General features: G+C 46.8%; 16 protein-coding genes across 16 annotated transcripts in view; 7 read left to right on the top strand and 9 right to left on the bottom strand.

Moving 5' to 3' along the window:
- N7506_003332 (DUF3435 domain-containing protein) overlaps positions 1–403 on the top strand; it is a gene marked incomplete at both ends in the record, with an annotated part of 2,734 nt that extends 2,331 nt beyond the window's left edge. Inside the window, one exon of the mRNA XM_056952627.1 lies at positions 1–403. This exon is cut by the window's left edge and continues 757 nt beyond it. Within this exon, the coding sequence (XP_056814319.1) occupies positions 1–403 (403 nt within the window).
- A 1,930-nt stretch (positions 404–2,333) lies between these two features.
- On the bottom strand, positions 2,334–3,453 carry N7506_003331 (uncharacterized protein; the record flags this gene model as incomplete). Its single annotated transcript, XM_056952626.1, has 4 exons — positions 2,334–2,450; positions 2,496–2,710; positions 2,758–2,857; positions 2,911–3,453. 4 exons carry the CDS (start codon positions 3,451–3,453, stop codon positions 2,334–2,336), a joined length of 975 nt encoding a protein of 324 aa, XP_056814318.1.
- A 1,464-nt stretch (positions 3,454–4,917) lies between these two features.
- On the bottom strand, positions 4,918–5,668 carry N7506_003330 (uncharacterized protein; the record flags this gene model as incomplete). Its single annotated transcript, XM_056952625.1, has 2 exons — positions 4,918–5,525; positions 5,587–5,668. The coding sequence occupies 2 exons, from the start codon at positions 5,666–5,668 to the stop codon at positions 4,918–4,920; spliced, it is 690 nt and encodes a 229-aa protein (XP_056814317.1).
- Positions 5,669–23,781: 18,113 nt separating this feature from the next.
- N7506_003329 (uncharacterized protein) lies at positions 23,782–24,051 on the bottom strand (the record flags this gene model as incomplete). Its single annotated transcript, XM_056952624.1, has 1 exon — positions 23,782–24,051. The coding sequence occupies one exon, from the start codon at positions 24,049–24,051 to the stop codon at positions 23,782–23,784; it is 270 nt and encodes an 89-aa protein (XP_056814316.1).
- Positions 24,052–26,431: 2,380 nt separating this feature from the next.
- N7506_003328 (uncharacterized protein) lies at positions 26,432–26,907 on the bottom strand (the record flags this gene model as incomplete). The annotated part of the gene is made up of 3 exons (XM_056952623.1): positions 26,432–26,457; positions 26,523–26,584; positions 26,636–26,907. 3 exons carry the CDS (start codon positions 26,905–26,907, stop codon positions 26,432–26,434), a joined length of 360 nt encoding a protein of 119 aa, XP_056814315.1.
- A 1,728-nt stretch (positions 26,908–28,635) lies between these two features.
- Positions 28,636–28,956, top strand: N7506_003327 (uncharacterized protein; the record flags this gene model as incomplete). The annotated part of the gene is made up of 1 exon (XM_056952622.1): positions 28,636–28,956. The coding sequence occupies one exon, from the start codon at positions 28,636–28,638 to the stop codon at positions 28,954–28,956; it is 321 nt and encodes a 106-aa protein (XP_056814314.1).
- Positions 28,957–30,310: 1,354 nt separating this feature from the next.
- N7506_003326 (uncharacterized protein) lies at positions 30,311–31,203 on the top strand (the record flags this gene model as incomplete). Its single annotated transcript, XM_056952621.1, has 3 exons — positions 30,311–30,702; positions 30,764–30,877; positions 30,933–31,203. The coding sequence occupies 3 exons, from the start codon at positions 30,311–30,313 to the stop codon at positions 31,201–31,203; spliced, it is 777 nt and encodes a 258-aa protein (XP_056814313.1).
- A 2,226-nt stretch (positions 31,204–33,429) lies between these two features.
- N7506_003325 (ferritin-like domain-containing protein) lies at positions 33,430–34,531 on the top strand (the record flags this gene model as incomplete). The annotated part of the gene is made up of 4 exons (XM_056952620.1): positions 33,430–33,517; positions 33,594–33,779; positions 33,837–33,926; positions 34,002–34,531. 4 exons carry the CDS (start codon positions 33,430–33,432, stop codon positions 34,529–34,531), a joined length of 894 nt encoding a protein of 297 aa, XP_056814312.1.
- A 3,657-nt stretch (positions 34,532–38,188) lies between these two features.
- Positions 38,189–39,376, bottom strand: N7506_003324 (uncharacterized protein; the record flags this gene model as incomplete). Its single annotated transcript, XM_056952619.1, has 1 exon — positions 38,189–39,376. The coding sequence occupies one exon, from the start codon at positions 39,374–39,376 to the stop codon at positions 38,189–38,191; it is 1,188 nt and encodes a 395-aa protein (XP_056814311.1).
- A 2,419-nt stretch (positions 39,377–41,795) lies between these two features.
- On the top strand, positions 41,796–44,222 carry N7506_003323 (uncharacterized protein; the record flags this gene model as incomplete). The annotated part of the gene is made up of 3 exons (XM_056952618.1): positions 41,796–42,428; positions 42,450–43,361; positions 43,839–44,222. 3 exons carry the CDS (start codon positions 41,796–41,798, stop codon positions 44,220–44,222), a joined length of 1,929 nt encoding a protein of 642 aa, XP_056814310.1.
- A 3,253-nt stretch (positions 44,223–47,475) lies between these two features.
- Positions 47,476–48,390, top strand: N7506_003322 (Copper fist DNA binding domain protein; the record flags this gene model as incomplete). The annotated part of the gene is made up of 1 exon (XM_056952617.1): positions 47,476–48,390. The coding sequence occupies one exon, from the start codon at positions 47,476–47,478 to the stop codon at positions 48,388–48,390; it is 915 nt and encodes a 304-aa protein (XP_056814309.1).
- Positions 48,391–52,982: 4,592 nt separating this feature from the next.
- N7506_003321 (uncharacterized protein) lies at positions 52,983–53,240 on the top strand (the record flags this gene model as incomplete). Its single annotated transcript, XM_056952616.1, has 1 exon — positions 52,983–53,240. One exon carries the CDS (start codon positions 52,983–52,985, stop codon positions 53,238–53,240), a length of 258 nt encoding a protein of 85 aa, XP_056814308.1.
- Positions 53,241–54,200: 960 nt separating this feature from the next.
- Positions 54,201–54,985, bottom strand: N7506_003320 (uncharacterized protein; the record flags this gene model as incomplete). The annotated part of the gene is made up of 2 exons (XM_056952615.1): positions 54,201–54,708; positions 54,864–54,985. The coding sequence occupies 2 exons, from the start codon at positions 54,983–54,985 to the stop codon at positions 54,201–54,203; spliced, it is 630 nt and encodes a 209-aa protein (XP_056814307.1).
- Positions 54,986–56,238: 1,253 nt separating this feature from the next.
- On the bottom strand, positions 56,239–59,618 carry N7506_003319 (putative nitrate reductase; the record flags this gene model as incomplete). Its single annotated transcript, XM_056952614.1, has 5 exons — positions 56,239–57,146; positions 57,209–57,597; positions 57,649–57,812; positions 57,873–59,270; positions 59,337–59,618. 5 exons carry the CDS (start codon positions 59,616–59,618, stop codon positions 56,239–56,241), a joined length of 3,141 nt encoding a protein of 1,046 aa, XP_056814306.1.
- A 1,576-nt stretch (positions 59,619–61,194) lies between these two features.
- N7506_003318 (uncharacterized protein) lies at positions 61,195–61,435 on the bottom strand (the record flags this gene model as incomplete). Its single annotated transcript, XM_056952613.1, is given in 2 exon segments — positions 61,195–61,420; positions 61,431–61,435. The coding sequence occupies 2 exon segments, from the start codon at positions 61,433–61,435 to the stop codon at positions 61,195–61,197; spliced, it is 231 nt and encodes a 76-aa protein (XP_056814305.1).
- Positions 61,436–63,548: 2,113 nt separating this feature from the next.
- On the bottom strand, positions 63,549–64,154 carry N7506_003317 (ankyrin repeat domain-containing protein; the record flags this gene model as incomplete). Its single annotated transcript, XM_056952612.1, has 1 exon — positions 63,549–64,154. The coding sequence occupies one exon, from the start codon at positions 64,152–64,154 to the stop codon at positions 63,549–63,551; it is 606 nt and encodes a 201-aa protein (XP_056814304.1).
- Between the last annotated feature and the right edge of the window lie 5,450 nt (positions 64,155–69,604).

Raw genomic sequence — 69,604 nt, 5'->3', positions numbered from 1 at the left:
TCGTGTCGCCCGAAAACGCTCCGCCGATGCTGGCAATATGCTACCGACTGCCCCCCTGCCTAAAAGGCAGAATTCAACCCCTTCAGGTGAGAGCGACGATGCTTTTTCCAAAGCTATCGCTTCGGTTTGCGTCAAATCTCCAGAAGAGAGACCGACTATTTGCTTTATTTGCATTGGTACCCCTGGACTGCCACAGAGCGAACGTCTGAGGATGTACAAGAACTCTGGATCTCTGAGCCGACACTTCGTCAGTAAGCATGTCAAGCCGTTTTCGAATGACATGCGCTGTGAGTGCTCTATTTGCGGGGAGAAGTTGGAGTCAAAGTCTATGCTATTGAACCATGCAGAAAGGGTGCATGGAACTGTCTCACGCTCTTCTAAAACAGCCCTTGGGCTGACATAGATACGAAATGGTCTCCGTTTTATCACTTTGTGAAGGTGTAACCGGGGTTCAGGTTTGGGGGTGTAATATTATATATCTTAGTTGGGGTCTATAGACCTGTTTAGCTATTGTAGAGCGGGTCTTTGCGGTGTAAGAAGAATGATGGATTTTCGCTTCCAAAAATTTGGTCAATTCCGAGTAAAGGGTATGTCGAACTGAGGGGTGGTATTTTACCACTAAGGACAGGGTTATTCATCAAGTACCCATTCCCTCTTTGTCTCTGTATGGTAAACGGGGTACGCTCGGCATACCAGCGTTGTAACACGCTAGGAACGACTCCTGAGATCTGATAACACTTCAACAGCAAGATCCAGATAGAACAATCAATGCATCTCAATGGGACACCTCAATACTAGCACATACCAGTATCCGTCAATCCGACAGGGTATTCTGTTGGTGTAAGGTACGGAGTATCACCACATGAATGAACCTCGTTTCTCATGTCATGGTTTTTTTAATTTTAATTTTATGATTGTAGTCGTATGAAGTATAATACTCGTCTCACGCCAGGCTGTGTCAGTTTGCGTGATGCCTCGAACTAGACGTAGGCCTTGTTGTTTATGGACTGACGGGGCGGGCCACCAGTGCATCTAGCTCTCCTATATTCTGTAGTATAGGTTTGCCTGTTATTTCCGAATCCTCTAAGCAGTCTTGTATTGCGAGTCCGAATCTTGAGACTGTAGCATGGCATCACAGCACAGGCTAGGTTGCAACCGACGAGTAAGACGGGAACCAGTCTTCAGGCGTCTTTGAACCGGCGATATACACTCCGCGCCTTACGGACAAAGCTCAGGCCCATCAACACCCTACCGGTATTGAAAGCTTTGTTAGTCGGCATGGCACTATTACTGTATGTTACAGCGCGGTTCTTCCGGTATGGTAAAAGTTACCATACAAAACATAAAGCGATGCTTAGTGGGTAACGAATAACCAAGTGTGACAATACCGTGCGGGGAACTCACAAAATTTCCCCCATCGGAGTTGACACCCGGTTCTGCCACCGCTGAACCAACCCTGAGCCTACCTGGAGCCAACCCTGAGCCCACCCTGAGCCCACCCTGAGCCTACCCTGAGCCTACCTGAGCCCACCCTGAGCCTACCTGGAGCCTACCCTGAGCATACCTGAGCCTACCTGGAGCCCACCCTGAGCCCACCCTGAGCCTACCTGGAGCCTACCCTGAGCCCACCCTGAGCCTACCTGGAGCCTACCCTGAGCCTACCTGGAGCCTACCCTGAGCCTACCTGGAGCCTACCCTGAGCCTATCTGGAGCCTACCCTGAACATACCTGAGCCTACCTGGAGCCCACCCTGAGCCTACCTGGAGCCTATTCAGATCCGAAAAATAGACATCTTCGAATTACTACTTTTAGTTGTGTTCGGGTGTTATTCCGAAGACAGAAGATCGCCAATAAAAATTTTTGTATTCTTTGCTTCCTATTGGATTTGTACAATGATTACTTCCTCTGCATGTTGTTCATATTAAGTATAGATTCTCTTTCGATTTTATACCCGTAAGTAGAATAGACTGCAGTTATAATATATATTTGATTGCGACAAAACCCTGTGAGCTACCAGGAACAGAACGCTTGACGCGAAAAGTACGCCGTACGTAATGATCAATTTATCGTGGCACACGCTCCTTTGATAGTGGAAAGTCAAAGTCCTATTCCAGTATCACAGCTTCTCCCCTTGGAAAGCGAGACCCATTTGCTAGTCTTCGCTGCGGACTTGCCTTGTGTTTGTGGGTTGCCAGAAAGAAATAGAATACCCTTATATGTAGCAAGAGAACTGTAGGAGACGCGTAGAATGTTGCACATTCGTGAAACCGTGCAGATACGAGCATGACAGAAATTCGCCAATACCAAAGAGTCGTGCACCATATCCTTGTCTCCTAGCACTCTTTAGAATGGGGATTGTAAACGCAATTCAAACTACTGGAGAGCAGAGATGCTCTAGCGAGAACGACCAGATCCTCGCTTGGGCGGTGCTTCCCCGCCAACAAGGGTTGCTGCTGGACATTAGCATTATACGATACCTTGCTGGGAGAACTCACATTTCTCAGAGACTTGATTGATCCTGCCGTCTCGGTAGCGGACAGAAAACCCACAGCGGCAGAATCGATTGGCCATCGCTCCAGATCATTCACGCCAACAACGCCTTGATCTTTGTCATATTTCTGCATGAGCCGCATTGTGATCGAGGGAAGAGCCGCAATATATGCGGCTTCAGATTGCCTTGGCGTGCAATCTATACAAAGGTCCAGACTTGCTGCGAAGTGTTAGTCAGATAATGCAAGGATGCGGCCACCAACAAACCTATCTTAACGATCCCGTCAATGCCAAACAATATATCATCACAGGTTAATGATTGGTGCGCAAGGCCAAACCTAAATAAATAACAGGCACCGTCGAGGATCTAAAGAGTCAGAACAGCTCATCGAAAGGGCATGGGGGACAAACCTGGCTTACGATGGATCCCAATTCTGTCTCGTTGGGATAAACGGATGGAAAAGCCACAACGTGCGCGAGCGTCAGCGGCAAATCATCCACCAAGAAGAACGCGAGATCTTCGTGCATGTAGCATTCGTGTAATGAAAGAACGTTCCTGTGTTCTAGACGTCCGAATCTGTATATCAGTCTTCGAGCATTCTCTTTCGCGTATGTCCGGATTGCTACCATGCGAGACGGGCGGGTGCGGCGTGTGGCAATGGTGACTTTGCCAGCAATTTCATATGTAATGACTTTCCGATAGGTATCCCACGGCGATTCCTGTCTTACAATCAAGACGGATGCAATGTTTTCCAGACCACACAAGTGGGGTAGGCAAAGGCTCTTGGGAGGCCCCGTGACAACCTTCACTCTGCTGCCGCAGTGAGGCCCAGTTGGTTTCGTGGTGGCCGCCGCATGAATCTCGCAGGTATTGGTGGCCGACATCGAAATGGGGAGCTGAGATTGAGCATTGATAGTGTCAAGGTCACATATCATGTTGTCTTTGAACGGGTTGGATGACATGATGACGGGAGTATGTTTTCCCCGATCAAATACTTGCAAGAATCAAGACAGGAAGTGAAATTCAAATTATTTATACGCGCGGTGTTGAAGATTTGCACTCGTCAATGAAGTAGATGAGAGCTTTGACCGATTTTCAAAAGAAGAGGCTTATCAGCCACGGGGCTTACATACAAACAACTATCCGCATGTATAACCTTTGCGACTGCTATGTGCTGGTCAGCCCTCATGAAAATGAGTCTCGAGCTAATTGAGGTTTCCATACTAATGGGCACATGACCGCATTGCTCAGCATAGTGGCCCCCTAACTCAACTTCCTTAGAATCCTGTTACCCATAACAGGGCTTTCCAGTAATGGGAGGCTGTTCACCAATGGAATGGAATAATGGAATCTAGGATTCAAATAACTGACAGCGCGAAGAGGAAAAAAAAAGAAAAAGGAAAACATGCCACAAGCTGTCAAATAAGCCAGAGTCTGCGGCAACTTCTTTGTAATGATGGCCTCATTTACCTTGTTTGATCCATGACATGTTCATGTCAACGAGTGCACAGGATCAAACATAAGATGGTTATTACAGTAATTGGTAGGCTCGGGGAATGATAAACTTGCCAGTCATTTTTGCGCTGCGCAACGGTAGTTCCACTTACGTAGCCTATTAATGATAACTAGCGACTTATATGCGACCAGGGTCTAATTAAAGCCACAACAGCTATATTCGACAAATGAAGGGAGAGAATCCGATGGACTTGGTTATGGTCATGTATGACTTTGGCTTGGAAGCCCGCTTTTCAGCACGGCGAGTCGCCCTCACATGATTCTCCGACTAGTACTGCTACGGCTGCTCTGGGTCTCGACGCTCTAGGCTTTCCTGTCTTACCAATACTTGAGTCGACTCCAGTTGACAAGTGATGTCTTATTGGTCCATTTGGATTAATGTGCTGGTACTTAGATATAGAAAGACCGCAAAAAAGCCGAGTTGTAAGGTCCAACAGCCATGAACGGATTAGCAGAATGGCGCAAATGCCTCAGTTCTGGTAGATGGTACAACAAAAGCCATTGCATCGCTGCAAGTGAAGCAGGTTGAGTAACCCAAAGAGTGGCTGGCTTTGGTATTCGAGGTGATTTGGCTTTTGAAAATGCTATTGCTTCCTCATTCCAATGCCCGATCTATCTGGTAGATTCTGTCTGATCTTTCTAATCTCTATTGCATTGAGTGGAGATGAAGATGCACCTGGCTTTCGCATATTTACTTTTGCTTGTCGAGTGGACTCACATCACCTACAGGATAACGTCCAACCCATCTTCGTGCCTGAAAGGGTTCTATCCATGACTAATAAACTTGAAGCTCAGCACGTTCTTAAATATACCGATTCTTGGTTCCCCAACATTTTATTTGATCTTCAATTTTCAAGGACCAGTTATGTTATCCGAACATAGCGAGCTAGGTTAGAAAAACAGAAAGCGCCTCAATCATATAGCCGCTCCTCATCTACAGCAGCACATTGCCGGCACTTCTCTCCTGGCTGTGTTGGTGCGGGATCAAGATCGGAGACAGCGTCAGTTTCCACCTCTTTCCTCGCGATGATCTCTTCGTATCTGCTCTGTAGCATCCGTGTGGCGAGATGCATAGTGGCCCACTCCCTGGATGAAATGGTGTCGAAAATCAAGATGCGATCGGATAGCGTTTGTAGGTATTGAATTGTGTCGTTGAGCATTTCAGTACTAACTATTGTAAGGCTTGGGGGACTCTTCCGATGCATCAGCTGTGAACGTCCTGGTTTTTGAGAGGCGGAGTACGAAATCCGGCGTTGTTTTCGTGGGAGGGATGAGGACTTGGCTGCTCTCTTTTTTGCGTTTGTTGGGGGAAAGTCTTGATTTTCAGCCTTGATGGCGATTGGAGGCAACGTGTAGGACCCTGGGCTAGCAAGAGAGGTAGCAACAGAAGTAGCCACCTCTGTAGCTACAGATCCGGTGGGCTGGTCAACAGAGGGCTGTAGAACTTGGCTTGTGTGGCCGCGATTCCCATGGGTAAATTGACCAACCACCCGACGGAAATTTTCAGCCGATTCATTGCCTCCATGAGATAGATTGTCAGCCGATGGATTCCTTGAGAAGGGGATCTAAGATAACAATACCAGTTTGCCATGTAATTCCATTGTGCTCTTCTGTGTCTGGGGTATTGGACTGCTTTGATACCTTTGGCAGCTCATTATCCATGATGATTGCTTGGTCTTTCTAGTGATGGTGCTGCACCGGCAATTCACTGGATCAAAAGAAAGGCAGAGAGGCATCCACAATGGGACTCTCATGAGCTTTTAAATGTTTGATGTTCGCCACGAGCTATATGTCCACTATCCTGTTTTCGCTGGCTACTAATATCAGTGCCGGCTCCCAGGAGGATTGCGGATGTTGATATTTTGTCTCAATGACGGTCGAGTCAACGATGTTTTGATTCGGTTGCCGTATCCACGTGTTTCCCGAGCCATCAATTGATTTGAAGCGCATTCCCGGGAGCAGCCTGGCTGCCAGATTGGAGTTGGTCATGAATAGAAACATGCGGAAGGGAGTTGTATTCCGATATCTCGGAGGCTACTATTGCGTCATGGTTGGTTCATCAGTCCGAAAAGCCACAGTAAAAAGGACGACCAGTGGAGTCTTTATTGTGCTTCCAGGAGTACTGGGGCTTTTTGGCATCCTCAATAATAGCCCGCTGGTAGCCCGCTGGTATGATACCACCCCTAGGGTGTTTTCACATCAATGTGCTTCCAGCAGCACTGCTCCTTTGGACTATTTTGAAATAGCTCGGTAATATTGTGCTGATACATCCGCTGGGTATTCTCCGATAACCACCTCTAAAGATGTACGGGTGGTGAATTATGTGAGAAAGTTGATGTCAACGTTCACATCAACGTTGAACCAAGAAACCACTGAACTCCAACAGCAGATGAGTTTTTCGCCCATAAATAGCTCGTTGAGCTATATTACTTACCTGATTACTAGCAGGACTTTATTCAATTTCCCGGTTCAGAATTGATTCTTAATCGGCCGCGTTGGTTCACCGAACAATGAGGGTTGCCTTACGGTTGGAAGCAGATCCTCTAGCTGGCAACAAATACAGTAAGCTCAACAGAAACGAAATAAAATTGAATTTGTCTTCCTGTGGAAGGGTTCGGAAGTTCGTCAATCAATAGCACATAATATGTCCCTCAAGGTAAAAATACCAAGGCAAAATCTGTCTGTATCGGAACTTTTTCTGGGATCACGATTTGGCTTGAAATATGATATGCACAATCCATCACCCATATTGGAGGTGATGATAATATACTGGCCCCATTCACAGGACGGTCAATCCTAGGAATACACGAGGTCATTCCTAAAGCTTCTTTACACCAAGGATCGGACACGGGTTCCGTGGCCCTGGATCTCAGAGATAGAAATAGTGCTTCTACTTGAAACCTTCTTACCGAGAAAAGCGCATAGCACATATAAATTCACGGCGCCCTGAGATATTCACGTTCTTCATCTTTTTGCCTCATTGTTTACTTCCTCACATATAGCCCTGAACAGAACCAAACTCACTTTCCTGTTATCGACTCAACTGTTTTTACGGACAAAAAATGCCTCTTAATACTACCAGGGCTGTGATTCGAATGCGTCTTGCCATCCTTTTCCTTGCCATCACTTGGCTGGCCCTCGCCGGTCTCAGCTCGGCCACTGTACGCTTTGCGGTCGTTCTGCGAGACCGCGCAAAATCTGACCTCGTTAACTCGAGCGACTCTATTTTGGACATCACATTTCAAAGCCTCATGGATAAGGTTGTCGTGAGCATGGTGGTTGTGGCGTTGGTCTCAACCCTGTTTTCCATCTTTGGGTTTGTCCTTGTGATCTATCCGAAGTGGCTACAAGAGGACGGCACCGCTCGATTCTACTACATTTGCATTAAAATCGTTGTGAGCTTGATCGTTCTCTCCTTAGGGGCTTATGTGGCCAGCCATGTCCACGGCTTTCAGACATCCTTCGAGTTTTTTGACAGTGCGAGCCACTTTCCATACTACAAGATTATGTATTATGGAGCCGTTGGCCAGGCCGCTTTCGGTGTTCTAGGGGCCATTATGTCTCTCCTGCGTCTTGCTTTACGTGGCTTACGCGATCACTGGTTGAGTACGCGTACCGAGCTACAAAACAGTCAGAGGCGGTTCGAGCTGCTTCCTAGAGTAGGGCTGTGAAGAACAAGTCAGCGGGGATTACGAATAAAAACAATCACAGAACTTGATGATGATTTTTCAAGAATGATGGAGGTGGAGTCCAAAAACATTAGAGGTGCGATGAGTAGGGTCATGGACTTTACAGAGTTGATAAGATAATCTACCAATTTAGTTTCCTGATTGGAACCAAAGCATGCTCATCGATTGATTTGACTAACCAGCCAATCGTAGCCAATATTTGAGCAGTATGCCGGGTGGCTTGATGTAGCAGACTGGTGATGGTTGACGACCTGCTCTGCGCAAATATCCATCAACCTTGGTGGCCGTCAATATTTCAAAAGCCGACCCGACAATAATGCGAGCTGCCCAGGGATCACATAGCCCCAGGAACTCGTACGTAACCTCTAGACTCTCCATTTCCACCCTCACAAAATCAGTCACGCCCCTGTTGACAGCTCTATCAGCCCTGGGAATGCACATCTTCGCCCTAGGAGATCCCTTGCTCCCAGGGGCTTTAGTGCAGCTTCTGGGAGCCACGTAGCCCCCCCAGGAAGCCCGACATAGCATCTGGGGTCTAATATATTCACCTCGGGGAACCAAAGTCACGTTCCTGTTGACAGTTTCAGCAATTCCCGAAACCTCAAGTGCGGCTCCTGGGGCTATGGCTAAGCCTTTCCGGGAGTAATCGAATTACGCAGGTTTGTGCGCAGGTCTGGTGAAGGTGTCTTGTGAGGGCTTTCCGCGACCTCAGAAGGCAGAATATTGACTCTAGGATCCAGGAGGAGGGTCCCTAATCCCGACAGCTCCCAGATCCAGCCATCGTGTTCCCAAAACCAGTTCGTATTTAATCAGGATCGTATAGTGGAGATCCCAGGGGTAGAACTCGGTTTCCTGGAAACAGGAAATGGCCCCAGGATCTAAAAACGAGTTCCCAAAGATTAAACAGCCCCTATATTATCACAGTCAAATCAACAATGTTGGTTGATTAAATATATACACAAGTTAAGACATGAAACAAACTGCGAATAGCATGTCTGCGTACATCACCATCTAGCACTTGCAAATATGAAGTGATCACGTACTGCGGTATGTCTCATTCCAGATCACTGTTGCTCTATTGCGACGAACATACATCAGTGGAATGGCCGGCTGCTGCTGTGGGTAGCATAGTCGGCGAGGTTGCGGGTTGCCTATGGAAACTTCGATGTGCGTGTTGGGCTCTCATTCGCTTCAAGGAACTGAGAGCTCTCGATGCATCAAGTGTTCCGCATATCATTTATCTACACGCTGCGTATGCTTCATGTATAATCCTTTCAAATGCGACCAGAGTTCCCATGAATTAACAACCTCTTTTTAGGAATGCGACAGGAATTTTTGGTAGCCAACTAAGTCTAGACTTCATTGCTCGGGCATATAATAGGGACCCAGCGAGATGAATTGCCTGACTACTGCTTTCTCAAACATCTATACATTGCACTGTTCCTACATGATTACAGGTACCACTCAAAATTACATTTCTTCGGCCGAAAGACTATACCTCGAATATCACATCATCCCAAACGCGTTTCCAGAAAATCTTCTCATCATGGCCTGGAGCTCTGCTCATCTCCAACTGGTATTGGGCCAAGTTTTGGGCGATCCGCCGCACCGTGAGCGGTGCATCTGGGTGGCAGATGACGCAAATCACTGTCCAAACACCGTGCCGATTGACTCCCAGATAGATGCAGTACTGTGCTTTCAGCTGTCCCAGGGGCCTCCTTTCGCATATCCACCAGCGCAGAGGTTATCTTTGGCTGCAAAGCAATTGTTGTGTTTTGAGCGCAGACGCCATAGCCGTCGACCAAAAGTGTGGGCCAACCGAATTTTGCGTTTGTTGGATGCTCCCCTGGATCAAGCCAAAACTTCATGGTTCAATCGGAAACTCATGATTCGCTTTTTTGGTGCATCCATGGCCAAGCAGTATGTTCCACAGCGTTGGCGTGGCCATGTGTCCCGATGAGGCCTCAAAAGCCAGAAGAGACTATCCAAAGGGGCAAATCTAACGGCAATCCCCCGCATGCACTGAGGTTGGCCAGAGCCGTGGCAATCAGTCGTTCCGATCTTCTCAAGACAACAAACCGCTGCAGTTGGGCTGTATCGATGACATACCTCCAGTGACGAGCATGAAGTTCATTGATAAAGGAATTTGGTACTCGTGCATGGCATATGATCACTTACGTTCTCTCGCCACTGTCGCATGCTTTGCACGAAAGTGGCCACCCGAAGACTCTCGTTCTGTCATAACCGAGTCGCCTAGCTCGTTGCTCTTCTCGCGGGCTCTGGAACTGAAGATCAGTTTATTTTGAGTCTGCCCTGAGAACCCTCTCGTGGCAAATTGAAAACCGATCGAGATCTCTGTTGTCTCCTTTTTGTGACATACTATCTTCGTTGACGGGCACCTCTGGGGACGGGGCGGCTGATCGTCGTGTGCGTTCCGATTCAGAAGAGACGGCAGATGGATCTGGGAGAAATTTTGATCGGCTGGGAAAGAAGACTTGGATTCGATGTTGAACCAGCCGCTTAAGCCTTTGAAAACGAGAGAATAAATTTTTGAGATATCTCCACATTTTCTTCGCGTCTTTGGTGTACATATAGAAGACTTGAAGAATGGAAGTTGTAGGAGATCGGGTAACTATTACCTCCGAATCATGCGGAACGGGACTGGAGAATATAACTCCGTTCAAACAATTTCAGCGCTGTCGCCAGGGAGCAGAAATTAGAGAAAGAAAAAAACAATTCAGAGCTGGTCCGTAAGAGCGAGCGAAAATCACTACTTCAACATCTGTTGCTGCGTAGCCATATTTGGAGCGGAAATATCTAATATCTACATCACCACCTTTTGGATAGTTCGCACCCAACGTCACCTCCAACTTCAACGAACACTACTCGATGTATAGTATTTTATGCCTCAAAAATTACACATGTGAACTACTATCAGGAGGTAGTTCCTGCAAGTCTTCGTTTCAAGGCTTCATCTGTTGCTCTTTTCCGCATGAAATTGAGTAATTCGGGGTGAGCAGCAGGTGAGATCGAGCGTCAACAATTGGGGTAACCTCTCACTGACTCCTTGAAAGACGGTCGAACTCAGACCGGAACGGTCATGGGTGGCAATAACAGCAGCCTCAGTGTTTTTGCCAGTCTATAAAAGACCCTCGAGCACAACGTCTCTTGCATTTCATTCCGAAGGCGATGATGGACCATCCTACTTCGCCTTCCCCATATGACCGGCCAGCTAAGAGACAGTGCCAGGTTTCCCACGACCCATAAGATGAGAACAAGTTGGAAAACCGCCCACAGCAAGCTTCAAATGGTGCAACATTCGAAAATAAGGTTTGAGGCCCTTTTCGATAGCAAATGAACGAGGTCACTAATACTGCATAGGTTCCAGTGCGCACACCCGGTTCCCTTACTGCGGATTTCAAGAAGCTTCTCCACTACAATGACACTCTCGGTGCTCCAGCCCTCAAACTGCCTGACATGTACTTTTGCCTGTGGGAATGCTACGTTGTCAAATCTACCGAGAAGATACGACTCGAGGAAGAGCAGCGACAGCTTCAAGAGTCAAATGAGTGGCTAGCAAGCGACAGCGGAATTCTTCTACAGCTCTGCGATGAGCAGGCATCGATACTGTGGGATCAAAAGCGAGCAGTTCAAGTCCTTTGTAATGGCGTAGTTTCATCATTGCAAGCGAGCAAGACTCAAGCCTGCCATACTGATAGGCATTGATTAAGTCTCATTGTTGTTCAGCGCTCGTGGGCGACAATGATACCTGCATAGCTCCGCTATCTATTTACCCTCTGTCCTGGATATTATCCCTCTGTTAACGGCCCATACAACCACCGGTGAAGTTCCGTTGGGTTTGGTGACGGGATGTCAGCGTTTCACGGCTGTTGATAGACCAAGCGTTTGGTTTTCAACAAGTTAGCATCTGGCCATCAAGTCCTCCTAATTTTCCATAAACTTGCGTGATCAAGATAGTTAAGTAATCTGCCTACCCTACGGCATTCTGCTGCTCCTAGCCCTTGCCACTTGTTACTTTCGACACTTCTGTATTTTCCCACCCACCTTTGACGGCGAGCCTTGAACCAAGATGCACGAATCAAACAAGAATGGTCTGTACCCGTTGTTTCAATGTGATTTTGTGCTAATATTGGCAGACTGTGATTTGGATCTTGACCTTCACGCCATCTGGCAAGAGTGCTCTGGCATACCGACATCACCTCCCTGTCTCGCAACCGATTCCGATAATCCTCGGCAGATTCTTTCGGATGCGGGTGAGCCTGCAGGATATGAGACTTTAGGGTCCTCCTTGATCGAATGCCTTTTCCACCCCACTTATGAAAAGCTGTCAGCCTTCAAGTGGACTGGTCCAGACCCTCTGTCCATGTCTACTCAGGCTAGCGACTTGTTCCTCTACGTGTCAGCTTCCACTTTCCCTAACAAAGTGCACTGGGTAGAGTTCCGACTAGTCCGCTTCGAAAATCTGGCGAGAGTACAGGAGAGCATCTGTTCTTCCTGCCCCAAGTTGAGACGACCACGTGGAATCTCCGTCGGGTACGCGGACAGTTGCTAGGTGCAATCTCCTGGCATGGTATTTGTACAATAGGCACTAGATTCCGTCTGTCCCTTTGGCCTCGCATGGAACCCCTACCACACCCCACTCACTTGACACTTCCTTCGCTAGTTGCGCTACCCACGAAGGTATCCCTTGATCCATTGTTTTTTGTGCATAGCATACTGGGTAACTACAAGTGAGATTGATCCATAAAATGCGTTGTTATTCAGCATTTTCCAGTGAGCATAAATTAAATGGGAGGCTATTCCATGCACTAAGTTTTGCAAATACTTCGAATAGAACATACTTTCTCAGCAGTACTTCTCCTTGATTCGAAAAGTCAACCATCGTATTTCTATGCTGAAGTAGGGCACATCGCCTCGAATAGACAGTCCTTCAACCTTGTCTTTCTTCGTCGAAGAGCCCTGCGAAATTGAGACTGGAAAAATGATTCCAGTCATCGAGGACGCTAATCAGCTTCTCCCGGGATAATTCCAGTGCCTGCTCGAAAAAAGCGTAGCCGAGATAGCTGTTTGTCGTGTCGAAGCTGAAGACCGTCCCTCTCTTTTCTCAGGAGCGTACCAGCTTCCTTCAAAACAAGGTTGTCCTGCTCCAGCTTCTCGCCGTCGATGTGCTTGGACACGCACGACTCCCATAGGCGTCGATAGAGTCCGACAAGTCGAGCTGCTGGAAAGGCGAACTTGGGATCGTCGCGCTCAAGGTCTGCTAGAACCTTCAAGATCGGCTGAAATGGCTCGGTCGCCAGGGTGTGTCTTGTTCCTGCTTCCTGCTGCGAAGGGGAGGGCTGCAATGGTCAGCAAAATCGTTTGAAGCCGAGTCGTTTCACTCGCCAATGGGACATAATCAGAACTTTCCTGTGGTTTGTCTTTCTCGCTGGAGACCGGCAATTCATTGGGCTGCTGATCTGCTTCATTCTCCTGGCCTGTAGAGCTGTTTTGGGACTCCATTTTGTCCGCAAGAGAAAGTCACGGGTCTGGACAATACCATTTCCATTGATCCTTCGTGTTTTATAGACTGCGCAGACGCAGGCAACTATGTAGTGGATTTTATGCTCACCACAACTGTTAATTGATGCGGTCAGATTTTGACTGGAATTTTGTTACTTTTCGTAGGGCTGTTGATAGTGTATTGAACAATAGGGATAGTCGGTCGGGGAAACTGATCAAGCCTCACGATGTTGAGGGCCAGAGATCCACGCTTGCTGATGATATATATTTTAACCAGACACCTCTTTCCGTTTCGTTGAACGCCTCAGAAATCCGACAAATGGAATATTATAGAATTTATAGTCACCAAAAAAAGATGTTGAAAAAGAAAACAAAACAAAAAAAAAAAAATTTAAAAACGAATTTGGCGTATCTGCGTACATGAGGTCGCAAGTTCGGAAATTGAGTGTTGACAACGTCAAGCTTCAACGGGTTGACGGGGACCTCGCTTTCTGCAGTCTAGACGGTCAGACTCATGGCTCTACACAACCAACACCACACTAAAGCGAGGTTAAAAAAAAATCCATTTTTCTCGGGATGAAATTGTAGGCGGTTTTCAGTGGTTCAACGTTGAGTCACTCACAGGTGAGGTATCAGAACAAGAAATATGAGCCTGTCATTGCGGATTGAATATACTGTGCCTCACTTTAGAAAGGAGGTGAAGGATTCAACAGTCAGCCACCGTTTTTTGACCAACTCAGCATGCTGTTGCTCAACACGACTCTTGCTCGTCTCTCTCGCTGAGCATCTAAAGGGGTCAGAAATGCCGCTGCAAATAATTGCGGTAAAAAGAAGAAATGGCTTTCAACAAGCCTCGATTAAGGGAGTTGTCCCTCAACGCGTTCTACCAAGCAGCGCACTTCGGCGACAGGATGAGCCGGGAAGTCTATAAATACGTTCTCTACCCCCGGCAATTCGCTCTACAATTCATTCACCTAACTCTGCAAAGTCAAACTGGATTGTGTCTGAGTCTCCTGATAAGTACTCCCCTTCGACCCAGAACCGACTTTCCACTGTACTGACATTGATAGGATACACCGAGAACTTGCAAGCCAGACAGTGCTTGTGAGAGATACAGGTATAATCCCCACCGGATACATTGCCATTCGCATCAGCAATTAAACGACGAGCTTTGGGTGAGCTGGTCAAGGTTCCTGTGAGAAGATGGCTTCCGCCACAGTAGCCGCTCGAGCTGTTCCACTGTCCAGCCCCCTATCTCGTCGGTAGAATATGACCACGAAGCTGAATGATCTTTTCGTGTCAAGCAAACGTTCTGCGAACTTCATGAACAGGTAAATCATTAAATCTCGTCCAAGTGGTAAGCCTTACTGACTCGGATCGTACAACAGCGCCCCTCACAGTCCCGTCACTCGAGTCGAATGCGAAGCGAGCAATCTTGTCTGCTCGAGCTCCTCTATACCGATGCGATCGCAAGCTATCTGTCCCTTCCTCATGACCACTGGTGGCATGGACGAGGAATGACTGGAATGTTCACATCGTCTCGGCCCTTCTCAGAGTCGACACTAGGCACCAGTAATGTGCTGATGTGTCTACCGATACAAAGTCCAAGGCCCAATGGGCTAAACCACCGTCTGTCTCGTCATTCGACCTCCGCGAAAGAATAGGTTCCTTGTGGATCGAGTTACTGGCGTGCAATGGGTGATCCTCATTGTCCTCGGTTGGCATCTCGCGTCTTTTCAGTCCTGAAACTCCAAAAGACCCGAGGAATGCTGGTGGTTTTGTCCACAGCCCGGCCATTTGGAAGCAACGGCCGGAGAGCGCGGTGAACCAGAATACAACATGGCATGAATGGTGCTGCATTGCCTTGCCGGAGAGGATTGTAAGTGATCTGTTTGGCAACTTCATATGACCACGAAGTCCACTAATCGTCTCGTCTCAAGCGTACAAAGCGGGCCCTCTGCGAACTCTATGAAAGGCAAGTCATAACAACTCGTCCAAGTGGTAAGCCTTGCTGACTTGTATCGTACAACAGGACGCCCTCATCTTCTCTGCTCGAGCTCCCCTATACCGATGCGATCGCATGCTGTCTATCATTTCCACATAGCTACTGGTGGCATCGATGATGAGCTAATGTAAGGTCCAGATCGTCTCGGCCCTTCTCTCAGTCGACTCTGCGCATCAGTCATGTGCTGGTGTGTCTACCTGATACAAAGCTCAAGCCACAATGGGCTTATACCACCGTGTCTCGACATTCGAACACCGCGAAATAATAGCCTCCTTGTGGATCAAATTCCTGACGTCCAATGCGTCATCCTCATTTTCCTCGATTCGCATCTCACGTCTTTTGATGCCTGGCAGCTCGACAGGCACCGGGATGAGCTCATGTTTCAGTCTGGCTCATGGCGGACGAGTCCTACTTTCGCCGACTAGCAGGCTGTGAGTCTTAGTCTGCGTGTAAGGAGAAGGTGAGGCGGGACCCCACCATTTCGAGCCTACAAATTAACACTGGCCATATCAGGTACGAACCGATAAAAGTAGACGGTAGGGTGTCGAGTCATAGCCGAGTCAACTAGAGAGCCCGAGCAAAGAGATGCCGTCTGATAGTTTTACCTGATCCTACTCCGCGTTGCTGAGCTGGTCGATGTATTCTGGCGGTGGCGCTAACAAGCGAAAACGAACAAGTGAACATGAATCAACTGGACATGCACGACACTGTATCAAGAGCACCGTCAGAACAGTTGTGGTGTCTTTGGATATACGCTGGCTGGATCTGATGCCTAAGCACGCGTTTTTCTATCCAAGCCGAGTGACGTGCGCAAAGACCATTTCCCCTGGATGTCATTGTATCTGCAGGTTGGTCAACCCGAGCACGTTTATCTCTTACTGAAATCGTCTTCTGACATATCGTGTGGAAACGGTTTTCTCGGGGAATGGCTGAGCTCTCTACGTCCCCTACCTCGACTTTCCTTGAGCATCAATTATTTGTCAGACACCGCGCTTTGGACTGGTATATCACTGTTCAAGCAGGTTCTTTGTGAAGGTGAGTTGGATGTCTGCACAACTTTACTCAGAGCCATCCTCTGTGCGACCTCTGACTATCTATGACAGCCTATGCTAAAACTTCTATCCCTAATCAGCATTCATATGATTGCTTTCGGCGGGATTGGTTACGCGCATGTCTGCTGCAGCTCCAATTCAATCAGATCGCATCACAAAAGTCCGTCGTAAATGTTAGCGGAGTCGTCCTTACCAGGCCTGGTCAAGATGGCGCTTGCTAGACCCCAATCTGGCTGCCTCCATGTTCTCTACACAGTAGAGTATGCTCGATCGCGTGAACACGGGTACTATGCCCAAAAATCAATGGCGATCGCTTTGAGTGCAGTAGTGGATGTTGATAATGGGAGAGGATAGGCGATATAAATCATGGTTGCTTACGGGATTATTCAGGGGTTGCGACGGCGCCCATGTAGAAGCAGCCAATCGGAAATTTTCGAGCTAAGCCCCTCCATTTCTTCATTGTCTTTATTGGGAGTTCACTTTGACTCGCGACCGTTGTGGATGTAGGCATTCTACAGCAGAGTGAGTGACTTGCAAGCCGCCTGAAGCAGCAAATTCGACTACGCGAGGAACAGTCTATCGCATCACCGTGATTATCTGAGCAACAAAATGTATTTCGAGCGCTCTTTCAATGCTTCATCTAGACCTGGTGGGTCTGATCGTGGGTTTTTGCCTCATTATAGCTTCACCGAGGGATATTGGTGTCTGCATTGGACCAGCTCAATCGAATTGGAGGCTGTGTGCCAAAAATACTGAGTAAACACCAGGGGATTATCGTAGCAAGTGATGCCAAATGGTGCAGAATGAAACAATGAAACTGATATTTCTGTCATATGTAGACTTCCGGACCGGCAAAAGCCCAAGGCCCAACCCGACCCCAACCTACAGATATTTTATGGGCCTAAGGTAGAAGTTCCCTGGGCTTTCGTGGGGCCCAATATAAACATGCCAATTCTTGGCATTTGCATAAGTAGTGTAGATTTTTCCAGTATCAATTATCTGTGAAAAAGGACACCCATTGTGAGAAATTAGCTAGCTTTGGGTATAAAATTGAATTCTATAAACCTAAAAATGAGGAGTTCCACCATTGAAAATGTCATACTTGAATAGGAAGATGCGCCTACTTCTGCTTTTATGAAATATATATATCTATGTGCTGGCGCTCATGAATTCTCCAAGTGCCAGAATAGTTCAAAATCCTGGTAAAACTCGACTTTTCCTTGGTAATTCCTATACAAACGGGTCTTAAGTGTCGCCATTGTTTTCCATGACTTTTATCACCAGGTCGTTGGCGTTGAATCTTGATATCTTGCTTCTTGAAGTAGTTGAACCCCCGGATTGGGCCAGGGAAAACGTCGGGCCGAGATCTGGGCTTACAGACTAGTTAGAACATGCATAAAAAAAGACATTAATCAGCAGGGTTATGAATGCCAAGACGGTAGTTGTGTGCATAGAAATGGGCTTGGTTGGGCTTTGCTGAAGTCTAGTGACCATTACTCAACATCACCGCCCGGCCATATACCACAATACACACATCAACACCCTCGTCCATACTATCGTCAACGACCATCAACGACCATCAACGACCACCAACGTTCATCAACACCCATCAACATTCCTCAACACCCATCAACGACCATCAACGACCATCAACGACCATCAACGACCATCAACACCCATCAACATTCCTCAACATTCCTCAACACCCATCAACGACCATCAACGACCATCAACGTTCATCAACGACCATCAACGCTCATCAACGCCCGGTCAACACATCCACGACGCACCAAGATACTCACCATATTGTCCGATCCACGCTCTGATGACAGATACATTCTATTGCGGCGGGAAGACTAGCCGACCGCAAAAAATGAAGACAGGAGGGTTGGGAATACGGCACTCGATAACGAAGGTTGAATCTTGAAGTTATGATTCTGGAATTAGTTCGCTTCTATCTAGGGCTCATTTTATTTTTCCAATGATGATCATTCGAAATACAAAAACGTCATCAAGATGGTGCGCAGGTCTTTGCTTCTTCGAGTACTCTTGATACTCGAATACTGGTCCCTAGCACCACGAAGAGGTGCCTGCATGGGCTAGAGGGGCTTCTTGTCGCAGATGTCCCTGCGGAGACTCTTGGTGTCGCAGATGTCCCTGCGGAGACTCTTGGTGTCGCAGATGTCCCTGCGAGGCGCTTTGTTGACGCAGGACCTAGGCTGCGGAGAACTTGGTGATGCAGCGGTCTCCTGCAGAGAACTTGGTAATGCAGCGGTCTCCTGCAGAGAACTTGGTGATGCAGCGGTCTCCTGCAGAGAACTTGTTAACGCAGCGGTCTCCTGCGAGGTAGTCTTGTCCACGCAGCACCTCCCTGCAAGGATTGTTGTTAACGCAGACCTATCCTGCGAAGCACCTTCTTACACTCGCGGGGCTCGGGGCAGCGAGGGAGCATATTTTTACACTCGCGGGGCTCGGGGCAGCGAGGGAGCACATGTCTTACATCGCGGGGCTCGGGGCAGCGACAGCCGTGGCCATGGAGACTCTCAAGCCCGTAGGCAAGAGGGACACCATGAAACATCGGAGTGTGAGGACCGAAGTCCTGATTTTTTTGGGCTGGGAATCCGGCTCCTTTTATAATTTTTCGGCTACGTTTCCACCAAGGAACCACTTAGGCAGATGGTAGCGAGAATCACTATCTCATTATTGGCGTTGAGGACATGAAAAACGTTGAGAATGGTATTAGGAGACCTTGTAGCCTACAGAGTCAAGTTTCTACCTAGAGTCATTGCTTTCACAACCCCCGTTGAGTGTGGCTAACCACTTCATCAACTATTGAAAAGACAGTGATACCCCAAGAAAATGATTATCACATCATTGAAATTGCGATTAAATCCCTCAACGTGGTGGCATTCTGCATCTGCCCGTTCTACCCACGATCACCGTCTCTTTCATGAGCGTTGAAGTGCTTCAACCGATGCCGCAATAATGGGTTGGAGACTGTGGCAGACAGTGACATTCGATTGTACCGGCTGTTGGCCATAAGATCTCCCATTGATCCCACAACGATCCTCTGCCTATTTCTAGTTTCGCACTACTTGAACGGTACTTTTCTTTGTTGCTCGCAACCAACTGATGTTGCCTCCCCTAAAACTTCTGCTACCTGTCGGTGCAGACACTATGAACATACTCCCAAATCCAGGGTACAAGTTGTTTTCCTTGACGGAGAATCGAAAGTGTAGACTTTGTTGGAAATCTCAGAATATAAACCCGAGTCCAGTTTCCAGGACAATGAAGTGAGTTATTTCAGCTACCATGGCTCACGAGCTAGGTTCTCGTGATCACCACCCCCTCGCCAGATTGCAACGCTGCTATCACACCGATGAGACCCTAGATACAAATAGCAACCAACGGACCAATCAAACACCTCGCGTGACTTTAGACAGACGCAGGTACGATTCAGCGATGCAGATCCCAGGGACGACCCACGGGATAGTAGATCACGGAGGTTCTATTTGTGGCCCACAGAAGAAACCGGAAGGATCTGCAAGGGTCCAGACACGATCCACAACCTAGTCTTGACGGGCCGTCAGAATACAGATGGAACAGGTCTTTGTTGCTTGGGAAGTAGGTTGGTGCAGATGAGGTATTTAGAATATCGCAAACTTTTCTCAACGAGGTCCGATCCGCGGTTTAGTTGCCCTCGCAAGAGAGACGGGTCCTTCGTACAGGGAGAAGCTCCTGCTATCTTTATCTAGTCTATAGAACGTTACAGAAGCTATGTCTTTTGTCTTGTATAAACCTTCCTCGTACAAACTATATTCTCTTTGAGCCTGACCCATCTTCTCCATCTGCCAAATTCGATCGCTAATTTGATATCTCTAGCAGAAGGCTTGTAGAAAATATGCTAACTACGGACAAGCCACATGAGCCTACGTAAAATTTCTCCGGTTTTCGCACTAGAACAGAGACATCGATTGGCTTCCGAACGAGAGTCGACGTGGTGGGCCGGCCGTCCTGCAGCCCCCAAACCTTATTTCAAGCATCTTAATCATGACGCTGAATATGGATGATCTTTCTAATAAAGTATCGGTGTCTTGCAATATCATATACATGATCCGACCGAGAAGTTGGTGATCCTGCCCTAGATCTCTTTTAGAGCTTCAGGGCTTAATTACAAGCAACCTAAAAGCGAGTGGAGCAGAGGCTTGTAGATAAGCTTTCCTCGAGGATGATTAATGACAACCGCACCGAGCGACCTTTCCCATGGTTCATCGAAATTTTATTTCAGGACTCTGCGATTGATCGACGATCCCAGCCAACTTCCACGGTCTGTGGGATAACTTTAGTCAATCCATGACCTTGTGACCCCCTCGCTATTGTTTTGATTCCAAGGATGCTTGGATATATTGCGAACTATCTGAATTCATAAAAATAAATCCTCCGTCCCTAGCAACACCTAACAACCTTCGTTCATTGAATTGAGATAGTGAGGATCGTTGCTCGGAGATCACGATGTAGCGCGCATGCCATCAAACCACTGGTAGCATGAACGTTCTGCTCAGCGGTATCTCGGCTTTCTCGCCACACAGACAAGATGCACATAGTCCCAAATCTGCGATAACGATCGTATTTCTTTACGTCGCGAATGGCTAATTAGTGGCCTCGCGCCGCCTGATATGAACGATCAGTTTGTAACCAATAGTGGATAAAGGTCGATTCATACCTGGTCTCGAGCCCTTCTTCTCGGTTGACTCAATGGTATCGGTATGGCTAGGGTCGGCGGTTAGGATTGTGTGAAACCATTTTGCAGTGTTACTTTGGTCAGGCCCTTTCTTTGGAAGCGCTTCCAATGAAGCTCTTCCGCCCACCGATCGACGAGCGGCTCCTGCCTGGCTTCTATTCTCTGATTGCTTAGGCAGTTTGGCACCAGTACCACGTTGCTTGCGCAGAATATGGTATTTTTTCCCTCGTAGAGACTCAACGCTTCGGCGCACCTGATGTTGTTCATAATATGCGTCGGAGCGGGCTTTCCACGGCAACGCCCGGTGTGCATCGAGCCAGGAAAGAATGTTTTCCTCCTCCCATTCCGACCAGACAATTTCGCTGCGAGGGGACATAGTGCTCGCATGAACTAGCAGTAGTCAGAGAGACCTTTTGAGGCAATGGCACGGTTTGAATTTCATGCGGATGGGAAAGGTGAGCTTAAACCCCCTTCAGGCCCCAGTGAAAAGCTAAGATAGTACCGTTAGTTGGTTCATCAGAAACTTTCAAAAGCGCAACAAGATGACCCATGGACCCTTTTGGCGTGTCAATTCAGCGAGTCTGAGCTGTTACCTATCGACGCCGTACTTCAGACTCTCTCGGAGCCCCAGCGTTCGAACATATCCCTATCTACAGTAGCGAGCAAACTTCAATTTTGTGCTTCTAAATACTGCTCTTGGAGGTAGCTACTGTGCGTTGAAATGAAAACAGCAGCGAATTCTCAGACCGAGCCCCACTGGGTATTGAATAATGTAACATTAAACAGACTTTGGCGGCAAATACGCAAAGTTTCACCACCTAAAATAAAATGGCTTTTATGACTCATTGGCCACAATGTATTCCAAAATAAGCGACAAGTGTGGGATGTGCAGATGGCAGACAATGCGCCTTGCAAAACCCGATTGCAACCTCCGATCTGATGATCCAGCTCTCTTTAAAAAGCCTGAACGACTCCTTTGACATTTGGCCATATTTGGAGACGTTTGTAATTCCAGCGTGACTCAGGTGCAATCATGGCTGGGATTCGAAAACTTCCGTACACTGATCACAGACAAAGCTTTCGGAGCCGATTACAGCGCGCTCTATCCCTGCCACCCTCCGAGTCTGAGGTTATCCGGAGTCCGTCAAGGTCTGCGGCGGGTGATACTACAGAGGACGAGGCCTCTGTTCAAGAAAATGACAACTTTGGCAACGAACGCATCTGTATCTCGGCAGATTATGACCAGGAATCTCCTTTACCACACAGGTGTAGGAGCCCGAGATCCGAGAACGAACTGGAATTACCCCGACAGGATGATATTTCGAGAGACTGCAGTATGATCGCCTTCCAATGTGTGGCTGAGTGAGTGCTACAATTATCTGAAATGATCTTTCGCGATACGTTTGCTTACAACACTAAGTCTAGATCTCCGAACGAAGTTAGTCGTGCGACCGAACGGAAAAGAACAAAGGCTGACTTTTTCCAGGTCCATGCAAAAATCACTGGATAACCAGAACGGCTGGGTTGCAACTATTCGCAGTGATCTGGAGGACATCCGCAGTCGTTTGGCGGCTGTGGAGACAACTATGGAGATGGTGGCCAAAGAGGGGGAGACCGATACTACAGAGGGTAATGCAACTAAGCGAACGCTTCGGTCACAGCAGTGATCTGGATCAAGATTTGATGAGGTGGAAGTTTAGATTCTGAAGCCTGGTGTCGGCCCTTGACGGTTGAAGTGCCATCATGCAATTGTAATTTCAGACCAATCCTATCTCACCGGAGCAGACTCTGACTTGAAGCTGTATATAACCGTAAGGCTGCGGAACATTAGACAAGACGTCGCTATAAATTCGGTATGACGAGATTAATTCTCTGGCCTCGTTGCTGATAGCCTGATAGCCGTATAATGATACGATAAGACGTGCTATCAAGGTTTTCGGGGGTTTAAGCACTTGACGATCATTTTAGCCACTTCCTGGCCCACTTGGATCCTCAAGTCCCAGCGGTGGATCAATTGAGATGCATTGATTGGCCGTCGTACACGTGGTAGAGTATTCCAAATCTTATGACCCGCGGAGAGCCCGCTCAATTGAGTTTCGATAACTGTGGGTGGAATTGAGATGGACCATATCTAAAGCTAGCATCGTAGCCTGCCATTTGGGACTCGATTACCTGTGAAGTGACCAGAAAGTCCTCGGACAGACGATGCACGCAAAAGAACTGAATTTTTTCTTCATGACTCTCGCAGGGCCAAAAACTCGACAGAGATGGGATTGCGTTACCTATTAAATGATCGGTGGAGACCATGGTTGTGATCAGTCACATTCGATTGCTGTCCGGACGATCAAGACCCACCGAGCTGGGGACCCTGCGCTAACCATATTCAGCGGCCACGGAATATTCTCCGAGGCTGCCCTTTGAGGGAACGAAAGTCTGATTAAAAAACTAATCGAGGCATATCTATCTTTCACTATTTCATGAGACCGTGGTGGTAGTGGTGAAGATTATGTTATGAGCTATCTATATGCGTAGTGGTCATATAAAATCGACTATGCGGTTCACCACAACAAGCAGAACGGCCCCAAGCCCCAAGCCCTTCATTCTTCACACAAGCGATGCATAGTGCTTGGTTGAGTCTGGCGCTTGCTGGGTAGCAAGAGGATAATCACTCGATGCGGAGAACCCGGGAAGGGCATGGTTCGCTTTGTCGAGGATGAGGTCGACGAGTTGGTGGCAAAGGTTGGCAGAGATGGTGAGACTCGAGCTTAGATTGCTTCTCCAATGCTAACGATAACGACGCCGATGATGTAGGACGACTGCGAAAAAAAGGTTGGTAAGGAGAAAAGGGGATTTTCCCATGGATCTTCGGCTCCTCGGCCAACAGGGGCCATGGAGGGTTCTTGCCATTCGTAGACAATGGGTCGACAGTGGAGCCAGCCGATGGTAGCGCTCAAACCATGGATGGTTGCGATAGACGGTTTTGCGCCGATAGCGGCACGTGCCACGTTTTGGCTTAGTGTCTGCTGACCAATCATTGTGTATTTGTAGCCAAAAATAGGCGAGGCAGTATTGAGATCGGACGCTGGAGCTCGCCGAGTAGTATCTCGCTATCCCTGGCTATTCCAAAACTTGTCGCTAGGAAATATTACGAATCACCGTACAGTCCAACGGATAGGGCTGTTGCGAATACGAATATTCGCAGGAATCTGTTGAGATATGTGATTGTCTGATTGATTCTCATTGACTCAAGGAGTAATCTTTTACAGGGGCGGGATGCTCCATATACATCTCTGTTCCTAATCCTTGCCATAAGGTTCAGCCACCATCATACTCAACAATTCGCAAGTTTAAAAATCGCGAATAATATTCGCAATTACGAATATTCGTAACAGCCCTACCAACGGCAAACTATTTCTTTAGTTTCCTTTTCCATATTGAACTAATTCTTAGTGAAGTAAGACAGGTTTGTTTCGTCATTACGCACCAAATGGACCCTGCGCCAAAGCCTACCTACCGAGACAAACTGTTCAAATCAACGACTGAAATTTAGTAAATCGCGAAATGTTTAGGCTCTAGCGAGATGATTGATACTGTCTCTCTTGAAGATGGGGTTCTCGCGCTACATGGCGCGTTGCTGATTTCGTGACGCGAAGATGTTTCGCTACTCACTCCATTTCATTTGGTCTGCCTCGAGGTCTGCCAGATTTTCGTCAATTTAATCACACTCAATCTGAACGTGTCAGATCCCAAAATATCTCAGTCAATGGGTTCAATTCATGTCAATTGACTCCAGTGCTTTTGACTGTTCCATGCGCTCAGCACTTTTGTCAATTTCATATGCTGGTTGGTAAAGACAGTCAACTTCGAAGGATTGCCTGGTCACTCAATTAGTGTACCAAGCAAACTCGGTGAAGACACCAAGGAGCGATGCTTGAGCTGCGTCGCTCGCGCGGTCCGCGATCTTTATAAACACAAAGCCCATCTCGAAACTCTTGGTCAATCTGAATCTGCCTTACTACAACGCTATATTACGGTTTACTGCCTGATGATGTTCTTTGATTGGCTATGCGCAATTGGCGTCCTTAAATACGGTAGAAATATCTCTAATTGCATTCGGCATGGAAGCAATCGGACTTCATCAAGACTCGACGATATTGTTGGTATAAAGATTGGAAAGGATGCTTTGGGACACTTCGCTAGCCTTGGTGAGCCATTGTTGGAAGCGGTTTCTCCGAGGCAGGGTTTGAGGGTTGATCCGATATTGCAAGACCTTTCTGATAGATATGGGGATTTGGAAAGATATTTCTGGACCGCTATGAACACCTTGGACGTGGCAAAGTACTAGTGTCACGCGAAATAATCGCAGGAGGACACCGGCTAGAGTTCAGAGTGATGACTATTATGGCATTGAAACTCTGGGGTCATTGAAACTCTGGGGTCATTGAAACTCTGGGGTCATTGAAACTCTGGTGTCATTGAAACTCTGGGGTCATTGAAACTCTGGGGTCTCTGAACAAATAGACGTAATAAACGAGATTTCTCTTGCGAAGTACGAACTCGAGAAGCTTTCAGCGAATACGGGCTAAGAGCCTAGTAGCTCTTGGGTCGATCTATAATCGCCTTGTCTGGTGGCCTGCGAGAGCACTCGAAACGGGGATGGCCTAAGGCCTGAGGTGGTCATTACTAAGCTCACTTGCGCGTCGTCAGTCAAATCTCAGTTGCGATAGAGAGGTGAACACATTCAGCTTGAAGAACAAGGTGGAAATGATGTGATCAAATGGCATCTGAGGTATGGATCGTCTATATCCCAGGCACAAACCGACGAAAACTCTGAACTAAGCCAGAACTACTTGGTTTCGATCCTAAACCCGGTTTAGTAACATTCCACGTACTTCGGCTAAGCTAAACTACCAGTTCAAAGGGCAGCTCGACTTCGAGAAATTGATAATGTCCTTATGTATGAACATATTGATGTATCTAAGTTCAACTAGCTCTATGGATATTGCAAGACAATCGATTACTTGCGCATCTATATTCCTGGAAGTTTCGCATAGAGAAGGATACAATGTTCGAGGTTCTGTAGAATCAGAAAAATCCAGGAGAGAAAGGAACTATACATCAGATCAACGGGGGAACCCACGTCACGAGATCTTGACGGGTACTGAATCCGCTGCAACTTTTCTCTAGATAAGCAGAAGTCGAGTAAACGCAGCAATTTTTCAGTATTATATTGGTAAAGGAGTGGTGTGTTGCATATGTAAGTCGTGGTAGGTTTCACACAATGATTGACAGATTATTGAAACCAAACATGAAGTCAAAGAAAATCAAAACACATGAGACAAGAGAGATCAAAAAGGGTTGCTAGGCATTTCAGCCGGGCCTAAAATTGACAATCTGCCTTCAAGTATGCTCTGCCTAGGGGCACTCAGGAACATTTACCTCTGAAATACAAATTAGTTTCACTTCCTCACAAAATCCAAGTATTCAGAAGATAGAAATGACTCACGGCAATGGTAAGGCTTGTTATCCTCTTGAACCCACCATCCCTTGGAGTTCATGTACCAATCCCTTGGCAATTTATCAGTTCAGGTGCTTCGATCAATTTTTCCAGATACTTACTGGTAGTTGCAAACAGGCTGGAACTTGTCGCCGACTTTAGACTCTCCAACTGTTCCACTCGACACACAGGGATACTTGTGGTACCAATACGTCTTCTGCACGACGCAAGGGTCACGGTCGTGGTCACCATTATTTCCCCAGCGGTGGCCACCACCATTGCCATTACCTCTCTCCTCAAGGGAGTCATCGGCTGCCTCCGCAGTTGGGACTGCCACTGCGACTTGCACAGCAAATGGAAGCATAGCTGTCAGGATGTAGATTGGGGACTTCATTGTTGAAGCGAGTTGTTGGTTGTTCCTTGAGGAAGCTTTGAGATTTGATATTTGGTGTAGATGTAATCGTTGCTGATTGACTTGTTTCTCAACGAGACACTCACGGAATTTATATAATGGCTTCCCGATTGCCATTACGTCTTTTAAAACCAGCAATTGAGCTTAAGAGACGTAATTGACTGAGCCCAGATTGAAAAGAGGCTCTAGAAGCTATCCTGTCATATTCAAAAAGGCGGACTTCCTTCGGGTCCAGATCTTTGGGTCAAGAATCCTAAAATCATGATTGCAGAGAGGAGGAGCTATTCCGATCGGATAAACTGGTCCGGGTATGAACCATGGCATTAGCTTCCCCAAGTCCAAAGAAGTTTAAAGTTTGGTAGAACGGGTACCAGTAACTAGACAAACATCTAAATCCGTAGAGCTCGATTAACAGATTTGGACTGCAGTATATAAAGCAAGAACGATGTGCTTGCTATTTTGACTTCAATTCCGATACGAACTAAATATGGATCTTGATTCTTATGAATGAGATGGGTAAAGCCAATCGGGCTAGGAGTGTTGCTTCCACTGGATTTGGTTAATCTATAATTAATCGGAGCGACTTCTTTCGTGTTCGCGGGCTCCGGAAGCGTCAGTCGACTCTGTCATAGAAAATGTAGATGGAGTGGTAGATGCCAAGACCAACCCGTGACTTAGCGTCCGCTCCGGAGTCCGAAAGGCCTCCGCATTACGTCAATCATTTAGCGGCGGCCAGATGAATTGTTTTCCGATAATATTATGTTTTTCCAGCGGATTCCTACTTAGTATATTCTCGAGCGTTCATATAGGGTAACTGGATGGTAGCGTCACACCTGTAGCAAATAATAAACTCTTAAATGAAGGTATATATATGCATATTGCTATTTGTTGTGATGTGAGGCTGATGCAGATCGGGAACCAAGCCGCACCATCGGAATTAATCCCAAGCTGTCTATACAAAGGTCCAAATCGATTTCTAATCAACTTGGAGTTTGTGGTGTATATGTAACCTCATGTTTCGCCGAGCCAAAGTGTACTGCATTTATTTTTGGATTCAATAGTGTACTTTGGCTCGACGGAGACAGTAGTCTACTGTTCACACTGTCTTGGTCTGTACCGTGTATTAGCTCGCCGATCATCCACAAAGTGGCGATTCTAAATCTATGATGAGCGAGAGCGAAAGCGAAATGCTCAAGATCGAGGCTCATTGTGGATCGATCCGTAACTTCGATATCATAGGGACAACCAAATCTTTTGCTACGAGAGAAATTGTTAGTCCAAATCTGAGCTATCTAATTTGAAAAATGAAAAGATATCCCCCTAGTCGACATTGGAGTGGCAAGGAGGAATGCACATGGTTGTGCTGGGGCAACTAAACGTTGAATGCCTGAATAGTCAGGCACGATAAATGGCAGTCACTGCTTTTTCATAAAACGCTTTACATTATCTTCGGCATTTCCATGTTAAAAACATCTTCCTTATAGCATACGAAAGCACACATCGGCGCATTATTCGACAAGTTCGCCATTCACTGCATAATCATAAGGTACCTACCAACACCAAATGGAAGAGCCTGAGAAACCTTTCTGATGTTTTATCAGTGACATGAACGCTTACCAAGATGAAATATACTGCAAATGCGCGAGCAAGCTCGAAAAAATTCTTTCCAAGCAAGACTACGATCTTCGCATTGTAGTTGGCCATTCCAATATGCCCCAGAGTCTGACGCCAGCTGTTATCCTACAACATGGTGATGATGAGGATGATAACCAATGGAAAGGCTTGGAGGCCTCTAACCCAGGCTGTGAAGCTGAGACGGATCTTATCTCCTGTCCAGGATACCCAGAAGAATTATTTCCGTTATTATATGAGATTTCCGTTACTGAAAGGGAGCTCCCACCGGACGAAGCCGATAAAAGCCATCAAACCCAACCATTTGTCATTGAAAAATCACATATTGTCATTCACTCTGCCTTGCCTGTTCGGCCTAAGCTGTCCAGCTCGTTTGTTGAATGCCTACCTCATATTTAGGATATCAGTATTGAGTCGCTTTCTATGTTTTCATGTAATATTGAGGCCTCACATACATCCAAGAATCGGGTTGATTTCCATCCAATAAATCTGATGCTTTTGATAACAAGATTTGAGGTTCTTTTGTTCCGGTATATTACATGTTGCTCATCTTCCTACGATATCATTTTGTAGAATGGGACTGAAGTCGACATGTTGTGCTCCTAGTTAGGCAGTTTAATTTCGTCGCCTATGGCCCCTTTGTGGTGGCGTGGTTTCATTTAGACCCCCGGTTTCAAACCTAACTGGATAGTCCAACGGGACTGTCCAACTGTGATTGGCTATAAGTGCGTTCCAGCCATGGCTCCGATGCCAGCGTATTTGCCTGTCTTTATTTCGCTGTTTCGGCCGATGGAATCGCCTGGAAGAGTGGTTGTTTCTCTGTTGGAATAATGTCCTTTTTTGGTATTTAAGTGGTATTTTGACCTTTCATCTTATTCTCGGAGGTACGTGGGATCTTTATGTAGTTTCAAATTGCTAGGTAGTTACCAGGCAGGCTGAGCGCTGACCATTATGTAGTCAAAGGATAATTGAATTCTTATGTTAAAACCAACTAGTGTTTTATTGTGCCATAATTATATACAATACAAATCACTGCCGGGAGTGTTTCCCTATCACTATAGATGATGGTGATTCCAAAGGATATTCCATTTGCTTTATGATACCATTACCATGGTAGAGGAGCTGCATCGCTACCTGCCCGAAGAGGAATTGACAGATGAATGACGTGACTTCAGGCCGCAAACGGATAAGCGATTTCGATTTGCGGGAGAGCAAACAAGAAACCCTTTTTGTGCTTGAGGGAAGATTTCATTCTCTAGGGTCTTTTTTGGAATTGAAACAAATAGCTTTCACATCCAAGAACAAACTTTGGAGAGAACGAAAACGCCAACGACAAATTTGAATATGAATTTATCGCAATTAGTATGTTCAGGGCGGATCAGTAGTAATAAACGGAGGGGAAATTCAATGCGTTCTTTTGAAGAGTGGAATGTTTGCCGATGAAGGCTTCGAGTCGTCGTCCGCTTGGCACGGTGCACGGAATTCCACGATCCATGGTTAGCCACGTCGATTGACGAGTACTCAGACGGTCACCCTGCTACAATCTGGTTGTATATTTTAGATGGTATGGGTGTAATATATCCCGCTAAACATGTTCTGGATCAACTATGACATTTATAACGGATACGAGGCCTAGCCAGAGCCAGGGGATTTCATTCCTGCGTTATTTATTGAAGACATCTCCCCCACCCAACCCGGCCTTATCATCATTCTCTGTTGATACCGTCCATTTTCTTTGCTTACCGCTACCATCATGCTCTTCAGATCTGCCGTCTTTGTGTTGGCAACGGTTGGTGCGGCCTTTGCTCAGCGGCCAGCTAATGAGTCTATCTGCAACTACTACACGACGGTATTACTGGAAACCAACAATGCAACAAATCAATACACACTCATGACCCTGCTTGTCAATACCGCCGTCATTGGTAACTACACCCAGCCGAATGTGGGTGTCAGTGTCCCTGGGATCCTTAATCCGAAGGGAATGTACAACGGAATTAAGGTCAACCTGATGCCATACTTCGACGGTAGTCTCGCTTCTACTAATGACGGAGGCAAGATGGGCGTCGCGAAGAACTTCCTGGATGGAGGTGCTGCTGCTCCTCTTATGAATAACATGCCTGCCAATGACATGTCATCAAACCAATAGTAAGTCTTTTTGTTATAAGTCCCCGGACCGTCTAGGTCAAATAGCTGAACGATTAAACAGCAAGTTAATCACTCATCTTTACGAGTTCTTTGGTAGCCTGCTTGGCTGCTCCAGTGTTGGTATGAGCGGATTTCCCGCCTATGCTGGAGACGCCAGCATGTATAAGGTTCACAAGTAAGTCGCGCTTGTGGAAATCGCCCAGCTCCGCGCGTACTGACATTTTGTGCAGGTTCATGGTTCTCGACCCTTACGAGGTGGGCTACTTCATTGAGCAGATCGGCCTGTCCGCCGCTTCTTTTGGTGTCGGGAAGTCGGATATTAATGCAGTCGCCGCAGCCCTTGAAAAACTGTTTGACTACCGCTGCGCACCTAAGACTACTGTCATCAAGGCACAGGGACCCCAGTACCAGAGCATTTGCACCAACGAGAAATGCCCGCTGGCCATGGACTCGACTTGCGCAGCTCAGCCCGCCATGGCTCAACCACTTGCTGTCAACTAAGATCCTCAACGAGGGCCGCAAGCCGTCTGGATCTGTCTATGTTTCTGCACCGTCGGATCCCAGGCCTGTTTTCAGCGCTACTGTCCAGTCCTCTCCTAGGCCTGCCGTTCTGCTCTTAGCACACATTACTTATTCAGTATCTTTTCCAGAGTCTGTGACGTTCTCAAAATCCGAGTGGGAATTGAAGTCAAAAACTTGGATGCGTACCAGTGTCATGGTGAAGGAAATTAAATCTCATGTCTGAATGACGTCTTAGCTTTGTCTTGGGTTGGCACGCTGTTTTCGTTTTTGGTACTGTGACATATCCCTTTTGTAGGGCCTGGATTTTGCTTTCTTTATGCTTTAAAAGCATTATTATAGGTAGAAATCCATTCATGAAATCCAAAGTCTGCGTTTAAACTTCCACTGGCAACGAAATTACATAAAGCCCCCCTTCGTCTGGATTTGCAATGAAAACTATATTATCTCACTTTGTATGCCATCTACCCAGAGCTTGACTGGTACCGATGAACTACCGGAGCTGAAAGAGACAAGAGGCTTAAAAATTTCAACATAGCACGTCGAATAATGAGAGCGTATGCCAGCAAAAAACCAGCACCATAGATAGCCCAGGCAAGGTAAACCGACCATCAGTTAGAGAGTTGCTTGGGCAAAACTCGCATGTACCCAACTCAAAAGCTTACAGATAGTTTCTGTTTTTGAATGTTTGATACGAACGTGATCCAGTGACAACGAGAATATTATAATTAAATGGTCATTAAATTTTGCTCTGTCGTCCATGGTTGCCATAGCGATCCAAGGTACTGTTCGTCAAAAAGATGAACAAATAGATCTTAGCACACTTATCGCTCTCGCTCTATCTAATGAATGGTTGATCTCCAAACTCTAAATCCCGATCTACCAAACATTGCCATTCCAAGGATTCTAGGAGCTGGGCCGTTAGCTCAAATTCCATGTTTCGTGTCATCCGCAAGTATGAATAACTTATCCTATTCTAACTTTAATTGAAAAGAATGGTCGGATTGAAAGCCCAACTAACTTTATTCTCTATGATACCTATAAACAAAGGTGATGATATGAAACCAAAATATCAAATGACCGAGAAACATTGTTCTAGAGAGGTTTACTCATATCCGCAGAGGTATAACGCGGGATTTCTACAAATTGTCCGATTAGGCCATTATTGCAGGTTTTCTGAGGTACGATCTCAGGGCGGTCACGCAAGGAGTCACTAACCAAGCTTCCCAAGCTTTGGGAATGGAGACTGGGAAGCCCAGCTGTTGTAATTCTGAAATAGAGTTCCGAAAGCAGTAAAGAAATGCGAATGATCAGTTTATTCATATTCGCAAGATTTTACTCATAGCTAACTTATGGGGCTGTGAGGGCTGGTTTCAAGCAGGACCAAGACCCAGACGCCCCGGAGATCCGGGAAGTGATCTCCGCCGGATATAGTAATCTTCTATCTCTATCTGAAGGGTAGAGCCACGGTACACTTCTTCACGCAATATCGCCAGAAAGGAAGGATGCCAAACCATAGGGCGCAACTCGCACGCTCTCTCGCTCTCGCTCTCTCGTTCACTTCAACAGCAAACTTCATTATCTGAACGACCTAACATTTCAGTTCTTGAAGCTGGAATGGTTACTCAAATCCAAACCAGGTTTCATGTTTTTTTCTCATCCGCAATAGAAATGCCTTCTCCTATTCCGGCCTAATAAGACTTGTTGTATTTTACTTGTCATTTTTTACTTAGACTGAAACCGATTTGGCCCCTCTTATATGACCAATAGCATCATGTAATAAATGATGGGAACTCATCCAAATCTCGATTTCCATCTCCGAGCCGATCCTTGGTAACTCCGAACAGATCTCCTGTTCATAACATTGGCTTGTCATATGAGATAAACTGATATACACTTTTTAATATCAAGAGTGATGACGTGAAAATAAAGTATGAATGCACAGAGAATCTGGAAGTTAAGGCCATGAATTTCGTGTTTCCGCGGAAAGTGTAGTTTTCAATGAGCATCAACTGACATAAAAAGGTTGTTCTAGAGTAGTTTGGTATGCCATAGCAAGACCTTGGTGGCTGAATTTAGCAGTGAATATACATTTGGTCTCTGCGACCGAGATTACCCAGATTTTTCTCATCATTTGGTCAAAACTTTCATGTCGTGCCTGTGATTCTCTATAACTGTACGTTTCTAGTAAGAGATCCTACATTTACAATGAAGGTCAGCAGTTGTGCATTACTTGGAGCTGCTTTTGGCACTGTCCAAGGCGCGCCAATTATTAAGAAACGTGCAATTAATGACGGTATGTCTTCTATTTAAAATGAACCTCTTGTTACTTCAAAAGAGGATTTTCTGTGCTGACCCGTGGTAATAAATAGCTACAATTCTTAACTATGCATTGACGCTTGAGCATCTCGAAGCGACTTTCTATCAGCAGGGCCTACAAAACTATTCTCACGAGGCCTTTTTGAATGCTGGGTTTCCGGACCCCTTCTACGCAAACTTACAAGAGGTTGCTTCGGACGAGCAGAATCATGTGAAGTTCCTAACAAGCGCGCTAAGTGGTATGCGAAAACAAAATATATGATGCATCTGACCAACTAATGATGGTTTGTTTGTAGCTGCGGGTTCCCCAGCTGTTGCACAGTGCAGCTACTCATTCCCAGCGACCGATCCAAAGAGTTTCATTTCACTTGCCAATGTCTTAGAGGGTATTTAAGTACCATTTCTACGTCTATTTCTATTCCAATAGAACTTTTTACTAGCTGCTGACACTTTCTTCTTAGGGGTTGGAGTTAGTGCCTACCTTGGGGCGGCTGCTTCCATTGCCAATAAGACATACCTCACCGCGGCAGGGAGTATCCTCACTTCAGAGGCCCGCCACAATGCCTACCTTCGCGCAGCACTAGGCCAGATCCCTTTTGCGCAGCCTTTCGATAATCCTCTTGATTTCAATGAGGTTTACACCGTTGCCTCGCCTTTCATTACTTCGTGCCCTTCGAGCAACCCGCAGCTTCCAGTGAAGGCCTTCCCATCTCTGACAATGGTACCCAGTGGGAATGTCATGAACGGATCCACAGCGACTTTGGTAGCTGGTACCGGCTTCAACACCACAAGTAGTTCAAACTTGTCAGCTGCATTTATCACGGTCATCGGGCCTGTCTACGCGCCTCTCAAGTCCGTGGGTAACGGTCATTTCGTCGTGACTATTCCTGGAGGTGTCGCGGGTCAGAGTTACATTGTCTTGACGACTAGTATGAGCGGCGTGAGTGACGACAATATCGTGGCTGGTCCAGCCATCGTTGAAGTTATGTGAGAAATGTTTACCCGTTGAAATCATTGCTTTACTACACACAGGTGTGTTTCGTCGAAAAGTCTTGTTAAGTTGCTATATCATTTTGTCAGAGCATGAAGCAGTAAATTACCGCTAACTGGTGATTGGTCACATGGGGATATCGACCTGCTTTATGTTTTGTATGTAATTTGGCGTCATTTTTCAGCTCTGGTGCGTAACCACCGAGTATCGGCGTATTAAACGCATAGACCCTGAGGGTATTTCAACATGCCCTCGATCGCATATTCTATTCTTCAATCAATCAATCTTTTCATCCTGAATTGGTTCCGCTTGATCTCATTCGCCCCGAATGCATACTAGCCTATACACTTTTAGTGTGTTCCGATACATTTTTTGTAATCGCTGAATTGATGGAATTTATCTTTTTCTCGTTTCTCCGCAGTCGCAAAATAAGGAGAAAACTTTTACCGTAGACCTCAATAATGCCGCCCAACACCACGTTAACCATTAAGCAAATTCACCTTCTGATAGCTGATTCGCATCCTCGGGCTCAGCTCCTCAATGTTGGAGATACCCTGGAGCGAGAAATAGTGTGCCTGAAAACTTTACCATGGATCCTGGGGCAGAGATGATCCCAGGAATGTTTTCTCTACGGCGAATTTTAAATTCATGGGTGGGGGGTTTTTTTTTTGAAATTACTGTATTCCAGCCCGTAACTCGTATTGCAGGAGCCGCAAGATGTCCCACAAACAGACTTAAATCTGCACCTTAAAAGGCTTCTTGTGATATGAACTTATTTCTAGGCCACTGGGTCTTTCTTGTATCGCGATTCTTAAGACTTATAACTCATATCCTACAGCGATTAACAGACGGTCATTACTTTCTGTGCGTTGGATCCCCGAGACATGCGATAAATCATGCTCCGCTGCTGATATAACACGGTTGAACCGCGATCGGGCTCCAACTAGCTACCTCAAGCCAGAACTGGTAAAGACATCTCTCTACAATCGTCGCTCAGGACTGGGTGATATCCGCACGGGGGTGCTCTAATCTACGGGCGGTCTGAGCAGGCATGCGCCTAAACATCCAAATGCAGACGTGACTTGAGCAACGATTAGGTGTAGAAAATTCACTCTAGGCTAGACGTGTCCTACAACCCGATGGCTTTTATGGTATTGTTAGAGACATCAAACCCACCTTCACGGCGAGTTGCTCGAACAGTAAGATGCCTGATATCGTCCTGGACGCAATTAGTTTGAGGAAACATCATCGATGCTCAATGAACAGTGAGCCCCGGGGCGTAAAGACTTTGGCGATTTGCTGGCAATACCTGCTTGCGTCGCCAATTGCGATATGTTAGAAGATGGCCTCAATGGACTGGGGATACGCGATGGCTTAACTGAACTGCAGCTGCAGATGCAGCGATATTCAAAGTAGATGGATATGTACATAGTGCTTGGGCTTAGACAGAAAAAAGTAGGCTTAGGATTCAAGTCTACCGACCTTCGGACCAGCAAGGAGACAAACACTCCGATATCATGCAGCTCCATGTATGTCCGAATGGTTCGTTCCCGCTCGCTCGTATATTTCGACAAGCTCAGCATCGCGGAGAGGGGAAAGGGATCAGGGAACTATATCAGACGGTGGTTCTTGGGTCATGGGCCCTCTCTTTGGTTCAGCTGTCCTCGGTCTTGTCCACTCGATTCGAAGCTGAGACAATTATTTGTAGTTTATTTGGATAGAGATTACGGGACTTTCGACTCACCTTCTCCTTGCAAGCCGAATCGACTAACAACCTCGCCGTTTACAAAGTACGGCTATGCAAGACGAGATATCGGCTCCGCCCGGTTTCCTCGGGTTTCCAGGCTTTAAAAGACGCTATACACCATTCGAGGACAACGATGGTCATCCATTTGATGCCAGGGATCCAAGACGCAAGTAGGCTATCCTCTGTGGGTGTTCAATTCCCAGAGACGGAAAGTGTTATACGCTCCTTGAAGTTTGGGTCTTGCATCAGGTAGGCATATCAACACATGATCTGATGCACCAAATCGAGTGGGAGAAAGGGTCGAGGTAGCGACTCATCGATGCCACCGCTAGTCATGCGGGAGCTATAGACAGCATGCGATCGCATTGGTATAGGGGAGCTCGAGCAGACAAGGCATTTGCTGGCTTCGCATTCGAATGATGGGAATATGAGGGAGGCTCCTGTTGTGGGATCCGAGTCTGCAAGGACTGATCCAGTTGGAGGATGTGTTATAGCTTACCTGTTTATAAAGTCCGCAGAGTGTACGCTTGAGATGGGACGATCAGTTAGCTTCGTGGTCATATGAACTTGCCAAATAGATCACTTACAATTTTCTTTTCGGCATTGCAGCACCGTTCATGCCATGTTGTATCCTATTCGTCGCAACCTCTGGCTGTTCAAAGAAGCCGCGTTGGGTGCAGCGGGCACTTTCGGAGGCACCAAAGGCGCGTGGCGAGCACACCTGCGACAAGGCTTGCGACAAGAAATTATGTAGTCGTGATGGGTCAAGACCTCACGATTGGAACGGCTAGATGTTCATACACTCCGCCGTTCAGTGGGTCGAAGGCGGAAGACGCAATGGAGCACGCGTCGTAGTGTTACCCGCCCACAAGATGGGGGAAATTCTCTTGAGCCCAACATGTATATTGCTGGTGCCCTAGCATTTTTGTATCTCTTCTAGGGGCCGTGTCAAGTCCATCAATACACCGTGTGCGTATTGGTGCGCCCTAACTCAATGGCCATTTTGACTATCACATTGAATTTAAATGCACACTGCCTGATAACGCTGCGACTATCTATATAAAACGACACATTTTCACCTTGCTGGTCTATCTATCTAGCTTCATGAGCATGGAGTAGCTTTTTCAAGTCCCTTACTATTCACTGTCAGAATTGACTTTCTAGCACCTTGGCACAACGTACTCCAGGCCCAAGCGCTGTCGTTACATCCTTCTCCCTTCTTTTTGTAATCTGCCGGGTTGTATTGGCTAACGAGAGTGTCAGCCGACCTCTTTTCAGAATAGCTCGTTTTATTTCGGGGTCTCAATGGTAGTTTTATGCTGCTAAGCTTTCTTAAGATTAGTCTTGTAAAGCGGTAGTCTTGGCGTGCCATAATTATGTCCGGTAATGCCGCTCCCAACGTCAACTCTTCCACTTGTCAGGCTCTTGGCACTCGGCTTACATGCATCCACAATTATGTGCGGGGAAACCTGTTAGCAATGGAGCATACTGTATCATACAATGTATTTTATATGCGTTATTTGAGCACAAACACGGGTCCATGGTAAAAACACCCATTTTTGATTACAAATGCAGATTTTTCATCATTTTCAATGGTCCATATACACCACGCTCCAACAATGTGTGAACTCATCAATGGCACGAGGTCCAAAAGCGACCTCGCAGATGGGCATCTTAACGGAAGACTTCACTATCTGATGAACTGTCTGTCTACAGTAAGGGAAGAAGAAAAGACCAAAGAATGATAATTCAACGGTCTATATATAGGAAGACTGTGACATATTGTTGAATAGCTAACTTCGTGAAAAAGTACTCAAATTAAGCATTGCCATGACAAGGATCACTTGATGCATGCCTGAAACAAGCGGTGCGTCAATCACTATCATAGCCCGTAACCGCTCAAGAACCACTTAGTTGATCATGTCGTACATGTTTCCGTTGGTGGCGTTGGTGTCGTTACGGCCGAGAGAACCCAGACCGAAGTTCTGGATAGCACCACGGAGGAGACCGTAGGTGGTGATGTAGCTCTCGTCAGTGGTGCTAGGAGTAACACCAGCGCCGAACAGCATGGTCACAATGTGGTTGTCGTTGTTGGGGCTGTAGTCGTCATCGGTCTGCCAGGTAGCCTCGTCGAAGGTGGTAACAACGAGAGTGCCCTGGGCCTCGAGCTCAGGCAGGTGAAGGTCGAGCCACGAGTTGAACCAGATGGCACCGGTGGTGGGCTGGTCAATGTAGACACTGTTGGGCTCGGGGTCGTGGGCGTTGTGGAGCATATCGGGGATGTAGTACGAGTACTCAGGCAAGGTGTGGGCCATAACGTGTTCAGTGAAGGTGTTGTTAGCATCGTAGAGCTTGGCGCAGCGCTCGTAGTTGGTGGTGTAAGTGCTGAAGAGCAGAGCAGGAACATCCAGACGGCGGTAAGTGGGCGACCTCCAGTTGGGGTTGGTGTTGTCATAGGGACCGTTGGTAATGTAGTTGTTGCAGTCCTTAGGGCCACGGTGGGTCTCAATAGGGTTGTACCACTCGTTATAAGTGGCATAGGACACCCCCTTGACGTCAAGCAGATCGTAAATGGTTGTGGCGTTGACGTTGTAGAAGTCCTCATTGGCTAGGCCGAAGAAGTCACCAGCAACCATCGCAGCGTAGTTTGGCAAGGAAGGGTGGGTGATAGCATGGAAGTTCGTCAGAGACTTACCCTTAGTGGCTAGCATCTGCCAGTAAGAGGAGGCCATGGTCCAGCTGTAGACCTCGTTCTCGAAGATAACATGAAGGATCTTCTTGACTTTTCCCTCGCCGAGCTTACCCTTTCCGCTGCCACCGCAGAAGTCACGGGAGTGGTTACGGGAACTAGTGTGGTCACCGAAGAGCTTGGTCTTGTTGATGGCCTTAGGAGTACCCTCGTTGACAAGGAAGTAAGGGTGGGTCGTGATGGCACCCTTAGGGAAGTAGCTGTAGCCGGGCTCCATGTTAGGACCGGTGAGGTTGCTGCCAGCGACTGTATTATTGTTGACAGCCCAGGAGTAGTAACCTCCATACTGCTCAGGCTCGAAGGGGACCTTGTAGGTGAAGGTGAAGTTCTTCAGCGAAGGGTCGTTCATCTTCAGCACGTTACCACCCTGGAAAGGAACCTTGTCATCAGGCAGAGTGAGCTGACTGCGGCAGAAGCAGCCCTTGTCTTATTTTAGCACCACTTCCAGGTGCGAGTTCTGCCATAAACCGGCACCCACTGCCGATACAAATGTATCACAGAGCCAATAACAATCCCTGAGGATTTTGGGAAATTTCCGGGCAAGTGGGATGTTGCAACTAGTCGTGGAATCTTTTCAAGCGGCTCTGCCATTCTCACACGTGGGCCTCATCACTGGCTTACCACTTCCCATTGCAATTTCTAGGCAGCTACATTGTCAATGAAATGAAATTCTTGGCACTTCACTCATGATTCATGAAAGTTCTGATCCAGCTTGCTTTGGGACATTCGGCGTCATTTAGCTTAATCTTATACAAGTATTCCGAACTGACTTCTTATTCTACTTTCTCTTTCTCTTTAAATCTTCAATAGCACTACGTCACAATGGAAGAGCAGGGATGATGGCCTTGGACGAAAATGCTTCCAACGGAATTCCTGGAAACCTTTGACTCCCCCTTGCAATATTTCAGAAGTGTCCAACAAGTTCGCTTATCCCGCCACAGGAGCAGGAGAGAGCTCGGAACCAAGGTTTGAAGATTGGAAAGATTCGAAGCCTACTAGAAGCGCAGTCAACGGCCATGGTTATCAGGGGCACAGCAGTTCATAGGTTTAACACCCCCTCTGGCCGTGGGTGTTAAAACTTATGAACAGTCACTGTATCTGCCACCGAGGATCAATTTAGAAATACATAAGGTAGAATGAACTAGGTATGCCGCCCTTTTCATCCTGGTCAGGCTTTTGGAATAATAGAAATTGAAGGGCACCTCAAACCTTGACCTACAGGACAATGGCCTTCCTTTTCCATCCCATTTATCTGATAAGACATATGATATCAAGATGACCAGAGTGGGTACTAGCGGGGTTTTACTGCGATAAATGTTGTTCACATTTTCGAATGGTCCTAATGGCATATTACTATTCAAAGTGGCCAAGGGCAACAAAACTGAGGAGGTAACGGCCCATATGGGCTCAGGTGCGACATCCCGTTAGCCACACGGCGAACATTTCATCTTCGTTACTACAACACCCGGTCTTATATAATTGAAGGGAGATTCACGCCAAGCTGGATATTTTCAAAGAACTTCTTTCGATGTGCCTTTAGCCGATCAGGGAGCGAGTGATTGTTAGATTGGGACAACATTGGCCAACACCTGAGGACAATGGCTGATATGGCACCACAACTCGCTCAGGTAAAATGACACAGCCGGCGTCTGTTCAGCCATTCCTTGCACGAGATCTCTCGAGCGTAGTGGTTGTTGAGATATTCCGTTCTTATATTATCGTTTTTACTATGGTAGGTCTCACAATCTCTTTGTTAAGATACAATAGTCCCGTGGCATCCCCACACCGCTCCTGGTGTTAGTCCGCCAGGGCCCATCGCAACATCTAAGCTAATCAGCTCCATTTTCCATCCCCCGCCATGGGTTCTTCGTATTTAGCCATCGAACAGCGTATCCAGGCCGCTTGCGGGCGCCTCTCCATAGTCGGCAAGGTCGTACGCAGTGCCCCAGGTGCTTAGTTGAATCACAGGAAGCAGCATTGATTAGCTGGACCGGTACTCTTGATCCCTTCCAGGTTCCACGATTTGCCCGTATGGTAGAAGTGAGTGCGAATGCGATGATTCAGAGTGATACCGAAGTGACCAAAAATATAATAGCACCTGTTAGTAAGACGTGGGTGTACGAATGCATTACGCGGCTACAAAGAGGGGCTTTACTGGGTAAAGCAAAAAGCAGCGGAGAAGGAGAGCATCGAGTATTAATGCGGAGAAATCTCATAATATGAATAATGCGTTTATTCGCGCGAATATGAATATGTTGTATATTCGCATTCCTTTATTCCTTTCGGAACCCTAGTTGTTAATTCGTAATCGGGCTATTATTCGTGTCGCTTACCTTCTGGAAATGTCGTCGCGATGTACACGCCCGGCACCGAAAATACCCCTGGGTAGGGGTGTTCCCGTTACGATATCGGCAGAATTTCTCCATATCGGGTATCGTATCGGCTACTACAAATAGCTTCAAAAAATTATCGGTTATCGTATCGGCTCACAAAATTGTCTACCGATAACTAACGGCCGATAATATCGGATTTCAGTCGATATTATAGGTAGTATGCAGATAACTTGTATAATTAATAGTACTACCTTGAAAGTTTTTCTTAAAATCCTGCTGCCTTACAAGTTCCAACCACACACCCCCCGCCCCCCCTACTACCAACTTCCAACTTCCCAAGCATCCTGATTACTATCTTCGTCATGGCATACAATGGTAATGAGGACCTGCAAATGACTACACGAAGGCAGGCACCAGTTGACTATGAATTGCTCAATGGTGGCCCCGATTCCCCCTGAAGGAGTTCTACCATCAGACCAAATCACTGAATCTGATATATCTCAAATTTTTTCACAGTCGCCATGGCAATTCAATTCTCCCTCTACCGATCAAGAATCTCTAGCCTTCTCAGAGATTTCACCTCATGAATCTGCCTATCAAACCTTTACCCGGAAGATCAAGAAACCTCGCCCAGCACCGACCACCGATTGGATTTGGGATTACTTCTCTACAACTGAGGTATCCCGTGAGTGGAAAGTCCTCCGTACAGGGAAACCAAGGACTGTCGACATGGATATCCAATGTACAGTTATCGATGAGAAAACTGGTCTACAATGTAGTTGGAAAACCTCGGAATCACAAAGGCAGTCATCAACCTCGAATATGCAGCGTCATCTTGAGAGAGAACACTCAGTTCTTCCACCTCAAAGTTCAACTTCAAAGCAAAAAGATATCCGCCAAGTCTTCAAAAAACAAGGGAATCTCTCAATCCAAGAGCATCTTGAACGGAACATACTTCGATGGGTTATTCAAGACAAGCAAGCTTTTCTAGTCATTGAATCTCAGGCTTTTCAGCAAATCTTTGAAGATATTCCAGGACTCACTCTACCATTCAAATCTCGATCAACTGTGAGTTGACGATTACAAGAGCAATTCAAAACCCAACGATCATTGTTGAAGGAGGACTTAGCTACTACATGCAAAACAATTGCATTATCTCTTGATATATGGACAAGTCAGAATCACTATCCTATCCTTGGTATCATTGGCCACTGGCTTACAGAGGATTTTCACTATCGTGAAGAAACTCTAGAGTTCTGTGAAATCTTTGGACCTCATACAGGGGAGAATATTGCTACTGTGGTTCACAAGGCCTTAGTGGAATTGGATCTCACGTCAAAGTTGACTACAATTACTGGGGATAATGCCTCAAATGTTCAAGAGATGGTTTCTGAGTTATGGTATCTTTTGGAACAGAATCAGAATTCTTTACAACCAATTCGATTTTCTGGACCTAATAGCTATATTCGCTGTCTGGCTCATATCTCGAACCTCATTGTGAAAGACATTCTTCGTTCCTTGAAAGCTGGAAGTGTTTCAGAGGCCAATTCGATCTGTGATAATCTACAATCCAGGAATCCCCAATCGGCCTCATCATCAAGCTCTCCATCTATCTCATCTCAATCAGCATTAGCTAAACTCCGGATTCTTGCTATTTGGATTTCTCGCAGTCCTCAACGGAGGCAAGACTGGAAGTCAATTTGTGATGAGATGAAGCTCGATGATAAATTCATTGGGTATGATGTAGAAACACGGTGGAATTCTACCTTTCGAATGCTTAATGATGGGATACAAGCTCGAGCTCAGATCAATCGATTCTGTGCTGTACAGGGTGAAATTCCTCCCTTTACCAATGCAGAATGGGAACGACTTGGTCAGATTCATAAAGCTCTCAAAACCTTTAATGACTTGACGCACTTGGTATCTATATCAAGGCCACAAATCAGTCTCACTGTCCCAATTTACTATAAGCTTCATGATCTTTTACGGGAGGATGCCTTGGTGGGATATGATGATGATATTGCCAATGCAATAAGGTCAGGCATGAAGAAGTACCAAAAGTACTATGACTTCATGGATAACTCTGAAGCTTATTATACGGCATTGATGCTTGATCCTCAGCTCAAAGGTGATCTCATACTTCATGAGATGGTACAGCAATTTTCGATAACAGTTTACCCCTTAGACACTCACACTTTGTTTGTCGGTCCGTACCCGGAACAAGCTCGAGCTTTATTAGGACAAGCGGTAAGATATTATCCACTTACAGATCATCTTTATTTACATGCTAACTGTAAATAGCCTAATGTTGTCTCGGGTACGAGCCGACAAGCAAAATGTGTGTGTCTCAGGGGTAAACTGATTTCGAAAATCGCTGTAGATCAAGAGGCTGCCCAATTGATTATACGGGAGACTCGTCGGATGCTCCATAAGAGATATCCACCACTTCCACAATCAATTCCGTCCTCGCTTTCACAGGCAAATCTAGACTCGAATCCACAGTCGATTCCAGACTTGACTCAGGAAGATTCTCTCAATCGCAAAACAATGCGGTTATGGATGCTGAAAAAGCTACAGCCTCAGGAATATCAATTTGTTTCTGATATTGATCAGTACTTTGATAGACCTCGGGTTACTGTTACAGGCGCAGAGGATCCAGACTGGCTCTGCAATTGGTGGCGTACCCACAAGGGTGAATACTCTCAAATGGCAGAGGCTGCAAGGGAATTTCTTGCGATCCCAGCTTCAGAGGTATCAGTTGAGAGATTATTTAGTGGAGGGAGAGATCTTTTGGGAGTTCGAAGGCATAGTTTAGGGGCAGATACTATGAGGATGTTGATGTTGATGAAAGACATTGTTTAGTTAACTAGTGAATTTATTGCTTAGTTTGGTTAGTTCGTTGAATGAATGAATTCATTGATTGATTAGCTACAGTTAGTTATTGTAGTAGGAGCAGAGTAGGATTAAGAACTTAAGATCGTTGAATTATCCAAAAGAGGCAATACATGCATGGATGATATATATATATATACATGTATGCATGCAGTAACCAGTTATAACTTATAAACAAGCCTAATTAGGCTAGCTTACAGGTCTACCGATATTATCGGCGCAGGTTTTTAGTAGCCGATAAAAAAACCGATAAATTATCGGCTACTACTAATATCTTCTAAAAGTTATCGGTTTTTTTATCGGCTACTAAAAACCTATACCGATAATTAACGGCCGATAATATCGGTACAGGTTTGTATCGGAATTATCGGTAAAATCCGATATCGGGAACAGCCCTACTTAGCGCTGTGGCTGAAACCATTTCTGTGCCAAGAGCGGTATGGATGCTGGTTCGCTTCTTATGCAATTTTACGCACTAATCGCGCAAAGAAGAACGAGGAAGCCCAATGCAACCGACCCGCTGTGATTGGACAGAGCTCCAATGTGGGGCTCATGCGAATTTCATCAAGCAATACTGAAAATGATCGCGAAAAGTATGACATAATTTTACGCACTAATCGCGCATTTAGCCACTGGGTTATCCAAACCTGACCTCTAATTTATGGCCCACGCGTTGGCAGAAAGTTCTAAATATTAAGTGACGAAAGGCACTGATTGAACGCGCCAAAAGTACGTGGCCACCAATGCATACCTGTCCTCTTATGAAAAGCGCGGGAGTGTATTCTAATCAGATAACCTACAGTAATACAGGTGGATTGACTTTGTCGGGTCTCTAGCGGCAATTCCTGTTAATTGGGCTAGCCAGTTATACGACATGATTTCACGCACTAATCGCGCATAGAACGCCAACGCGGGCCCGACGTTCGAATTGGCAAAAGTTTAAGATCGCATTGGATAGCAGGATAGCCGGATACTTGGCTTCAGAGTAGTGGACCTGACATTTAAGTTCCTTGGAACATTGATGTCTTGCGCGTAACGCAGTAAGCAGAGACAGCCCAGAAAACCCCACGGGTGGGTCACTTAAGGCACTCTGGCCTGTAGATTAGGTAGAGTTATTAGCTTTGGAAGTGCTTCACTATTCTTACGAACTAAAGCACTCTCTTTGTTGCGAATTTTTATTTTGAAAAGTTTACTCTACGTTTTACTGGGAGTGTTTGTCCGAATCTCCGAAGATGGAGTATCATGTCACACAGCGTCTTTCCATAAGCGTCCATAACGATCTTCCGAAGGGCGACATCGTCATCAAGAACACACTCGCAATCTGGTATTTGAAAGATAGATATCACCGTTCAAGACTGAAACTTGACTAACTTTTATTCGGGAAAAGTGGTCAACCGTATGAAAAGAGCGAGATGTCTAAGCTTTTGTCTCCCGAAGACGTGGACAAAATAATCATTCCACATGAAGAGAAAAAAACAATATTTTTCTGTGGCAGCGCAAGTTACGGAGTGGGAGTCGAAGGCAATTTGGATTTATACCACAATAACGTCGGTCGAATTGCCTCGCTGTATTGGAATGGGCCATGGACTCGGACTGATAATCAATTTGCTGTGGTGAATCTCAAATGTGAAGGCTACACATTGAAGATATCCCCTATTCCGGAGTCCGGCATTTTAGGAGATGTTTCAGTCACAGTGGCACAGACTGGTCGATGAAATTGTAACACTAGCGTTTCAGCCTCTGTGTTTTCCGGCACTCCCAAATAAAGGGAAGAAAGCCAAAGTACATTCTTTCTCAATGAGTCCTGGCTTTTTTTGGAGCAAGAGATTGGGCTTCTATTTATGCTCATTAGATTTTTTCAAATCTTTAGTATCTCCATTCCTCGGGAGGCCAATACTATTTTCTTCAGTGTGAACTGTAGGTTTTTAGCTTTATCGTAGACGGAACGACTCATTCAATGAATAATCTCAATATGTGTTCGGTCCCTTACTTTTGGTAGCCTCAATAAATAGGTCTCTTAAATTTCGCTTAGTTTGTTCAAAGGCCAGGTCGCGTTACAGCGCGAGCGCATATCACTACGCCGCATGACAGTGGCGACAGTTACGGGATTTGTGCGTACTTGGCTTCTCTCGAGCCTGCGGAAAAGTTAGAACCGAATTTACGCGCTTTGTGGGCTTGTTAAACTTCTGATGCTTCAGTCCGTGTTCCTTGGGCGTTTAAACCTCTACATTATTCGTCCTCATAGAAGCCGGCTGTGCTTTAGAGAACGGCGGTGTAATCATGTTGTCTCGCAAAAGTCATGCCCACCGATAACGAATTGAGGTTTTGATCAGATAACCATGAATCAGGTGTCCCTCCATAGCCTAGCTACCTAAATTAGTTATGGGTTAATCTTTTGGATTTTCATTACCCAAGGAGTTCAACAAGTGTGATCGAGGCCATATTTCACTAGTGAATAATAGCTCGTTGCTCATGTGGGGCCTGGAGATAGTGCGTGCCCCACGTCCCATGCCTCCCGGTCCCATTGTTTAATCGCCACTATTGGATGGTGCTTCATTACGTCATTGGAACTTCACCACATAGTCTCTATCAATTGGTTCTCCACCCACCTCCAAATCGACCTCTTGTCTTTTCCACTGCTTTATATATCCTCTGCTTTTACCTTCTAATTGTTAATCCTGTATTGTTAACTCCTCTGATCCCTCTATTCTCTTTTTGTGATTTTGCATATTCGAATTGCTGTCCCAGTGACAGCGGCGATGCTGATTCACGGAGAGAAGTGGGCGTGCAGGGCCTGTGTTCGAGGTCATCGTGCGAACAGCTGCAAGCACATTGGTATGTAATTGTCGGCTTCGGCTTCCCGTCCACTGTGTATGGTCTGTGGCTGACGCGAGGCAGATAATCCCCTGCTGCATATCAAAAAGAAAGGACGCCCAGTCTCACAATGCGCGCATTGCCGAGGCCTTCGAAATTCTCGATCAACTCATGTCAAATGTGAATGTGGTGATAGAGAAAAAGCGCACAGTGAGGCGGAATGCTATGCGATGGAGAAAGATGTTTCTAAATGTAAGCAAGAAATTGAGGAACTCCGGTCTGAATTGAATTCTAACCCAAGGAAACAGTAGATCACCACCAACGTTGCTGCTGCTCTCATGGCCAACCTTGCAAGTGCGCCTCAAAGAAAGACTATCATAACAATAACGTACGCCAGGGCTGTGCCACCATGACACAACCGACGATAACGGAGCTGCATAAGCCTCGGCTCACTCCAAGAAAGTCCGAGAGAAATTTGGCGATATCAAAGGCCGACCAGAAAACGCCCACACATATGCATAATGATGTGGCCCTCATTGGTGAAACAACCAACATCATTTCTCGGACTCACATCAGCCACTCCCCTTCATACGTAACTCGTCCCTCCTTGAACCATCTGCCGATGTCGGGGCAAAATTTGTCTGTCAACAAGGAGATTTCGTCGCATATCGAGGGTATCTCTAGCACTCAGACTACTCCCCATGTTAACTCCGAGAATGGCTCTATACATATGGCTTCAGTACAGGCTCTCGACCAGAGCAACAATCCAAATTCCTCACCAAATATGGATCCATTTTCCATATTGAGTGCTGCGAGTCTTTCGCAGACGGAAAATTTGCCCTTCCAAGGTCAATTAAATAAGCAGTTCTACAATCAGTCTGACATCCATCTTGCGGTCTCACAAGAAAATGATGCACCTGTGCACCCCGCGATTCGGAGTGCTCCGTGGATGGATTGGCCCACCTCCAATATGTCTTCTGCAAAATCCAACCCAAATTCCTATAGCCAGCCTTTATCGTATGCGAGCTTTGATGACCCCTATTTCGGGTTTTCTGGCTTTACTCCCTCGTCGGACGACATCCTGGAAGCAGATCAATTCTTGCCATTTCTCACCATTGATGGTGCATCCAATAATGACGCCTACGGATCAGCCAGCCATAACGTCGACTCTGAGTCAGATCTGAGTCATATCACTCCTTTTTCCGACGGTCATACGACGGCCAACGTGCTACCTCTAGCACCGAGCAATCTGAAGTCCATCGACATTGATGAAATTCTGAAAGTGGCAGAAACAGATGCTAGCACCTTACAAAGGCAGCTGTAGACTGCACAAGAAAGTTCAGGAATGGAACAAAAACGAGAAGAGTATCTTCCCTATTCAGGAGAGCGGTATTTTAGGAGACGTCTAGTTTATTGTAACGCGGTCGATGAACCGTGACACTGGCATTACTCGATCATTACAACCCTTTAAAACACTTACGGATGTTTTGAAATTATCTGTATGACTTTGGTTTGATGGACTGGTGGAAAAGGGGAAAAAAGATGACAGATGTTGTGCTTGGTGTTTCATTCATAAAATCGCCACTTACCTGAATATTTTACGGTGAGGATTCAGTCAAACAGCCGTTATCATTGAAACGCATTACATTAAAAATTGCTTTAACATCTGATAGCAAAAGGATAGTCACCGGTCAAAAACTCTCCTGGCCAGCCATGATTTCATGGCCCTGAAATAAGACTTCATCGGGAAATTATGTTTGGAGAAAGCACGGCATGTGGCTGCAGAATATACTAAACGTGGTCGTCTCAGATAGTAGAATTTGCAACGACAAAGTGGACAGCTAGCATCCTCGTTCTGAAGCCAGCAGTTAATACAAGGTAAATGGAAAATATGGCCACAGGGAAGTTGACGGTAGAAGGATTTTGGACCGAGAACCTCCCAGCAGAGGGAGCACGTATCAGGAAATGCACCCGGATCTAAATGATGGTTTGAGAGGGAAAACTTGCATAATCTTTCGTAAGCGACTTACCATTCGCACAGTCTCGCGACCCAAAATAACATGGCATCTGGGAAAATAAAAGTTCCGTGGCCGTCAGACCTCCCCTTTCATCGGGGCAAGGTAGATAGTAGTAAGCCATGATTTTATACTATGCCCACTCTGTCCTTGCTGCCAACCATTCCAAATAAATAGACTAAAATGTTTGGTCATGGTGTGAACGTCATCATGCTGTAATAATTGATTACTTCTTGATGTAATGGAAATGTGGGATGAAGAAATGCATTACGACGAGTATGTTGCTGATTATAAATCTTGGAAAGGTATTTAACTAGTTAGGGGGAAGGAGAGTTGATTGCAAATCAATGAGCTATTCCAGTCTATGCAAGAACCAACCTCACGCTAGGGCATTAATAACGCATCCCAAGACCTCTTAACAGAATCTTGATATCTTGTGACCCGAGGTTGGAACCACGCTTTCCCTCTGCGAAAACTCAAACGATGCGCTATTTGCGGCCGAGCTAAAATGCTTCGCCAATAGCACGATATCCACCCAAACTCAATACGTCACTGACGGTGCTCCCACCTCGGCCAGACCCAAGAAGTGGAAGAAGTTGTTGTGTCCGCGGAAATCAACTGCAAGGGATCCAGCTACGCAATACCAGTTACGGTAAGATCATCAGTTCTCAGGAATTGGTCTGTCGATTCAAATAAATAGACTTGAGCTAGCTTGCGTTTCTGCGGTAAGGTGTGATAAAACAAACCCTAGCTAATAAGGTCATGCCAAGCCATGTTTGCAACCATTGCACCTCAATGTGGATAGCGTGCAAATACCCACACTGTTCTAAAAAGATCCGCAAGAAACGCGCACCCATCACAGCCGGCGACTAGGCAAGGGTCATACCATGAAAAAGAAAAAAACCCCAGATCTTCTTGTACAGGACGTGAAATTTTATGTTGCAGGGTCTGACCAATGCCTATCTCAGAGTAAACATTATCTACACATTGAAGATGCTCATTCACCAAACGTTCAATACAATTTGGTTGGATGTATATTTTCCCTCATCTACAAACCATTCATTGAGCGGGAGTCCGCCGGTGCCTCATGCATTGCGACTCGCAAATTGGAGAATCAACCAGCTGGAGCCATGGAAACCCAAACGATCCGGGATCTGTCCATTGAGTTTGCCGAATTGGTTCCAGCCGACCGGTTTACAGCAGCTGAAATCCAGAGTTATCTCTTAGGTCTCAAGGATGAACCTGACGTAGCTGTTCAAAGGGCTGCTGAATGGGTCAAAGATAAACTGGGTGTCAGTTCGTGCAGTAGCACTTCGTAAGTGCGCACATTGATAGTATCCGCTTGCCTTGATGCCCGGGATAGTTTCGCGTATGGACTTTTCTATTTACAACCTATGCCCTTCTTTTGATTATGGTTACTGCGTCCTTCCTTGAGCAAGAGACACCGGTTTATTATTTTTCCGGTGTATATCTTGGTTTGCGTACGAATCAACATCAGGCTTCTTGTTGCTCTTATCATGGAGTCGGAAAACGACAACCCATTTTTCCGGTCTCCTATTGGTGACTCGTCCCAACACATTCTGGACATTGGAACCGGACAGGGGACCTGGGCTATCATAATTTATTTCTGAAACTCATTTACGACATTGATTCAGCGCCAGCTTCGCATGCCACCCCGACTCTGAAATAACAAGTTAATTTATACCTCTGAACAACAACAGTGAGTGACTATCGCGCCTTCCGCTACGATAGATCACTTTTCGTTTTTGCGGTCTCTTGTGCTTCAAAACATGAGCACCATTACTGATTTTCATGCTATTGTATGTAGGAGCAGCCCATCGCCATCCGTGAAACATCCTTGTGGGTAGTCCTTCTCGACGGATCGGAGATAAGACCAGGGGCAGCAAGCAGTACGACGCGAGCTCCATCGCGTCTTCGCCCTCACCGCCTTCACTCCATGAATGGCGGAGTCTCCGGCCGTCCGCGTTGCGAACCAGTCATCCATTACGACTATATGACTGCTTGTGCCTGGTGAGGTTGTCACGGACTGTGCCGCCCGAGAGAATGCGCGTTGCGCCCCAGCCCGATTTTTCTGGGGCAACGACCGGAGAGTGCGACGAACCAACATGCAACACGGCATGAATCATGTGGATTGTTTTGCCGAAGAGGATTGTAAGTGATCTGTTTGGTAACTTCATATGACCACGAAGTTTACTGATCGTCTCGTCTCAAGCGTACAAAGCGTGCCCTCTGCGAACTCTATGAAAGGCAAGTCATAACAACTCGTCCAAGTGGTGAGCCTTGCTGACTTGGATCCTAAATTAGGACGCCCCTTATATTTCCATCACTCGAGTCGAACGCGAAGCTAGCAAAAGTCATGTCTTCTCGAGCTCCCCTATACCGATGCGATCGCATGCTGTCTATCATTTCCACATAACTACTGGTGGCATCGATGATGAGTCAATGTAAATTTCAGACCGCCGACCTCGGCCCTTCTCTCGATCGACTCTGTGCATCAGTCATGTGCTGATGTGTCTACCCGATACAAAGCCCAAGCCACAATGTGCTTATACCACCGTGTCTCGGCATTCGAACACCGCGAAAGAATAGCCTCTTGTGGATCAAATTCCTGACGTCCAATGGGTGATTCTCATTATCCTCGATTCGCATCTCACGTCTTTCGATGCCTGGCAGCTCGACAGACACCGGGATGTGCTCATGTTTCAGTCTGGCTCATGGGGGACGAGTCCTACTTTCGCAGACGAGCAGGCTGTGAGTCTAAGTCTGCGTGCAGGAAAGACGATTCGGGGGCCCCATTATTTCGAGGCTACAAATTAACATTGGCCATATCAGGTACGAACCGATAAAGGAGACGGTAGGGTCCCGAGTCATAGCCCAGTCAACTATAGAGCCACGAGCAAAGAGCTGGCATCCTATAGTTTCACCTGATCTTACTCCGCGTTGCTGGCCGGTCGACGTATTCCAGCGGGTGGAATCAACAAATGGAAACGAGCGAGCGGGGGAGACCAACTGCACATACACGGTGCTGCATCGAAGGCACTGTCAGACATCCTGTGGTGTCTTTGGACAGATCTTGGTGTTCTTGATGCCTAAGCACGCTCTTTTCTATCCAAGCCTGAGCAACATGCAAAGGTGATTTACCCTCGAGGTCACTGCAGCTGCAAGTCAGTCCAGCCGAGCGCGTTTGTCATTTTCTCACTGAAATCGTGTTAGCTCTTGCCAGGAAATGGCCGAGTTCCCTGCGTCCTCTAGGTCGAATGTCCCTGAGCATGAATTATTTGTCAGACACTGCGCTTTGACGATAAACAGTGGGTGACGTTGTTTAAATTCAATCAATTAGTTGATGGAATTGAATAAATGGCAATTAAACCAGGGAACCCGGACACCGCCAGGTGGCCGCGTTCGACGACCCGGGTAGGATATCAATCATCACACCATGACGCGCTCAACTCGACCGGACTAGAAGTGGTCAGGGTGCTTCTTGAGGACGATGTGAAAAGTTTGAGTCCCTTATATGTATCGAATGTATAAAAAAACCCAATAAGATCTGAACCTTGCGACACGCTCCCCTACCCAACTTCCGGTACGGCAGCTATGAGGATTTAATGACGCAATACACTTAATTTGTAAGAATGACACAGCAACACGTACGATAGATTACACCAGTCGACACTAAAGAATCTACCTATTGACTTAATATGACGTCACCAAAATGTCAGGCCAATCGAAAAAAAAAGAGCTATATAGTCCTCAGTCCACCATGCGTACGTGAGAATTCGAGTCGTCATAAATTGAATATCACTTCAATCTTTCATGTCAGCTCGTTTCTCGGTTCGATATAAACCTCAACCGCGTCCCTTCCGATCGTTCTACAATTAAAATGTCCGAAGTCCTGCCGTCCGCTGTTCCTGATAAGCAGCAGGATGATCCCAAGAAAGTCTGGGGCGCTGCTGGCAAATCTTCTCAAGAACCTGGAATCCAAGGCCCCGGAGCTTCTGCTACCGCACCTGAGAAACCAAAGCCGCATGCGAGTAAAGTCTTAAACAAACTGGACCCACGGCAAGATTCGGATATTGTTGAGGCGGAACGCAGAGGCGAATTTGGCAATACAGACGCCAAGCCGGGTGTTTCGAAGTGAGAAGCCTCCGTGAATCTGAGCCTCAATTTGGCAAAGGCTTGCCGTGTCACCTGTTGTCGAAATATCCCACAGATGTAATTAATCTTCAACGTGAAGGTTGATGGAAGGAACCAGCCCCTCGCACTTTTCACAGTTATGTAAAGACCCATATAATATGCCTTTGGGTGCCAGGAACGCTTGAATCATTAGGAACTCCCGACTGCTTCATTCAACCTTTATCCGTTCCCCTTGCAATATTACACACTGACAAATTTAGCAAGCCGCACACAACAAACTATACGTATGTGTGCGTGGGTGACATCCCATAAAATCAATCTTCCAAAATCCCCCCTAGACTTTTCTTGCCGATGCTTTATTAGTGTTATGCTAGCCCTTGAAATCACTTGCATCATCTCCGATCACGTACTGAACGCGTAATATGAACAATTATGATTAGAACGTGAGTATCCACCCCACCCGTATTTCATGGCTTTAATTATTTATTCAACACGTATAAAGAACGGGACATATGAAAATCTGAACAATCCGTCCGGTGGTAGTGACCCCTCGTAAATTTTACTATAAATGGCCTTTGGGCTCTCAGACTTATCCATCGTTATTGTTTAATTGGCTGTCCGTCGTCAAAACTGGTGGGAACCGGCAGAAAGCCTCTTTGCAAAGACAAGGTTTGTCCAGCCCTTTCCAGTAGTGGTTGGAATAGTCCACGGTTATCTCACTGCCTAATGAAATAACCCGTGAAACGACAACAATGCCCCGATGCCTTGCCAGAAGAATTTCTGAAATTGGCTGTTCGGATGGCAGGAATGATTGATGGATCGCGTAAAGTTGCCTGTCATAGGACCAATGTTAGCTACATACCGCACCCTAGCAAGCGAAACTGACCCATCTCTCCTTGAAAATTTTGATACCCTGGATTTTTAGTATCACCCATCATAACATGCCGTTCTTTCACAATACTCGTCACGAAGCCGACGAATTCACCATCTGCCGTGCCTCGCTCGAATTTCTGGTAACATTGTTAGCGAACACGGTATGTGACGTGGGGTTGGAGGCGACAAACACAACGAGCCACAACACCATTTTTTTATCCTTTACTGACGTCGCAAATCTGAGCGGCAACGGATTCTTAGGGCACCCAAATAAAGCCGGGAAGCAATTACAGCGGTTCCAGTGCACAACGTTGAACTGTTGCTGTTGGCAGATCGGACAGGAATGCGGGTCAGCCTGTGGCATCCGCCGTGGATCGTCCATACCAAATACGATCTGGTCAATAACATATTCGTCGATGAACTGATAATTTAAGCGTCCGGGCTGATGATCGTACGTTGAGGTGAGCCGACGAGCCGACTGACCGCTTGTTGTGACCCATTCGTGGGGATGGCCGAGGTACTGAGTAGATGACTCTTGGCCGACGATAGCGAGCAGCTTCCGCAAGTCTGGATGGAGCGTATCCGCGGCAACCTCCAGACTATGGCGAAGTTGGTGAAGCTGTGGGATCAAAGTCCAATCAGGCTGTCAAAGACTTGACAAGCAAAACTGCCTATAATGCTCTTCGCTGACAATGAAATTTCACTGTCAGCTCGGCAAAAATGATAAATAACAACGTCAGATCTCTCCTCTCACGTGCGGAGTGTAATAGAGCAGCCACATATGACATAAGCACGCTCTTTCCCATGCCCATTTTCCAGAGCACCAAAGGACAGCAGAACGCTGACATATTCCCCGTTGTAGAAAGCCCCGTTCATGATGTAGCCATTCCGCTGTACCGGGAGCGCGCGGCAGGATAGAGCGCCTCCAATGGGCAACGTGCTCAATTCCGGATAAGTTATTCCTGATCTCGGACCTCAGTCTGTCGGCTTCGCTTGCTTGCTGACGGGCGCACCATTGAGATGCTTTTTTGTGTTCTTTCAGGGGTCTTCTTTGAGAATACTCATCGCAAGGGGTCGAAAAAGTGCGTCCTCTCGCCGGCCATGCTTCAGTGGCTCTCGAATTTCATGATCTGCTTTTGCAGAAGCGATAGAAATTTATAAATGGATTTGCTTTGTAGCTTCATCGAGCTGATCGGGGTACGGTTTGAACTCGGATTCGGATGGGATCAGCACAGAAGACAGTGCCTGCTCAATGGCATTCCGGCAAGATACTTCAACGATTTTGGTGCAAAGACGAATGATCACAGCGTAGAACTCAGATAGGGTGCGTTGGAGACCCAAACACCGACGGTGAAGTTGACCAAATCCTTGTTAAGTTGGACAAACTTTCCGACGGCCATAATGAGACTGGTGATCTTTCGAAAAAGGATGCATCATTCGCTGCTACTAGGATAGCGATTTTTGCTGTCCCCCATAAAAAGGCGGCAATTTCTGGATTGGAGTTGACGAATGTATCCACCACTCCGCTGAACTGTCGAGTAGACTCCAGAAAGGTGCATAGGCGTGGTGAGACACATCTCCTTGTGTTGCTACTCTGAGCATCCACTTGCGCAACAAACTCAATAATACTCGCAACTTCTGGTTGATTTGCGCTGTTGATCTGGTAATCTTGTTTTAGCTCATCTGGCAGGAGACGCCAAAAGTTTTATAACGCTTCTTGGAGACATGCATTTGGGCTATCGCACAGTTCGGCGATTCATTTCGTCTTCAATTTGTACGTGATGATAAGGCTGGTTGAGCAATGCTCCTGAAATCCATGGCAGGAACTGCTTAAAAGCCACTAGAACTGAAAGATCCAACGCAAGGGATAGATCATGTGGTAAACTAGGGACTATCTGCGCGGCGCCGTGGAAATGCCAGTTCTGGCCCATGAGTACGTATAGCCCTGCCAGGCATGGGTGTGACTGCCTGACAACTAGACTTGAGTCCATTATCAAATGTATTGATATATTCCTGAGGCATCTATATGGACCAGAGGCCCTGATTTCCGACATCCCAATTCTAGCAATTGTAACCGATGTGATACCCATTGTGCTATGCGTGAATTTTATTCCACTAAGTCAAAGAAATTAAAACCCAAACAAATTATCATCCTCCTTGTACCCAATTCCCAGAAGCGCCGGAAGCACTGCCTTCTGAATCATAGTTGGAGGACCACAAAGCAGCGCCACATTCCCTTTCTCAGGTCCAAAAGCATACTTTTGTAGAATCTCCCTCGACACATGGCCTTTTTCTCCACTCCAACTATCATCCGGGTGTGAAAGAACATGCGTAATATTGAATTGATCAGGGTTGTCCTTTGCAAATTTATCCAATTCGTCCTTCAACAATATGTCACCTTCAGTCTTGTTCGCGTCGATAACATTGATATTGGTCTTGTCCTCCCCCTCGCCTTGATCTTTGGCACGCAATATTCGAGAGATAAGCTGGTATCCGGGGGTGATACCGGACCCACCCAGGACAAGACTGACATTGAGGAAGTGGTATTCTTTCTCATCGATCATGAACCTGCCTTGGCCGATATATTTAATCTCGCCAATAGGTCCTTTAACCTCGATTTCCTCGCGATGACGCAGGCAGTCGAGGATATTGCTCATTGTTCCGCCTGGCTGGGATTGATCCGGCGCATATGTCTTCACGATGAGGTCGAATGTGCCGTCTTCCTCTCTTTCGAAGACAGGTCGTGTGGGAGTGTATGGCCGGACCACAAGACGATCGCTGAAATGAAAGCCCAGTTGAAGATGCTGGCAGGTGCCGAGGCCGAGCTTCTTGGTAGCCGGTGGTAGCGAGAATGTGTATCGACGAGTGTCCTCCGAAAGCTGCTTCTTTTCTTTGAAGCAGACAACATTCCACCGATGACGGTTGAAAACCGTTTCCGAGCTCCTCTTTGAGGAGTTGGCCCTCTCTATGGCCGCATCTTCAGCCTGCTTCTTGATATACCCCATCGTTTTATCGGTGACGACTCCGAGAACGCATTCTATGTCCAATCAGTCAGTAATTGTCTGAGAAAGATACGTGCGTGAAAATGTTATATAATACCGCTCAATTTTTGCTCCGCGTAGTCGTCATGGATGCTCTCAAATTCCGCTGTGGTGTCGGCATGGGCCCTACCCGCATGTGCCATGATTGGTGCCTTGCCGCCAGGATGCCATTCAAGCACGCTCGTCGCATCGTAAACTTTGCCATTGATGACAATCCAGCAATCACTTCCATTGTTGTGCTTTTCGATCTCCTCACGAGTGAACTGCTTTTGTGGTGATGCCGCTTCATGCTTGATGTTCTCGATGCGGTTCTCCGACGACGGGCTCATCCAACCTCCCGTTCCCGTGCCAGGCTCGCAGGGATGTCGGAAGTAAAGCGCAGAGGCGCCACTTTCATTATCATCCTGGATCTCTGGGCGAACAGTATACCAGGAATTGTTCATCATACTACATATGATCAGCTAATATTCTGAGGGCGTTCAAGCGTTGTGGACTTACCCCATAATATTCCATGAAGGTGTTTTCGGCTGTGTATTCTTAAAGACATTGAAGCTACGGACGACGATGCTCTCTGCTCGAACAAGATGCGACAGTCCGACGTCCACATACCAATGAAGCCAAGTCCAAAACTTCTTTCCATGACGTATCGGGTATTCAGGGAACTAATCACGACAGATTAGAGGCTCGGTAAGGTGCTAGCGCTGACAAACGGATGGACTCACCTTGCGGATACAGTACAACCAGGTTCCCCCTCCATCCAAACTGACTTCCACCCTCTGGACTTCATGACCGCCACCGTCGTATGCTATGCCAGCAACCCGGTAAGTCTCATTTTTATCCACATCTGACAAGCGAATCCTCTCGCCATGCTCAGGCTTCACAATGATCGAATTGAGATTCTGCTCGTTGCAAGCCGTACTCGGGTGATTGAACATAGTGTGAGAGAACTCCGAGTCCATCTCCCGTATGAAGCTAGGCAGAACCCGATTGTCCCAAATATGATAATGGCTATCATTTTCCTTCTGGGATACCCAGACTCTGTGGAGCCATTTGACACAACGACCACCAACGTAACCGGGGATCATCAACCGCACTGGATAACCGTGATCTGGTGGCAATGGAACGTTGTTCATTTCATAAGCCAAGATCACGTCGTTCTCGGTGTCCATGGCATATGCCAATGGAATTGAAGTCGCATACTTGCCTTCGCTGAGCTCATCTGCGCCTTCGAAATGGACCCAACGACGACCATTATCGAAGCCTTCAACGCCAGCGGCATGAAGCACGTCCCGTAGGAGAGGCCCTTTCCAGTAAGCGCAGCTAATGGCTCCAGCGCCCCAATTGAATCCTTTCGACCGCCGGATCATGTTCAGTTCTTTCCGCCGGTTGCCGTCGCAGGCCAAAGCCACTGCAATGTTGATAGTCTCAAACCCGTGTTTAACGTCATCCATCGATAAGACCAGTTTGCCGTTTTCGACATCAACCGTGTGGGTTTCCCACAGCAAATGGGGCACAGGGCCATGGTTGCGAACGTAATGCAGTAAATTTGGAGTGATGAGGCCTGCCCCGTAGAGGGCTGTCAGTTCAGGCTCGCTATTGAGCGGATGCTTGCCCGTTAGACGGATGAGGTGGGAAGATCGGGCGATCCAATTGTCGGGAGTAAATTGATCGGCCTCGTCAATGGACATGTTCTGCTCTTCCGCTAGATCGACTGGCGACATGACCTTGCCATCGTTTTCTTTCAGTGTCTTCATGTACTTGTTCTCGATTTGTAGCAGGCGCAACAAAGATAGCTCCTGTGGCGAGTACTTGCCCTGTTGATCGCCTTTCGCATCATTCTTTCCTCCTTGGCCGTCTTTATCAGGATTTTTCCGACCGATGGCATGTGCCTCGTTATGTGTCTCATTCTCTCCGCGACCCCGGCGCCACTCATGTTCGTTCTTTGGCTTCTGGTCGTCATCTTCCTCTGGCTTCTGTTTTCTCTTCTTATCTTCTCCCTCCTGCTGACGTCTCTTCACGTTGATAGGCCAGTCCTGCTTGTACTTGATGAAGTCTTCCGTGGTGCGAAGCATGTAGCGCCAGCCCCGGGGGTGATTCTGAGGGAACCTCAAGTGATAGTCCTGGAGGTGGAATATCAGTCAACGACAGGCCTAATGACACAGAAATAAAGACACTCCAGTACACACTTCTTCCTTGGTCATGAACTCGCGGACATTAGTCAGATCGTTGTCCTCCAGCTCCTTATGAAGCTCATCCGCTTCGTTCTTCGCCTGGGCTAAGAAGCCCTGGCCCTGCTCCGTATTCCAGTCATCTCCAATGTGTGTGAAGCCCGGATGCCGATCATTGCTGTCGCGAAATCCGATTCGATGGTTATGGGTCTTGACCCAATCTGGTTCATCTTGGATGTCGTCTTTCGAGGAGCCACCATGACTCCAGTTGTGACGCGTGTAGTGCGGTTTTTCTGCCATTGTGAAACCCTGAAAAACCGACTTGCTGCAGGTACTATCTAATCCTTGAGAGTGCACCACAGGCGTGTGCAGGGACAAGCAGGTATCTATATACGGGGGACTATTACGGATCAAACGAAAGATTACACTTCCTTGCGTCGGGCCGTGATGAAACCCACGGAGATGTACGACAAAGGCCGCCAGGAATGGTCAGATAACATACGTCATGATTCCCGCGTCAAACAAACCTTAATTATCCAATTCCCCACGGACTGAACTCACTCCCCACTATCTTTTACTTATCTTACTCTTCGGCATTAACTGACGTCGCTTTGAACGTCTACATAACCTGTTCTTGTGAACTCAAGCAGCGCCACTAAACTCAATATCCGGCGATGAGTCGGCAACTTGGTACTGGTAAGTGAGTGTGAAGTTCATTCTTGATCTGGAGGGGTATACCACAGTTGAGAAAGCCTGAACAATGGGTTACCGTAGACAAGCCATGATTTCGTCAACACAACGCCACTGGAATGGATGTTCAAGGGCGTTGCACTGGCAGACCGTGAAGAATGTTCACCACTTTTACGTGGGAATCCCACGGTGTTAGACAGAAAGGGGGGGCGCCCCGTGTCATAGATACTGTCAAACGGACATACGTGCAGGACTATTCAGGTGCTCCAACACACAGCGCGTTCGATCTCGCCGAGTAAATCACCGTCACCGCCTTTAGCGGTGGCCTTGGTTATGCAAGAGAACAAGTTTCTGCTTCCACCGAGGTTTATCGTAGCATCGTCTTTCCACTATGTTCCTCCTACACTAGGTAGCTCTCCAATCTACCTACCATGCAATGTCTAATATAGTTGGACCATGCGAGGGGGACTCTGTTGTTGTTCGAATTCGACTTTTTTCTTATCAATTTGGAACTTCTTGTCGAGGCAAGTGAAAATTATTAAGCAACGACCCGCTAATCAGTGCATGTCAATGAGTTCTATCAGGGTGAAGTGGCAGGAAAAAATATCTCCGCTACGTCGCCGGACGTTGACTTCACCGCGCGGCCATTCAATCCATCAACGTTCCCCTTCAACACTGGCCCTCAACACTGGCTTTCAACACTCACCACATTGACATTTCCCGTCAAGAATCCCCGTCAACACTGCCCACCAACATCACTCATACCCCTCCAGATTCCCGTCCACCACATTTCCGCGACCACCTCCCGTCCATCTATCTTTGTTCTCTATCTACATCACTCTACAACCAAGCACCGGATCACAGTCGTAGAACAATGAGGATATATTTAATTCAAATAGCCGAATTCTATAGGAGCACGCGATACAAATGCTCAAATTCAGGACACTATCCATGAGTTGACGACATGGATCAGATTGAATTTTTCCAGCTCTTTATCAAGTTTCTTGGCTTCTTTATTGGCCTGAGCTAAGTACTCCCGCTGCTGCTCGGCATTACAGTAATTCCCAATATGTGTATACCCCGGATGCCGATCATCGCGATAGCGATATCCGATGCGGTGGTTATGAGTCTTGACCCAATTTGGCTCATTCTGCATGTTGTCCGTCCATGGAGGAGCCAACATAACTCAGGCTTGCACGTCGGTGTTGCGGATAGCGGAACCAGAAGCAACGTAGTTGCAGCAATTAATTTCGAGATTCTTGAGAACGCAAAACAGATGCGGTAGCGGTTTCAAACAAGCATACAGGTACTCAGTGTAATTATGGATGAATTGAAGAATCACCTCTTTCTTGCTTCTGACCGCAAAGAAATCCCGCGGAGATATGTGACACAACGCACCGGTATGTTGAGGACTAGGTATACGTCATGGGTCCCGGATGCAGCCCATGGGCAAGGTATCTACGGTGATTTGAGCTTTGTTTTCTTTCACGGGAGCTGGGTGTTTCTTTCTTTTTGGGGGGATTTCTTTTTGTAGGAAACGCCGACTGATAACTTTGCTTAGGTCTTCTTGAATGTCTAAAACCCTGTTCACGTGAACCCACGCAGCACTACCGAATAACCACCTAGTGCGGAATCGGCATTCTCATACCGAGATGGATATGTCACTTGATTGCAGAATAATGGGCAACCAGTAACGGACGCCTGAGGAGGGACAAGAAGAGTTCTGCAATGACTATATTATAAGAAGAGGTAGACAATCCAACTCTGCCTAGAGTGCATTCTCTCGTTTAGACAATCGCCAGACGTGGGGGCCACTTCTTCATCCCACCTCGCAGTATACTACGCTCCTAACCATTTCATAGTCGAGATAAGGGAGGATATTCGAGCACCAGTCAGGGGATATCATTGGTCTTGAGTCTAGTCCAAAGTTTGTATTAGTTGCAGGATACAGCAGGCAGTTATCCAAGATAAGATTTATACTGACTATGAAGATGATACAGTGGGTCGGGTTGTCGGCTGATTGGGGTCGCGGCCTTCATGTTCCATATTGGTAGTGTTTGCAGAGCCCGTGTTGGTGGCAGAGTAATCGGTGTTTGAAGGGTTAGTAAAATAGTCGGAGGTAGAAGGGTTGGTAAAAGCTTTCGAGATATGCTTTTTGTCTTCCGAAGAGATAATATTAGAGGGACAAAGGCGGCTAGTCGCGGCATTCTTAATTTTTTCAAAACTGCTCATCATGACGAATATGCAATATATTGTGGGATGGATAATAATTGACCGAAGCATATCGGCCTGATTAAATTTATACGGCGTGTGTTAGTTATTCGCCACACAAATTATTCGCAACTTAGGCACCAACGCGTCATAATGGCGTCATCGCATTGTGGGATGGCCATGCTGCTTGGAGGCACTGTTGGTTTTCCAGTATAGTTTTGAGGGGATAGCGTCGGTAATTCGCTCGGTTTCATTGGAGATTATCGTAAAGAAAGTCTCTTGGTACGTTCGAAACGGGATTCTTGTCAAAGGCGGAGGTGAAGCATGCCAAGAAGCCAGTCAACTAGCGTGCGTGGTCTTCAACAAAAATGGTACCTTGCAACAGAGTAGTGAGCCCGTGTTCACAGACCATGAGGTCATGCCTGGTGCTGACGGACGCTTGGTTCGGACAATGATCAAAAGTTTGCATGATCCAACCGCGAGGGCTGTTGTTTCATTGTGCGAATTGAAAGAGACAACGTCGGTCTAAGTGGAAACCATGGATGATATCGCCGGCAAGTGTATGAAAGCCACTTTCTCCCATACGAAGCAGACTGGAAATCGAGTACGAGGCTCTCTTAGCTGTTTATAATCTCCATATCCCAACTTCCACTGCGGAAATACTTGAATCTGGAAAATTCACCAACCAAAGGGTAATGCGGGAAGAGCGAGGATACCGCCAACACACTACTAGGAAACCCAATTACAGCTATCCACCGAAACAGGATAGTGAGAAGGTAGACGAAATTTTTTTGGTTTTCAGACAATGTCAGCTACCCCAGGAGTTGATTTAATCTATGTAATATCAGACGGTGACATTGATTCTCTGTTGACTTTCTTGAACCATACTTTAATGGTTATGAAAACCGTTTTCGCCTGATCATCTTGAACCTCGGAGACAGGTCTCTTTGCAAAATTATCCACGACTCAAGTTGTCTCAAGTAATAAAATTTGCGACGACAAAGTGGACAGCTCACCTCGTGGCGAAGCCAGTGGTCATACATGGTAGGTGGAAGGTATGGCCACATGGAAGTTGACTGTAGAAGGAACCAAGTCCAGTGTCTTCAAACAGAGAATGCACATATCAGGAAAGGTCCCAGGCTTAGCATCTAGTATTTTTCAGAGCAAGCCGTCGAAGAATTTCCAGATAATTCACCAGTTGCGCAGTCCGGGGATCCTAAATAACACGGCATTGGAGCAAATGAAAACTCCAGTGGCGCTTCCAAGCATTGTTTGACGTAGGAATGAAGAGAATTGTCTGAAATATCAAGATAGATTCGGTCGGCATGATCAATTTGCTTCGTAACGGGCAAGCACCAGCATCATTGTCTGGAAATAGCCATTTCTTACCGCAAGGTCCGTTGGCGAGTTTCCCTGCCTATCCAGTATGTTCAAATACGCTCCGCAGTTAACAAGAACCTTCGCTACTGCGGAATGCCCCAAGTATGAAGCGATGTGCAGAGCCGTCCACCCAGTATCGTCTTGAACATCAAGAGGAGCACCATGGTCAAGAAGAAGCTTCGTCGACTTTTCACAACCCAGCCGGGCAGCTACATGTAAAGCAGTTCCCTCCTCTGAATCTGCCAAATTGTGATCTGCGCCTCGATCAAGGAGCAGCTTTGCCATAAGAAAATGATTCCCTAGGGCTTCGAGTGCATAACGTAGAGGCGTCGCACGAACATCGAAAGTATCTATTATCTCGTATCCGTGTGCATTGATGTGAGCTCCATGATCAAGCAGCAGCTTTGCCACGTCAAGTCGACCGTTGCGTGCAGCAACGTGAAATGGCGTTTCCCCAAGATCGGATAGATCATTCACGTCAGCTCCATGGTCGAGCAGAAGCTTTGCAATATTGTGATCAGTGACTAGGTGTAAAGGACCACCATAATCATCCATTGTATGCGGAAGGTGAGCACGTGTGTGTCTCGCATTCCATTCAAGCAATAAGCTCGCTCCTATTTCGTTGCAATGTTTGATACACCACAGCAAAGCTGAGCTCGAAGAATAATCAACATTATACTTGTATAGAAGAGGGAGGAAGATTTGGTAAAATCTAGTATGAGTCCTCATGAGAGCAAAAATGTCGCTCTCCGTCTCCGACTGCTTGCCAATCAACAAGAGTACTTCGCTCGGCAATTTTTGGAGGTTCATCTATATGGAGTGGGCAGAGACAATTTCATGCGCAATGGTCAAGGCAAAGCCCGCGAACGTCTGTCGCACAAAGAAAATCACGACCGCATGGTAACATACAAATAAGGTACAAGCAAGCCGTGTCTGACTCAACGGACTTGGGGAAAACGCACCGACCTCGTTAGCCCACTTGACATTCCTCATTTCAGATTGTAACCGAAGTACCACCCGGCTTTTCTATGTACCTAAAATGTGGAAAACAAGTTCAACACAAAGTAAATCCAAAGTAACTAGATACCTTTTGCTAACTGTGTCAAAAAGATGGAAACTCCTCGCAGTAACGTTACTACTGAGCATTTCCGTACATTACATTAAACAACCGTACTATTTGAAATAAGTATCTCAACATCATTATACTTCATGTATCCAACCCCACACCAGTTTGTTAACGATAGTCCCACAAATATCTCCTCAAGCTGTAAGTTACGATTGGAAAGTTTCAACCGCGTGAGCTCAGGGCCCGGAGCTAAGCCACCCAAACTCCACATCTCCGCGGGATCATGCTAACCGCGGAGAAGCGCGCAAGAAAGGAAATCTTCGTACCCCAAGTTATGGTCAAAGCGAACACATGTATACAAAACAAAGATTTCTTAAAAGACAGGGCCGACATTAACAATGATATTAAAAGGACTAGTTACAGCTCCATTTTGGTGAGATGTTTTCCTCGGATAAAGCGCAACCTCCATCGTTTTTTTTCGTCTCCTCTTTTGTGGTCGCAAAACCATAACAGAAAGTTGTGATGCTCATCATTGTGTTACGTGCGTGTACGTCACCCGCTAAGCTTCCGCCATCCGTCATGAATTCCAATAGCTTACAATCTCACTTTCCAACCCCTTTCGTTTCAGGGCCATAGCGTGCGCGGCGGGCGTCTTCATAACCCTGCTGATTAATGGGAGGAGTTTTATTGCCTCACGTGATGCCCGCACAGAGCCCACCGGCCTACGGAGGGGTTTCTTCCCTCATGCAACTGCCTCACGGGAGTCAATTGCTCGCCTCTGCTGGTAGCTCGTCATCTCCCACGCAGTCAAAACTCGTTTTGTCCCTCCCACCTTCCCTCTGTACATAGAAACCATTGCAAATATACAGACACATTGCCTCCCTACACGCGATGGAGCACGCGTCGTAGTGCCACCTTGGCCTTATCTGCGATCCGGCAATAGGACTCCCAACAAGGATGTTTCACAGTGGCAATGGGCTGCTCCTATGTACAATGGCATGAAAATCAGTAATGGTATTCGTGTTTTGGAGCACAAAAGTTTGCACAACCAAATGGAAATAGCGCAGCGGAAGGCGCGATAAATCACTCACATTACCAGGAAGAATGGACGTCTCAACCTTTTATGCATCGAAGCTCACAATCGGATTTCCAAACCTGTTATTGGCCCGCTCCTCTGGTTTATACTCTTCACCTAGGGTAGGTTGCATAGTTTGAAGCGACGGGGCTGGGAATAGTATTAAGCCATGGCTTTGTGTAGAGCACTAACAGGGATGCTGTATCCTTCGGGCCCTGGTGCGATGTCAATGGTTCACTGTCATTCATTAGCTTGTAAATCGGCGAGATGATCCATGACTCACATTTCCTGGTGGCCAAGACTAGGGACGAAGAGACGGCAAAGAGCTGTGGCCCTTGCTCGTGCATTGTGGTCGGATGACCTCGGTTCTATTGGAATCGCATCATCTTCAAGATCAGTAGAATTCCAGACAGTCAGGCTGAGATTCACATACCTGCAACCAGGATATTCGCGCTTTCTCTTGGAAATGCACACAGGGGCTGTACAGTAGATCAGTTCAGTCGGCTGCTATAGCGGAGACATCTTTGCATAGACACTTTGACCATCTAACCCAAAACTCGTATCTTTGATCGGCTGGCGTGAATGGCAGTGCATCTGGTGGGAGATACTCTCACAGGCACTGTCTACCTTGCTGGTCCACGAAGTATTCTATGGATGCCAGTACAGTGGAATTCAGTACTGGGTCAAAGGTGGAGAACTTATCAAGTGACTCAGACACAAGCCTGCTCGACTTTGCGGTCAGGTGAATAAATTGTAGAGCGGATTGCCGGGGGCACACGACGTATTTATAGACTTCTCCGCTCGTTTTTTCGCGCAAGTGCGCTGCTTGGTAGAAAGCGTTGGGGATGCCTCCCGTAATTGAGGGCTGTTAAAACCCACGTCTTCTTTCTACCGCAACTATTTGCAGCGACATTTTTAATGCTTTAGATGCTCAGCGAGAGAGACAATCAAAGGGGGTATTGGGAAAAGGAATGTTGAGTCGGTCAAGAAACGTTGGCTCACTGCCGAATCCTTCACGGCTCATAAAATTGAGGCACTGGGTGCTATTCCATCCGCAATGGCATGCTCATATTTCTTGTTCTGATACCTCAACTGTGAGTGACTCAACGCTGAATCACCGAAAAGCGCCTACAATTTCATCCCGAGAAGTATGGGATTTTTTTTAACCTCGCTTTAGTGTGGTGTTGGTTGTGTAGAGCTATGGGTCTATCCGTCTAGACTGCAGAAAGCGAGGTCGTGCTCGACTCGTCAACCCGTTGAAGCTTGGCCACACTCAATTTCCGAACTTGCGACCATGAAGATTCACCTTTTTTTTTTTTTTTTTTTTTTTTTGAACTTCCTTTTTTGATGACTACAAGTTCTACAATGTTCCATTTGTCGGAATTCTGAGGCGTTCAACGAAATGGAAAGAGGTGGCTGATCGAAATATATATATCCTCAACAAGCGTTGATCTCTGGCCCTCAACACCGTGAGGCTTGACTACTTTCCCCGACCGACTCGTTGGTCACTATCCCTATTGTTGAATATACTGTCAGCAGCCGGCTGAAAAGTAAAGCAACTACAGTCAGAATTTGACTGCTTCGAAGGACCGTTGTGGTGATTGTAAAACCCAGCCCGTAAACACATACATCTGCGCAGCCTATAAGAGGCACTGAAGATCGATGGAAATTGTATCAACCAGACCATTGACTTTCTCCTGCGGACAAAATGGATACCCTGAACAGCGCGCCACACCAGGAAAAAGAAGGAGATCAGCCGCCCAGGGAATTGCCCATCCTTGGTGAGGAAGACAAATCACAGGAAAGTTCTGACTATGTCCCATTGGTAAGTGAAACGATTCGGCTTCAAACGCTTTTGCTGATCATTACAGCCCTCGCCTTTGCAACAGGAAGCTGAAACAAGACATATTCTGGCGACCGAGCCACTTCAACCGATCTTGAAGGTGCTAGCAGACCTCGAGCGCGACGATCCCAAGTTCGCCTTTCCAGCAGCTCGACTTGTTGGACTCTATCGACGCCTATGGGAGTCGTGCGTGTCCAAGCACATCGATGGCCAGAAGCTAGAGCAGGACAACCTTGTTTTGAAGGAAGCTGGTGCGAACCTGAGAAAAGAGAGGGACAGTCTTCAGGTTCGCCATGACAAACAGCTATCCCGGCTGCGCTTTTTTGAGCAGGCATTGGAAGTATCCTGGGAACGACTGGTTAGCGTACTCGATGACTGGAATCACCCCTCCGGACTCAATCTAACAGTGTCCTTGAACAACGCAAGAGAAGGGTGAAGGATAGTCTGTTTGAGGCGATGTGCCTATTTTGCCAGCATGGAGATAATACAGTTGACTTTGCGAATCAAGGGAAACTACTGCGCGGAAAGCATCTTCTATTTCGAAGTATTTCCAAGATGTAATGCATGGAATAGCCTCCCATTAAATTTATGCTCGCTGGAAAATGTTGAGTAACAACGCAATTTATGGACCAATCTCACTTGTAGTTACCCAGTATGCTATGCACAAAAAATATTGGATCAAGGGATATCTTCATGGGTAGCGCAACTAGCGAAGGAAGTGCCAAGTGAGTGGGGTGTGGTAGGGGTTCCATGCGAGGCCAAAGGGACACACAAAATCTAGTGCCTATTGTACCAATACCATGCCGAGAGATCGTATCTAGCAGCTGTTCGCGTACCCGACGGAGATTCCACGTGGCCGTCTCAACTCGGGGTAGGAAGAACAGATGCTCTCCTGGACTCTCGCCAGATGTCCGGTCAAAGCGGACTAGTCGGAACTCTACCCAGTGCACTTTGTTAGGAAAAGTGAAAGCTGACATGTAGAGGAACAAGTCGCTAGCCTGAGTAGACATGGACAGAGGGTCTGGACCAGTCCACTTGAAGGCTGACAGCTTTTCATAAGTGGGGTGGAAAAGGCATTCGATCAAGGAGGACGAAAGAATCTGCCGAGGATTATCGGAATCGGTTGCGAGACAGGGAGGTGGTGTCGGTATGCCAGAGCAGTCATGCCAGATGGCGTGGAGGTCGAGATCCAAATCACAGTCTGCCAACATTAGCACAAAACAACCATTGAAGCAACGGGTACAGACTATTCTTGTTTGATTCGTGCATTTTGGTTCAAGGCTCGCCGTCAAAGGTGGGTGGGAAAATACATGAGTGTAGAAAGTAACAATTTGGCAAGGGCTAGGAGCAGCAGAATGCCGCAGGGTAGGCAGATTATTTATTTATCTTGATCACGCAAGTTTATGGAAAATTAGGAGGACTTGATGGCCAGATGCTAACTTGTTGAAAACCAAACGCTTGGTCTATCAACAGCCGTGAAACGTTGACACCCCGTCACCAAACCCAACGGAACTTCACCGCTGGTTGTTTGGGCCGTTAAAAGAGGGATGATATTAAGGACAGAGGGTAAATAGATAGCAGAGCTATGCAGGTGTCATTGTCGCCTACGAGCGCTGAACAATAATGAGACTTAATCAATGCCTATCAGCATGGCAGGCTTGAGTCTTGCTCGCTTGCAATGATGAAACCACGCCATTACAAAGGACTTGAACTGCTCGCTTTTGATCCCACAGTATCGATACCTGCTCATCGCAGAGCTGCAGAAGAATTCCGCTGTCGCTTGCTAGCCACTCATTTGACTCTTGAAGCTGTCGCTGCTCTTCCTCGAGTCGTATCTTCTCGGCAGATTTAACAACGTAGCATTCCCACAGGCAAAAGTACAAGTCAAGCAGTTTGAGGGCTGGAGCACCGAGGGTGTCATTGTAGTGGAGAAGCTTCATGAACTCCGCCGTAAGGGAACCGGGTGTGCGCACTGGAACCTATGCAGTATTAGTGATCTCGTTCGTTTGCAATCGAAGAGG

The sequence above is a fragment of the Penicillium brevicompactum genome, assembly GCF_028827555.1.
Source record: "Penicillium brevicompactum strain IBT 35665 chromosome Unknown utg000002l_segment0_segment0, whole genome shotgun sequence".
NCBI classification, from domain to species: domain Eukaryota; kingdom Fungi; phylum Ascomycota; class Eurotiomycetes; order Eurotiales; family Aspergillaceae; genus Penicillium; species Penicillium brevicompactum.
The sequence above is the reverse complement of the archived record's forward strand: the minus strand, read 5'-3'. Positions and strand labels throughout refer to the sequence as shown.